General features: G+C 37.3%; 8 protein-coding genes and 1 non-coding gene across 10 annotated transcripts; 4 read left to right on the forward strand and 5 right to left on the reverse strand.

The window, feature by feature from the left end:
• Window positions 1-796: 796 nt before the first annotated feature.
• Window positions 797-3236, reverse strand: LOC105159829 (uncharacterized). The gene is made up of 3 exons (XM_011077034.3): window positions 2565-3236; window positions 1725-1910; window positions 797-1407 (listed from the first exon to the last, which is right to left on the reverse strand). Exons 1-3 carry the CDS (start codon window positions 3024-3026, stop codon window positions 1123-1125), a joined length of 933 nt encoding a protein of 310 aa, XP_011075336.1. The 5' UTR covers window positions 3027-3236; the 3' UTR covers window positions 797-1122.
• An 8319-nt stretch (window positions 3237-11555) lies between these two features.
• Window positions 11556-12830, reverse strand: LOC110012151 (uncharacterized). The gene is made up of 2 exons (XM_020694774.1): window positions 12501-12830; window positions 11556-12353 (listed from the first exon to the last, which is right to left on the reverse strand). Exons 1-2 carry the CDS (start codon window positions 12828-12830, stop codon window positions 11556-11558), a joined length of 1128 nt encoding a protein of 375 aa, XP_020550433.1.
• A 3956-nt stretch (window positions 12831-16786) lies between these two features.
• LOC105159839 (mediator of RNA polymerase II transcription subunit) lies at window positions 16787-35822 on the forward strand. Of its 2 annotated transcripts, none has more exons than XM_020696274.2 (21): window positions 16787-17167; window positions 17270-17313; window positions 18362-18461; window positions 18567-19547; window positions 20260-20494; window positions 21429-21646; window positions 21876-22083; window positions 22675-22961; window positions 23233-23316; window positions 26417-26511; window positions 27343-27505; window positions 27585-27830; window positions 28881-29051; window positions 29202-29315; window positions 29433-29558; window positions 30843-30991; window positions 32322-32562; window positions 32647-33409; window positions 33803-33984; window positions 35069-35172; window positions 35259-35822. In XM_020696274.2, exons 1-21 carry the CDS (start codon window positions 17000-17002, stop codon window positions 35458-35460), a joined length of 4881 nt encoding a protein of 1626 aa, XP_020551933.1. In that variant the 5' UTR covers window positions 16787-16999; the 3' UTR covers window positions 35461-35822. The 2 variants fall into 2 exon arrangements, with proteins under 2 accessions (XP_020551933.1, XP_020551935.1); XM_020696276.2 differs by having other exon boundaries at window positions 16788-17167; window positions 22681-22961.
• A 993-nt stretch (window positions 35823-36815) lies between these two features.
• On the forward strand, window positions 36816-36887 carry TRNAQ-CUG (transfer RNA glutamine (anticodon CUG)). Its single transcript has one exon. It is a non-coding gene; the product is annotated as a tRNA-Gln (tRNA).
• A 1256-nt stretch (window positions 36888-38143) lies between these two features.
• On the reverse strand, window positions 38144-39052 carry LOC105159856 (putative calcium-binding protein CML25). The gene has a single exon (XM_011077063.3). It carries the CDS (start codon window positions 38925-38927, stop codon window positions 38334-38336), a length of 594 nt encoding a protein of 197 aa, XP_011075365.1. The 5' UTR covers window positions 38928-39052; the 3' UTR covers window positions 38144-38333.
• Window positions 39053-46847: 7795 nt separating this feature from the next.
• LOC105161927 (protein PLANT CADMIUM RESISTANCE 2) lies at window positions 46848-48237 on the reverse strand. The gene is made up of 4 exons (XM_011079792.3): window positions 47897-48237; window positions 47762-47833; window positions 47429-47641; window positions 46848-47239 (listed from the first exon to the last, which is right to left on the reverse strand). The coding sequence occupies exons 1-4, from the start codon at window positions 48090-48092 to the stop codon at window positions 47163-47165; spliced, it is 558 nt and encodes a 185-aa protein (XP_011078094.1). The 5' UTR covers window positions 48093-48237; the 3' UTR covers window positions 46848-47162.
• Window positions 48238-50458: 2221 nt separating this feature from the next.
• Window positions 50459-53815, forward strand: LOC148789472 (uncharacterized). Its single transcript, XM_088883169.1, has 2 exons — window positions 50459-50674; window positions 50768-53815. Exons 1-2 carry the CDS (start codon window positions 50459-50461, stop codon window positions 53813-53815), a joined length of 3264 nt encoding a protein of 1087 aa, XP_088739295.1.
• A 5433-nt stretch (window positions 53816-59248) lies between these two features.
• On the reverse strand, window positions 59249-63267 carry LOC105159864 (endoglucanase 8). Its single transcript, XM_011077074.3, has 6 exons — window positions 62806-63267; window positions 62283-62693; window positions 61135-61227; window positions 60895-61056; window positions 60117-60228; window positions 59249-60035 (listed from the first exon to the last, which is right to left on the reverse strand). The coding sequence occupies exons 1-6, from the start codon at window positions 63046-63048 to the stop codon at window positions 59545-59547; spliced, it is 1512 nt and encodes a 503-aa protein (XP_011075376.1). The 5' UTR covers window positions 63049-63267; the 3' UTR covers window positions 59249-59544.
• Window positions 63268-66342: 3075 nt separating this feature from the next.
• On the forward strand, window positions 66343-67347 carry LOC105159873 (21 kDa protein). Its single transcript, XM_011077086.3, has one exon. The coding sequence runs from the start codon at window positions 66378-66380 to the stop codon at window positions 66969-66971; it is 594 nt and encodes a 197-aa protein (XP_011075388.1). The 5' UTR covers window positions 66343-66377; the 3' UTR covers window positions 66972-67347.
• The last annotated feature ends 3803 nt before the right edge of the window (window positions 67348-71150 follow it).

Raw genomic sequence — 71150 nt, forward strand, 5'->3', positions numbered from 1 at the left:
ATGGGTTTGGATCTAATATCAAAATATTGGGTTCAAATATAGGTATTAATTATTATAAGGATAAATTATAATGAGTTTTTATGAGATTGGGTATAATTACAAATACTCCCTCATTGTTTGAAAAATTATCAATACCCCCCTTTAATGGTCGCCTAACTATTAGCCAAATTCACTAGTTTCCGGTAGGTTTTCATACAAATTTTATAGTGAACTAAGAGAAATGCACATATAAATATCAATTATAATTGTACTTATTTTTTAAAAAATTTCTATATATATATATATATACGGACTAAGTGATAATTTTTTTAAAAAAAATTCATTCACAACATCCATTTTTTTTGAAAATGAAAAAAATACAGCACGAACAAAGTTAATAATTTCAGACATCTTATCAATAATTACATATTTTATCAAATATTATGAGATATTCATAATTTTTTAAATAATAAGATCATAATCGCCATTATGCCTAATCTTATAGAAATTTATTATAATTTATCCATATTATAAAGAATTCGAGTTTGGGCATTGTCCGTTCATTGAAGGTCTAATATGGGGAACATTTCTATACTTCTGTAAACTATACTCAGCCCTCTCTGACAATATGCGAACGAGATGAATGCTGAGGGAAGTGATAAGATTGCCATTGTTGCTGTTCTCATTTTTATTCAGCCATAGAAGGAAAAACATAATTAATTTTCATGAATTTCACATTTCTTTGTACATGATTTTTAGTTTAGAACCTTTATGCAACCTTAAATTTACTTTCAACAATATGCAATTTAGAACTAGATTAAGACAATGAAAATAAGTTATATAACATTGCTCGTCACAAAATTATTACAAGGATACAACGGTACAAGTGAAATTTCACAAGACAACCCCAACTTAATTCTGACATTCCCTCCCATGCATTATAACCATAAAATTCTCTCACTAAAACAACAATTCAAAAAATTTATAATCAAGATATTATACCAAATCTTCCTCCTTCCCCTTTTTGTTTCCGAACGATCGATCAATTTTCCGTTCATTCCTTCTTTCAAATTTTTCTCAACAATTTAGCTTTCTTTCTCCAACGAAATCTGGCCGTGTTAACAAACACGAAAGAAGTGCATCTCAATAGTATGTGCACGAGTTTTTCAATGGAATGGCGACGTTCATTTTCTTGGGGTCCAGAACCACAGAGCATTGGACTCTTTTGTTGAACTTGGGCTTCACCAATCGTCCCAGCACATAAGCTCTGGCCCGGACCGTGAAATTCAAATTCAGTGGGACTGGCGCCACTGGCTTCCCCTCTTGGCTGCTCAAGTTGGCTCCTCCGCCGTAGAGTGGGATGTTGCTTCCTCTCAACATCACTGTCACAGTTTTCTGGCTTCTTCTTGATTGATAGAACCTCTTCACCTGGCAATATTGAAAGGAGCAAAATTAATATGCATTATTCGCAACAAAACAAATTAATGTTAAACTCGTTCATAGACAATGTTGATTAAGCAACATTCGTCAATCTCGACATATTAAGCTAGAAGATTTCAGTTTGGTCAAACTCAGTTGATCAAGTCGTAAGTGTTATTGTACTTGTTCTGTGATTGGTTGGTCTTCTAATATTGTAGACTGATTATATAAAAAGATTGAATTTATGTATCATGCAATATGCTCAAATTCCCCAATGAGCCAACACATAAACCTTAAAGACTTATTATTAGACTTATGTTGCTTACCATCCCACTGGCTAGTGTGAGTTCGGAGAACGATAGATCCAACGGTGTGGATGTTACGTGGACACCAAAAAATGTACCCCTATTACGAAAAACGAACTTCACCGTTGAATTCATGGTCACCATTTCAGTTCCTACACCGGATGCATCTGATCCAGCTTGAATTATGAATCGATCGAACAATATACTCTGCAAAAGTTAAGGAAAAGAAATACATTTTTTGAGATTGAAATGTACAAAACCAGAATGCAGCTATGGAAACAATGGTAAAACAATACCAATAAAAAAAATTAAAAATGAAGAAATTTAAAGAAGAAAAATGTTTGGTTGTGTGCACAGACAAAAATCTGACTTTGAGCACCAGCGTTATCAATGCCCAAATCATCTCCCCTTGTCTACTTAAAACATCCTCGGATTGTGATGTGTTTGGAATTTTCCCATGATGATTTGAGCTGCTGACTTTTAGGACTATGTTGTTGTGTTTATACCTTATTTCTTTATTATTATTATTATTATACCTTTAAATTGAAATGATACAATTCAGATCCTAGGGTTGAAAGTCGGTCCTGGCTGCTGCAGTCTTCAACAAATCACACCACAAAGTATAACTAAATTCAATTTTTAGGGGGGGGGGGGGGGGGGAACTTTTATATTTAATTAAAGTAGTGATAAGTTGACTGGTTGAGTGCAGTCAGTAAATGCTGATCTTAGTAATAATTTTAGTTTACAAATCTTCTTATTTAGGAACTCAGATCAATTAAGATCAACGAAAGCAGACAAAAATAATTAAAGAAACTGAAAAGATGAAGATGAGTTCGGATTTTTTGATGTATAGGTAGGTACCTTCATGACGACGACAGGTTTCTGATTCCTACTGGCGCCCCACAGGATCAAAGCAAAGAACGAAAACAGCACAAAAAACCCGACCACGAACGCCAGAAAATAGCACCGCCGCGGCACCCCCCGCCTCCCCCCCTCCTCATCCAGCAGCCCCTCCTCCTCTATCGCATCGAACTCCTTCCACTGCTTCTCCGCCTTCCGGTGCTGGTGGTGCCGCCTCGACCCATTGCTCGACTTCTGCGACCCTGGCTTCAGCGAGCCGGAGTACCGGGTCGACGACGAGTCCCGTGACTGCCGGCCCGGGGACCCCATCGGGCTGAGAATCGGAGTCGAGTGAAAGGAGTTGGTCGTCTTCTCGCCGTCGTGCGAGTCCCTCGACGGACTCTGCACGTAGTAAACCGCCCGGTTGGGCGACGAGGGCGCCAGGCTCGTCACCTCCGAATCGGTCTTTGCATGCATCGACATTTTCGACTCCGGTGAGAGAGAGTAGGAGTGGTGGCGGGGGTAGATCTCAGCAAGGGCGGAGGAATGGGATCGGATGCTTTCTTGGAGGAGTGTAGGAAGAAAGAGGAAATGGGAACAGAGCACGTTGAGTGTGTGTTTGTTTAATGTAGTTTGCGTGTAATGGGAATTAATTAGGGAGTGTGTGTGTGTGGGAGTGAGTGAGAGTGGACAGACACAGGAGTATTATTAATATATGCCAGTTGGTAATAATAATGGGGATGGATTCTTTTATTTAAGTTTGTGTCCCTTACTCTGCTATTATTGTTCTGTCTCTTTGCTTCACTCCTCGTCTTTCGGTTGGACTCAACCTTGTCCTAACTGCCCAAATACACTCATCACTTTCACTAATTAATTCACTTGATTTTTCAAATTTTAATTAAAAGAATCCAAACTTGTCCCTAGTTGAATGTCTAATATGTTGGATTTAATTCTTTATTTTTTTTTTCCTTTCAGGAGATATACAAACTTTTTTTTAAACAAAATCTTCATATTGGTACTCTTGAATTTAGTGTGAGAGGCTTGATGGCCCATAATTAATTTAAAGATTTCGGCTTTAGAGAAGATGTGATTGGGGACAGGATCTAGGTCCATTAGGCCTCTACGCACCGCCTCAATGGTAGTTGACTTGCGTCCACCAAGATAGGATTGCCACATAGTGTTGTGACAAGCTAACTCAATCAAGGTGTCCAATCACCTTTGATTAACCCACTCACGGATCTAGGAAGCTCTAGCCAAAGGAGTCCGGAGTCCAACCAAATCACCAAACCGTCTTGTTTAAGATTTGAGAGTAACCTTATATGTCATAAAACTAACCTTATCTGCTAGAGGAACACCTATCCGCAACAAGTTGCTCTCATGGAAGTAGGGATTCAGTTGAATTTGGGAACAACTTCTCTCTGAGTCCAGGGAGAGTCAGGCTCCTTCCACAGGATGGAAGAGGCAATCATAAATACCAACACTCTCCGACTGTGAAGGGTAACTTTTTCGCTTATCCTCACGCACAAGAAATTATTACACGTGATTTAGCTTGATATTATTCTCAAAATTATTTTGCTACTCATTATTATTGTTAAATTTTTCGCAATTGTCTTTTAACAATTTTTTGTTAACTTGAGCATACTTCAAGATGAAGACCCTGAGATTTGACTCACTTGACGATCATTTTTGCTCATATAACATATAATTTGTATATATTTTATAAAATAAAAAGCATAATAAAATTGAAATAAACATTTTAATTCGCTAACTATCATAATTTATTGGAGCATTTTTGTGAATGCTTTGTGAACTTGTCACTTTGAATTCATTATAAAAATATATATGATGCATACAAGAGTTCACTCACATTATATATATATATACCTTAGTATAAAACCTAAAAGTTAGAAGTTAAATGTGTGTAATTCGGGTGTAGAATGCAAAAAATAAGAAGAAAAAAAATTATTGAAACTTAAGAGAGAAAAGTGAAAATTGTTACCTTTTTAACTCACCGCTAAATGAACTTGTTACTTTTTTTATTTATTTGAACCGCTATTGATAAGAGTATGATTTTTTAGATATTTGGGGATGGTTATGGAAAGTTGAGATATCATGTACTAAATATCCCGTCCGATTCAAGAAACTTATGCCAAAGAATCATGACAAATGATGATTTAGATGAAATTCAGCATTTTTGAATCATGGAACGTTCGGTTTCATTTCAATTATAAGTGTAGCCAACCTGCTATTAAGGGTATGGCAGAAAGAAATAATAAAAAAAGAGCTCCACTATAAAGATCTTCATTAGTGCGTAAACTGATTGTATACCACTACTAATAAACACTAGAACAAGCGATATTTACTGGTAATCCTTGGAATAATATTTATCCTGTGTTTGCTACGTCATCTGGACCCTACATCAGATCAACAAGATAATAGTCTAAAATCTTGAAAAGAGTTATCTGTCTCTTCTATCTAGCCAGATCCAATTGACATGTGCCTCATTTTCACATGCTTTGATGGTGATGTGTCATTTCATGTAAAAAATAAAGTTGAAATATCGAATAAGGTGAATGGACTCTATTAAAATTGGGCTGATTGGATTAGTGATGATTTACCTACTGACCATGAGTGGGCCAATAAAGCTTGGGCTATTAGACGTAAGCAAATTGAGTCTAACTTCTTAACATAATTTTAGCTGAATTTCTTCTTTGGGCTTGAGGTGTATATTCATATGGTATCAATACATATAATTCATGCTTCTTCATAAAAAAAAAAAAAAAAAGAATTTTTAAATACTTCAATTATAATGAGTTATCAAAAACAATTCTGAGATGTGTATGGGGAATCATATAAATTTGTTAAAGGAAATTTTGTGAGTGTAAGGTTGAGATTCCGTCGGTGTATACTGTATAACATGTGCCATTAAGTTTGTGTCCCAATAATAATATAAATATTTTTTTTCCTCTTGTCTTTCCAACTTTATTTCTTCAATATATTTTGTATAAATAATAGGACGAAGAACACCTAAATATTGAAAAAAATAAATATTTATCACATAAATAGATAAATATTTTTAATTTAATATAAAATAAATTTATGGATAAATTATATGAACACTCTCTTAAATTAGGTAAGTACTGAAAAGGAAGTAACATATATAATATTATATTTGCTGATCACTTGAATCTCTATATCTAATTAATAATATAATTTAGTAATAATAATGTTAAGAAAATATATATCTTGTAGTACTTGTACCATTCATCTGTATTTATAATATATGTTAGTTAGGGAACCAATTATGATTTTCTTTTCTTTTTCCTAGAAAAAGCTACATTTATAAAGTGAAATGCAATATCAAATGCCAAACTAATATTAAAACTTTGAATTAATTATATGTGATACTGATAAAACAATCATCAACTCCACTGAATATCTTATAAGATGTTCGAAAGTTTATAAAATGTTGAAATATTTTAATATTTTTTATAAAAATAATATATACTAATGATGAAATTGTCATTAGTAACATTTTATAAACATAAGTAGATTTTAATATTCAAACATTTCAAGAATTTACTTCTAATAAAATCTATTATTTTATAAAATGTAATGATGCATATCAAGGTCCAGTCGCACCATAAAGATTTGAGGATCCTCACAAAAATCATTTAATCAAGGGAGGACTAACTTGCAAAATAAAGGTCAGTATTTCGATGCTTAAGTTAGTAATTTGTTTGACGAAATAAATAAATGAAAAACTTTAAATATTGTGAGAATAATAATCGAATATGATAACAAACTGAAAAGTCATGTGTAGTGAAAAAGTATGCTAAAAGATAGCTAAAAACTATGTGTTATGTTGAAAAATTAAAAACATCTTTGTGTTTTTAAAATAGGTTAAAAATCCCCTATATTTTGTAAAACTCAGTAAAAAATACCCCTTCCATTAGTAATTAATAGAAGGTGCATTACACGTCTGTTTTGACTCTTTTTTTTGGATATTCTTTTACTAAAATACCCTTATGATATTTATATATTTCACAAATACATTTTTTGCTTATTTTTGAGTGAATTTTTTGTATTTTCATCTATCTAAAAAATAAAATATTTTTTAGATATATTTACTTAAAAATATAAAAAATTATATATATATTTTTTAAATTTTTATAATTTAAGTTGAAATATTAAATTAAATTAAATTAAATTTAATTAATATAAATATTAAATTAAATTATATTTAAATTCAAAAAATTTGTAATTTTTAAATTTAAAAACTATAAGTGTTAGATTTACAATTTTTTAAATTGAAATTTAAAAACTATAAGTGTTAGATTTAAAATTATTTTTAATTAATTAAAAAATATTATTTAAGTATAATAATTATTATAATCATCTAAGATTATTTTTAATTAACTAAAAAATATATTTAATTATTATAATTAAATAAAATTATTCTTAATTAATTAAAATATATAATAAAAAAATTAAGAAAGGAAATAGAAAAAAATTAGGGCAGCGGCGACACAGGAGGGCAATAATGTTCTTGATATGGCGACGTCGCGTCGCCTAGATTTTTGGGAGCAACGGCAACCATGGGCGACGGAGTCACCGTCGCCCCCCTTTCTTGATCTGGGGGTGGGGGGCGGGTGTTAATTTTGGTTTTTGTTTTTTTTTAAATAATAATTTTTTATTAATAAAATTTGAACTCTTAATTTTTTTTTTTATAAATTTAAGTTCCAACGGTTAAGATCAACTTATTAGATCTAACGGTTGTGATATAATTAACATAGATTCAACGGTCATTAAAATAAAAAAATAATATATATTAAGCAAGAGTATGACGATCATTTTGTGAGAAAATTAATATCGCTAGTTAGATTGAACAGAGAATGATAATTGAACTAAGTTTAAGAAAATACAGGGGAGTTTTTAGCCCTAAAAACTAAGAGAGAAATGAGAGTAAGAGTAAAAGATAGTCGCTACTAAAATGACTGAACAAAGGCTTTCATTTATAGGCTATTGCAGAGTGAATCTCAGAAGTAGTTGCATTTTATGATACACCGTTAAAATGTTGTGTAAGTTAGCCAAATAAAAGAAAAAAAGAACGGATTGCGATTTGAACTTATCTTGAAGAAGTTATCACCATTTAAATGAATTTTGCTAGTCAGCTTGATTTCTATGGGTTCCGTTGTACCTGTTATGACCAGGTCATGGTCATGGACAACAATCTGGGAGGGTTACTTGATGATTTTTTGATGTGATGTCATAAATAGATGTGACATGTTGTCCTTGTTGTACATTGAGTCATCTTAATTGATTGGGCTCATATTTTGGCTTGCCAAGCTAGCAAAAAGTAAACAATCTATACGCTTCATATTTTGCTCATGAGCTAACATGATTAAAGCCTGCTAGATTGTCCAATGGGGGCCCACCTCCTTAGCTTCGGGCTTGGATAGAAATATTTGAGGCAACATCACCCCTTCCCCACTCCTAGAGTGCAAGACTTGGTGTTGGAGTAGGAGAAATTAAAAGTCTTCCTGAAAACTTTTTCTTCTATTTTGGTGCAGCAGAGAAAAGGGGAATTTATTTAATAAATGCCAAAAAAAAAATTTAGTAAAGGCATGCTGTTTTGAAAATATTAGAAAAGTGAGTGGCACCGCGGTTGCCTCATTTTTATATAAAAAAAAAAATTCTCTGTGGCACCGCGGTCACAAACTGCGGTGCCACAGAGTTTTTATAAAAAAAATAATATTTTATGTGCCACCTCGGTCTGGCAGTAATTTTTATAAAAAAAAAAAAGAAAACAGTGAAGAACCGCTATCTTCACTGATTTTTATAAAAAAAAAAAATGGTCAAACCTGTAGCCTACAATTTTTGCAGGCTGCAGGGCTGAGGCACCGCGCTTGGCCTCAGTTACATTATTGGCCACACTTTTACAGTGTGGCCCGTGACTTGTTAAATGGGATTACAGCTCACACTATTTAAGTGTGAGCTGCAATCCCATTTTTTCACTCACCTTCAACAATTCATTTTTGCAATCCTCCTCCTTCAACATTTCTCTGCAATCTCCTCCTTCAACATTCAGCAATATTTTTCTGTTCTTTCTCTTCCCTCTTCTTCAAAAAATTCTCGGCCAATTTTATTGTTCTTGTACTTGCACAATTTTTACATCTTTAAAAAAATTTAGAGCGAAAATATCGAATTTTGGCCCTATTGATACCAGTGTTTTATACCGGCAATTAAATCATCGATCAGAAGATGTGTCCGAAAATACGGATACAACTTTATCAGTACGACGTGGTGATATTACTTTTTTTCGCGTCCTACAACTAGCACCACGTCATATTCGTGTTTTGCAAGTACTCCAAAATATGGGGTTTCTTGGTGTTTTGCAGTGTGGGCATATTGAAATTGGCACCCACTTGATCACTGCTTTAGTAGATAGATGGCGCCCGGAGACACATACTTTTCATTTTTCGGTGGGTGAAGCTACTATATAACATGCAAGATATCACCATCATGTGGGCACTCCCGGTGGAAGGTAATCTTATTACCGGGGTAGATACAAGGTGTAGTACCCAACGGTGGCAAAATTATTGTCATTAATGGTTGGGTTTCATGCCCAATGAAGATGCATTTAGATGGTCCAGAATAAAATTGTTAGTGTTATATCAACATTTATTAGAAAATACATGTGATGATGATAGCCCATTTGAGGCTGTGTTACAGGAGGCACGTATATGTGCCATGTGCATTCTTGGTGGGGTGTTGTGTCCTGATGCTACGGGGAACACCGTGTCATTATTATATCTGCGGCATATGGAAAACATACACGAGCAGTATGTATCAAATTGGGTTCTGCAGTGTTGGCATATCTCTACCGAGAGCTATGTACAGCATCACAAAGAGGGAAAAATAATATTGCCGGTGCCATGCAATTATTACAGATATGGGCATGGTCTCGCATCATAACACTTGCCCCCATTCCCTCGAGTGAATCTTCGACTCTGATGCCGACCATTATAGACCCTGACAATGTTCTGCCTAATCCTCCATATGCTGCACGGTATGAACATTTTTATGTATTTATACAGTTATAAATAATTTTGATTTCACTTAATTTTCTTTATTTTGATTTTAGGTGGTCTTATCATATATCCCGTACTCATACGGCACACAACGCTCTTCGTATAATAAGGAACGTTTTGGATCGTATGCAATTAAATGAGGTATATTGTTGTGATTTATTTTTTACGTTTAGTGTATTTCTGATGCATTTGTTCAAATATATTGACTGGCGCTATATTTCGTATTGTAGTTTATTTGGACTCCGTATGATGATATAACACTCGATCTTGATTCATTGCCCTTTTATGCAACGCGCACACTGTGGCATATACGCTGTCCATTGATCAATTATTCGATCGTAGAGATGCAGCACCCAGAGAGGGTTCTCCGCCAATTTGGCTTTGTGCAAGACATCCCCTCAAACCCATTAATCAGTGAGCGTCGTTTACACACAATAAACAGGCGGGGACGTCAAGACATGAATTGGACAACGTTTCACGCAGACTATGTTGCGAAATGGTACGATGTGCAATCACTGAGGGTGGAAGGACCCATTATTCAAGGGGGTCTTGATACCGTTCTTGACTATATGAACTGGTATCATCAAATTACTCGGGTTCAAAATTCACATAACATATTGTCTATGAACATGTCAGGCTATCGACCAACTGACACCCGTGATTGGGAATATGTGGTAAGCACCTTATATTTTTTAATATTCATTTAATTTAGCTTGTCGATTATGCTGATCATTTGATTTTGTTTACCAGTACAATAGAATGGAGCAGCTAGTGATTGATTGTGAAAATTCCGGAGATGAGCAACAGTCATTAAGAGATACTCGAGCAAGAGCGCGTAGGATCGGGCGTGAAATTATGAACTTTTCTAGTTCATGGTATCCAAGTGTTCGAGTTAGACCGGCTGACACAGCTCGTGGCAACGCATTTGGAGAGGCTGGTCTGTCGAGCGTTTATGCCGAGGCCGGGCCATCTACTGTTTGCACGGAGGCTGGTCCGTCGAGCTTTTACCTGGAAATAGGTCCATCGACTGTTATTACACTCCATATGCTGCATACATGCCATCATTTGATTCTACATTTACACATAATATGAACCCGGAAATTCGAAGACAATATGATGCATCACCGGTTCCATTCAAAAACACCGATGTGAAAACACCCGGTAACCAAAGAGATGATAATCCTCCTCGAAGAAACAAAAGACGTCCACATTGTGGCACCGGAGGACATTATTAGATTTATGTATTACATACGGAAAGCTTGATGATTATTGCATATGTAAATTGAGATGTGTATAAAATTTCTATTTTATTCAATGTGATTTTATTTTAATTTTCACAATAGCAATTTAGATTTAAGTTAAATTTAATATATATACGTTATGTACAATTTTCAATATTTAACTTTAATCTAGATTCATAGTTATTAAATTTATGTGTATATAGTGAATATATTAAATTTAATAAAAAATATAACATGACTTAGCCGTTCTCATTATTCATAACTATACAATTATTATTAAATACAAAATATGATTACAGAAATATGGTTATTAATTGTCCAAGATAGCTTAATAATTAATTGCAAAGTGTTTAATGTTTATGCGTCCAAGATTGCTTAATAATTAATTGTTTAATTGTCCAAGATTGTATACTAAATACAAAATAAGATTGCTTAATAATTAAAAACGTTGTGCAATTATTAATTGTCCAAGATTACTTACAGAAATATAATACAAAATGTTTAATGTTGATTATTTAATGTTAATAATTAATTGCAAAGTATAAATAAATTTGTGTGTGAGGGACCAAATTATAAATAAAAAACAGAAATGTCTATTAAAATTGTCCAAGACTGCAATTACAAAGTTGCATTTCAATATATATAATATAATACAAAGTTATTGTAACAATATAGAATCATCCCCGGTCTTGACGACTCTGATATTGTTGGCGAGCACGTACTTGTGGTCTATCCATTTCGTTCTGTATTCTAGTAGATACTTGTCTACCTGGGTCTCGACGGGCTCGCACCGCGGGATTATGCACAAGCTCAAAATCCATCGGATCCCAATATTCTTCACCGTACACAGGCTCAAACCTCCATTGATATGTCTTCTTGTATGATTGTACACTGTAATAGTTAGGAATAAAATTTGACGCATTAACCCCAAAATGTCGGCATGCTTGAATGGCATGTGAACATGGAATTCCATTTGCACCCCACTTGCCACAAGAACACATACGATGCTTCAATTTGACGACATAAGTACGGGAGCCCTGCCCGGTCAAGCTCAATGTTACCTCTGAGGCAAATTGTTGGTTATAGTCAAATTTTTGAACAATGTGACGTACTGCCTCTGCCTGTCGCACTTCGAACAGCTTGAACGCAAAATCAGCCCATTGTTGATTTGCATTGATCATACGATTACACCGTGTAGAGCGCTGCAAGAAATACTGCACAGAGCGGGATAACGTTATTTGCAAAATAGCCACAATTGGTAAGCGTCTCGCACCTTTTAATACTCCATTTATGCACTCAGACATGTTTGTAGTTAGGATACCCGTTCTCCAACCACCATCATGCGCCAACGTCCATTGATCCTTGTCGATTCTCCCCAGCCAGTCGTATGCTTCCTCGTTCAATGATTTGATCTCTTCCATTATTCTATCAAATTTTCGAGGGTTGTCTTTAGCCCCTGCTCTCCAGCACAAATCCTTCAATTGGATATTTTTGAATTTGGTGTTAAAATTCTAGCACACATGCCGTAAACAAAATCGATGTACTCCACGAGGAAATTTGAATGCCGATACATAATTTATAGCATTGATCAAGCCAGCATGCCTGTCTGAAATCAAACAGACTCGATCATCCTCTGACGGCAACAAATATTTGGAAAGCATTCGGAGGAACCAACGCCATGACGCAAGTGACTCTTCGTCCACGAGTGCAAACGCTAACGGCAACACTTGCTGATTTGCATCTAAAGTTACTGCTACCAGCATTTTATGCTTGTACTTCATATACAAATGTGTTCCATCCACGCTTATAACGTCACGGCAATAACGATATCCCTCAATGCATGGTTTGAATGCCCAGAAAACATAATTCAACATGTATCTGCCCGGGCTATCTATTTCCAAATGCATCCACTCCACAACGACTCTAGGATTCCATTTTTGCAATGCCGCCATATATTTGGGCAGCTTCTGAACAGAACTCTCCCAAGTGCCGTACACTTGTTCTCTAGCAGCTTTCAAAGCAAACCAGGCCTTATGGTATTGGGACTTCAAAACCAAATTTATCTTTCACAATCTGCTGGACATGTTTTATATCACAGGATGGGTCTTGACGAACCATACCCAGCAGATGTGTTGCGATCATGCTCTTTCCTAAGTTACCGTGGTCAATAGAAATCTCATTCATCAGACATGTATGTGGTCCGGCATACCTGGTAACTTTAAATAATCCCATGTTGGATTTGAATATGGCCCTCAGCATCCAACAACACCCAGTCTGTGTTTCGTATCTGCAGGGGACTTTCCATAATTTTTTGTTACTCCACCACTCGGTATTCTCATCGTGCAAATCGGACCGAGTAATCTTGTACACTTTCTTTCAAATGGTCCTTATTTAAACAGCATTCCGAGGGCGAGCTCTCCAGTGTTTGAGTCATAAAAATTGCCCCACTTGCCAGTAGGGATATCAATCGAGTCTGCAGGGACTTCTGGATGTGTTGTGCTGAAAAATGGAACTTCTGGATATAGGTTCATTCTGTCGGGCACGGCAGACATGTTCAAATCAAAATGCTCTTGTGCATTCTCACCAAGAACTTCCATCATAACAGGTATACTTACATCACCATCATCGTCATTATTTTGTTCAATCTGGTCTTCTAATTCGATCTCATCTGGTTTTAAGTCAGCTTGCTCAGTGTTCAACAAGCTATCAGCTTCAAGCTCGTCATCTTCATCATTGTATTCAGATGAACCCGCATAATCCGATGAGCCAGAATATGCATTTGTCCCTGCATATGATGATGGGCCTGCATACGACGATGGACCTGCATATGATGAGGGGCCTGCATACGATGATGGACCTGTATAATCTTCATTAAGACCAAACCGCCCCATTTCTTGAGTTACTACTGGTAAGCTCGGCAAATCTTGGGTTATCATAGACGTATACGTTCCCCAATCACCAACAGCTGAGTCATCTGGTACAACATTTTGCATAACTTTCTCCGCTTCGACAAAAATATCAATCGATACATATCCATTCATCGGATTTAAAAACAATTGCATATCACGATCCTTTTTAATTGCCAACAACATCTCATTCCTTTGGCCAAAATTAAATGTTATGTATTTAAAGAATATATGCAATTTAAAATTATTCCTATCCATACCAATTTCTTCATACCAATTTCTTCATACAAAATTAACTCTAACTCAGCAAATGTAGTACTACGAGAAATTTGCATGAATCCGAGTGGAGTTCGATCATAACTTACAGAACCATTCGAATTGATTTGTTGACCTCCAAAATATATAACAATATCAACAGTGTTTTAATCCGCCATATCTTCAGAACAAAATAAAATACACATCAATATAAATTTTTTTAATACTATAATAAGATATTTAAAAAAACAACAAATAACATGAAAATTTAATAAATAACTTATCCCTTTTTAATTATAAATCTTCAAATAACAAGTGAAGAAATTTTACAAGAATTGCGAGATGGTGGTGTATGAATTTTCGAACAACTTTTTTTGAGAGTGTAAGGGATAACAAACTGAAGGATAGTTTTTGGAAGCGGCTTCTCCTGATTTTTCAGTGTGTATGAATGTGAGAATAGCGTCCGATTTATATAGGTAATAAAACCGCGGTGCCACAGACGCTAATGCAGAAAAATTGATTGTCATCGCACTAACAAAGCGCGGTGTCAGACACTGAAAAAGAAAAATTAACTGACACCGCGTTAACATAGCGCGGTGTCAGATACCGGGGAAAAAAAAATTTGACTGACACCGCGCTTACAAAGCGCGGTGTCAGTGGCCGAACGGATATCATTGCCACCGCGGTTACATACCGCGGTGGCTATTAAATTTTTTTTTTTAGCACAACAATGCCACCACAGTTCCTAACCGCGGTGGCTAAATACTATCATTGCCACCGCGGTCACTGACCGCGGTGGCAATTAAAATAATACTTCTCTGTGACCGCGGTGCCACAGAAAAGAATTTTTTTTTTAAAAAAAAATGAGACCGCGGTGCCACTCACTTTTCTAAAGTTTTCAAAACAGCATGCCTTTACTAATTTTTTTTGGCATTTATTAAATAAATTCCCCCAGAGAAAATCCTGTTGAGTTGCATGTGTATACCCTACTGGGCTATTGGTAAAGCCGTAATGAGTGGTGAAAGTATATCTACACAAATCTTCAAAAGGTGATAAGCAATGATCACTAATTGTGTTAGGATAAGACCAAACCTGGTAGTAGGTGAGGACCATAAGGGCCCTAATTGGCTAGTGGTGACCGGTAGAAGAGAGGGAATGCGAGCCTCCTACATCGATAGGACTGCTCTGCTTCTTCCATATTTAAAGCAACAACTTTCGTTTTTTACAATTCACATGCATGCATCCAATATTTTTTTTTTCTTGAGCAACATTAAATTTCATAAATAAGAAAAGAGGGGTCCAAAATAAAGCACAAGCCCATCGATGCTAGACAATATTAAGTCCAAGCAATGCACCATAATTTATACAAACCAAACAATTGAATGAAACGGGAAGCTCATCACTATCAATATACATCCTAACTTGCTCTAAAACAACGACTACCACTTGCTCCTTGGAGTGCTAAATCTGCTGGAACTTGGAAGCATCTCATGTTCCTTGCGTCCCAAATCTGGTAAACTAAAAAAGCCAATAGAGTTGGCAAAGCAACATGAACAAAGTGCTTGCTTTGCATCTCCTAGTTGCCCATTGTACTTCTTGCTGCCAGTCTGTATGAGCCCAAAAAAACCTCATCTTCATCTTAAGAATTGCAAGACATCTTGCAAAAACAAACATTGAAAAAACATATGGCAGTGGCACTCTAGAACGTCGAGATCACAAAGGATACATGCTTTGTCACTTTGCTGCCACCAAGGTTTGTCCAATGTGGATAATTCCTAGCAATCTTGAAGGGACCATTCATCAAAGGTAACCAACTACATCCTGCTGGTTGAAACGATTTGAGGACTTTTGTTATGGTAAACTGTCTGAAGAGGAATTACATCTAATCTCAACAATCAAGGTAGCCCCATCTCCAATCCTATGTTGCACCCCAGTTAATAGTTGGGTTTGAAGTTTGAGCAGCTTCCTCCAACTCCAGAGCTTGTGTTGCCATTCATACTCCAGATGGATTGGTTCCTCACTCTGTATTATAAAATCATTCCACCCAACTGAACCTACTTCTATGTCAACACATGCCACAATGTTTAATCATCAACACCATGTGCCTCTTCCTTAGACAGATACACCTGGTGCCAAGCCACTTTGGCATACCCAGAGCCAGTGCATCATTGCCACAAAAATCTCCAACATTAGCCCAATCAACACTTGTGGAGGTAAGAACTGATTTGATGAGTCGAGTACGAGCTGCAAACAATAGAGCCGAATAAATCTCCTGAGGTGCAAACGGTTCAAACACTTTGGTGGTGAGTCTCTTCATCTCCTCCTGTCTTCTCTAGGAACCTTGTTTTCAGGGCTGCAGATTCTTTTGCTTGAGGAGTCTGCGCCTTGAAGTTCCACTTGGGCTGGACGCAATTCAGCCTCACTCCATTTCGAATTCCTGTACAACCATGGATCGCCACTTTGTTAGACCAGAACTTGGCTTGAAAACTTGGTAGATGAGATTTGAGCCTTTTGTGTGCGGCTTGATTTCAACATTGTAGGCTTTCTTACCCCTTTGATAGAACACTAGTTGGGCAATTACATAAGGAAAAAAGGCGCACTAATTGGGCAATTAATAAAAAATAGAAAACAAGTGGGCCTTCATTTTATTCGGGATAGATGATTGATTTAACAAAATTTTTTAAAATTATCTTGATATATTTTCTCCGGTTGAACAGGTATAGTTTTCTGGAGTACCAAATCCGAATGCCCAACTTTCCGAAGTTCAAGTCGGGGTGTCTAGTTAAAAAAAAAAAAAGAAAAAAGTCGGGGTTTCTACGTTTTGATTTTGACCCCCCCACCCCCCCGCGCGCCCCATTCCCAAACGAATACTCCATAATAGGCTGCTGCTTATTCTCTGTGGAGTCTGCTCAGTGCTCTCTTAAACCTCAGCGCACAGTCTGCTTTTTCATGTTTCCAAGATGATGCAGCGGGTTCCAACCCCGAGTCCGGGCTTACCCACCCAGTCAATCTCGGAGATGGAGCAGGTGCAGCAGCAACAGAGACCTTCCTCCTCCTCCTCTTCTCGTGCTCACCATTTCTATCCGGCCCGGCCCGCTGTAGTCGACCTCTTCAATCTCTACCTAGGCGTGCGTATAACAAATCCATGATCAAAATTCTTTATTTCTTTTGCATCCTTTTTGTAATTATGATTCATTTAAATTCCATTTCCTTTGTTTTTGAGCTGGCAGAGGAGTGCGCGGCAGAAATCAGATGAATCAGTCAGAGAACCCCCGTAAGTTATAACCTCATCTTTTTCATTTAATATGTAACTGTTAATCTTCATACAGTTTTTGAAGTATTTATTTCCCTCAAAATTAGCTTTTTTTCTTTATTTTTTTCTCTGTTGATTGCTTGAGTATAATGCAAGCCTAATTCCTAATTATGGAAACCCATTTCCTGGCCGTTGCGGGTCCTTCTTGAGGATGCCATGACGTTTAATTAACACGGGGGAGATCAGGAAAAATGATTTATTGATATTTGGAAAATTGAAAAAGAATGGTTAGTTCTATCATCCATGTATATTCTATATGCCAAATGAATATTTGCAGTCTCTCAACCATTAGTTTTAGTTTGCAGGATTCCTATGGTATATAAAAATGTACCTTTTGTTGAATATATGTAATTATATAGGTAAGCAGCTTTCGGAATTCAGGCTTTTACAAGCACCTTTTTCCTTTTCTATTCATTAACTGACCAGTAGGCAATAAGCACCTGGAGCCCTGAGGCATTCAATTACTGCTCCAGTGTGGGCAATTAGCAATACCACGGAGAAAGAGATGGAAATCCAATTTTTAGGGTGCCTACTGCCTAGTATATTCATAACTTCCTGTTTGAGAAGATGCTTAGGTATGCTGATAAGAAATACTTGTAGGTGTGTGTTGTGTAATATAGATATCTATGTATATACTAGTTTGTCTTAACTAGAAATGTTAAATCTAGGGGGTTTAAGGTCCAGAAGAATTAAAGTTTAGCCATTATTTTGTCTTATTGGTTTCTAAGTAAAGAACATTTTGGTGGTAGTTACTTTTCTGATTTACTAGTTGGTCAATGGAGTCAAAGTGTAGCCCCGACTACTTGTACATCTAGTTGATTAGAAATGACGTATTTACATATTATATGATTTTGTGCACTGCATTATCTCGCTGCTCTTTTGTTTCTATATGTGTTTTGATTCAATTGGACTCATTCGGATATTGATTTTCTATTTTCATGGATTCTTTAGTTTGTGGTTTGGCGAATAAATAAATTCTTCTGATAGATAATGGTAAAGCAAATTACAGGAATAAGACACAGAAGCGGGTTACTGCTATTAACAGAGAGCTTCCTCCCCCTAATGAACAGTTTATCTTTGACTTTGAGCAGATACAGAGCCAATTTCCTGTAAGTTTTTATATACACAACTGTTGCTATTCAATTTACTATGTTTCTTCTTATTTAGAATATGTGGTTGGTTGAATTGTTGATTTTACAATGTATGTTTTACAGGACCAGGAGCAACTACGTGCTGTAACAGAATCTGTCCTGATATCTCTGGTTATCCAATGCTGTGATCATGCTCCCAGGGCAGAGTTCTTGCTCTTTGCATTACGTAGCTTGTCAAATATAGGGTACATAAACTGGGATGCTTTCTTGCCATCTCTTCTTTCTTCTGTCTCTTCTGCAGAGAGCCCTGTTGGTCAGGGGAGTCAAACAGTGGCTGCCCTTGCTTCTGCCACCTCATCACAATCGGGAGTCTTGCCGCCTTCAAATGCAGTTCCTAATTCCACTAATTTTCAGTCGTCAAATCCTGCTTCACCTTTGCCGTCGATTCATGGTATTGGATCCCCTGCACAATCAGCAGCCGAGCCATCATCTTGTGCCACATTGTCTCCAATGAAGTCAAATGATGTCATCTGCACTGGTCAACAGTCAGCGAGGGTCAATGTATCTGTTAGGGAAAATGCTATAAGCAGTTTACGCCGACTATCGTGCAAAATAATTTTGATAGGCCTTGACTCTAATCTAAAGCCAGTTACATGTGCAGATATCTTTAACCACATGTTGAATTGGCTTGTTAATTGGGATCAGAAACAGCAAGGGCTTGATGAGTTTGATAGTGCAAAATTCTGGAAGCCTGACAAGGCCTTAATTGAATGGCTACACAATTGTTTAGATGTGATTTGGCTGTTGGTTGAGGATAACAAATGCCGTGTGCCCTTTTATGAACTAATACGCAGTGGTTTGCAGTTTATTGAGAACATACCAGATGATGAGGCGCTGTTTACCCTTATTCTGGAAATTCACAGGAGGAGAGATATGATGGCAACACACATGCAAATGTTAGACCAACATCTTCACTGCCCTACATTTGGAACTCCTCGACTTTTACCTCAGGCCACTACCAACATATCTGGGGAAACAGTGACTAACATGAGATACTCACCTATCACATATCCAAGTGTGCTTGGCGAACCTTTGCATGGAGAGGTAATGTCTTTTTCTGTTTAATTTTTTCTGGGGGTTATATTATATCCTTAATTTGGAAATGAAATGTATTGTCTAGAACTGAAAGAATCAGTGAATCTGAACCTGATGATTACTCAAAGATGATACTAAAGCTACATTAGCCTTAGAATTGAGAGAGAGCTCCAAAATGATAAAAATGGTGTTGCTTCCTTCTTTCTAAAGCCATCCACGTGATCCCCGCTGTCTTTGTGGATATGAGAAAAGTTGGATATCTAATCTCTTTGGAATAATACTCCAGTGGGTTGTAACTGTAGGATGAGATTCAGCTTTAACATTATGAAAAACAAGAGACAATATCTATGACACAACTTGTGACTCGTGACATTAAAAGACACCTAATATTTCTTAAACACTTGACATTGTGGCTATTACAAGAAGCTGCCAAGACAAAACAAATGTTGAACTTGCACTTCAGCTTTAAAACATACAAATGGAGCAACAAATCTGTAACATTAGGCTGACTTGCCGCTCATCAAGGCAGAAATTCAATGTGTAGCGAGGTGAGATCCTACTTAAATGATGTACTAAAAATAATTTGTAAAAGTCTGTCGATTGCCCATCAATGAAGAAGTTTCCAGAGAGAATAAGTGTTGGTGCCTTATCTTTGTTGATAAACTGGCATAACAGTTTTAATTTATATCACTTCATCTTGCTTTATTCATTATTTGGGTAGGAGCTTGCATCATCCATTCAGAGAGGAAGTCTTGACTGGGAGAGAGCTCTGCGATGTTTGAGGCATGCTTTCCGTAACACTCCATCTCCTGACTGGTGGAGACGTGTTTTGCTTTTGGCACCCTGCCATAGGCTTCATGCACAAGGACCTACACCAGGTGCTGTTTTTACGTCTGAGATGATTAGCGAGGCAGCAATAGATAGGATTGTGGAATTACTGAAGTTGACAAACTCAGGTAAGAATTCATATTTTCAAGTTTCTAAATGCAGTATTAGAAAGTACAGGAAATTATGGAATCCTCCTGATTTGCTTAATTGGAAGCTCGCAAGTGCTGGTGATGGTTGGTGTTGAGAGTTTAGAAGGTCTACGCCCAGGATATGCAAAAGTTTTAAAGTTGTCTGCCTTCTTGAAGTCCTTTTTCCTTTTCTGTTTTTTTTGGTTTGTGTGTGTGTGTGTGGGGGGGGGGGGGGCACTTATCACGAGAATTTTTGTCAATAATCTAGAGGGGCTTTGATATGGGAATTCTGCAAGTCAGTGTCTTGAGTGGCCAGATGGAATGTTCTGGGGGGTAAAGTAAAAGTAATGTGAACACTATTTGAGATGTTAATCACTTACTGTAATGATGCATATTGAAGAAACTGCAAAGTATGTCGCAAATGTAGTTGAAATAAAGAACAAGATGTAGGCTTTAATGGTTATGTTTAGTGAATGAAGGTGATCTTGTGGTCAATCCTTGAGACTGCTTCTCTTTCAGATTGTCTCTACCTGCACGACACAAGATTCAAGTTGCTAACATCTGGAGATGACGTTTTTCATTTGATCTTCATAATGTTATCCGAAGGATGATTTGTCCACCTTTATACTAATGAGAATCTGATTTTGAAGATTAGGAGTGAACCTTTTTCTTGTATTATGCAATATCATACTGTCCCAAACTTGTCCAAATGTATGGATTAGACTCGCAGATGAGACTGATGGTTATTTGTATTGGCATGAGTTTGTATGCTTCTTGTATTTGGAGTTTGGCCATGCTTTGGTATTTTATATGCCTTAATAAATGGACTCCTTTAAATGATCCCTTGGAAGGACAGAACTTAAGTTCTTGTCAGCCTGAGACATTTATTATTTACTGTTCTAATTTATATTTTTTCCAAATTCTTAACCTGCAGAAACAAATTGCTGGCAGGAATGGCTTATATTTTCAGACGTCTTCTTTTTCCTCATGAAACATGGATGCATTGATTTTGTTGATTTTGTTGACAAGCTAGTTTCTCGACTTCAAGATGGCGATCAACACATTCTCAGGACAAATCATGTTACATGGTTGCTTGCACAAATTATCCGTGTTGAGCTTGTAATGAATGCTCTAAATACAGACTCAAGAAAGGTAGAGTCTCATGTTTCTATCCTATTGCATAGTTGCTTATCATCTTTACTCCATTTATTGCCTTCATAGGTTTGAGGCTTTTTGTGGTTTTAAGCTTAACAATTTACATTTTGAGTTTCATTTCTCTCTGATGCTTTTAGGTCTAATCTTAATTGCCAGGATAGCTGTTTATCTTCCGATCAATCAATGAGGATTTCATTTTGACTTTTTCATTGGCATCTGCTGGTAGGTGGAGACCACCAGAAAGATTCTTTCATTCCATAAAGAAGACAGAAGCTCTGATCCTAATAACCCTCAAAGTATCTTGTTGGACTTCATTAGCAGCTGTCAGAATCTGCGTATTTGGTCATTAAATACATCAACCAGAGAATATTTGAATAATGAGCAGCTTCAAAAGGGAAAGCAAATAGATGAATGGTGGAGGCAAGTTAGCAAAGGTACTTACTCCATACTTTTGAGTAGCAAGCTAGTTATCTCAGTAATAATGCATCTCAGGATCTTTTGGTAAGTTACTATCAAATTCAATTAAATGTAGCCTATGTCATGTGAATGACTTATGTAAAGAGTTGTGCAGGCTGCACAAGCCAACACCAGAATTTCTGAATTACATTTGCAAGATCATAAAGTGTACCTTCCACAATTAATGTCCTCGTATGGAAAAATAATTACTTCTTTCTTATATCCCTTGCTTAAAGAAGATGATCTGACTTAAATTTTTTGGCCATTATATCAGGATTGATATTATTTTGCATCAAATTTCCACATTCTTGACATCTCTCAAAATCCAAGCAATTTCACTGGAAGAGCTTTACAATCCTGAATGAAGTAACCGTGATGAATAACTTGCACATTCTTGGGTCAAGTTCCTTAGTTTCTACAACATTACTAGCAAAACCATGAAATTCTGTTTCCCTTCTTTGTTTATGTGAACCGAGACTTTTAAGTCCTTTGCTACTGGCATTTACTACCCTTGTATGAACATTTTGTTTGAGGTTTTGCTTTTCTGATCTTTTCATGTTGGCTCCAAGTATCAGGTGAACGTATTATGGACTATATGAATATGGATGAAAGGTCAATTGGGATGTTTTGGGTTGTGTCGTACACCATGGCACAGCCTGCTTGTGAAACAGTCATGAACTGGTTAACCTCTGCTGGAGTAACAGAGATATTACCAGGACCAAATCTACAGCCAAATGAGAGATTGATGGTGATGCAGGAAGTTAGCCCGTTGCCAATATCATTATTGTCTGGGTTTTCTATAAATTTATGCTTGAAACTGGCGAATCAGATGGAAGAGTCGATGTTTTCTGGACAGGTATGACTGCATTTTTCCTAATCTCACGCATATGCAAGTGCATGAGTGTTTATACAAACTTCCTTCTGGATGGTTTAACTGTCTTCTCCGGAAACTGAAGTTATATTAATTGTGTATCATTACCATGAGTTTGTCTGCTCTTTTGACCATCCGTCATCCTGCTTTCGAAGTTGTGACTATTTCCGTGCTGTTCATTTCCCTTTCGACAATTATAGACTGGTAGTGGCTTAAAGACAGGCACTTATTTTGACTATGCCGCATGTTGGAACAGGTTGTACCTAGCATTGCGATGGTTGAAACATATGTCCGAGTGCTACTCATTGCCCCTCATGCATTATTCCGTTCACTTATGGCGGTATTTGTTTTCTTTTTCCGCATTTTATGTGCTTTCTAGCTAAACCCATGTTTTTATATGGTGCTGCTTTTTCATACATTAGTGAGCGGTTATATTTTGCTCTATTCTTTGTTTCATGAAATATCCTTCTGAAACTACTATCCTATGTTTTGGTTCCCTCTCTAACACTGCATAGAGCGTTGGGAGGAACAACAAAAAAGTGATGTCCTCTCGGGGGAAAACAAAAGAAAACTAGCAAGTAAATATGACTCTATCTTACCTCATAATATGGTAATTATGTTGATGAGGAACCTATTACAACGCCTAGGCTATGGAACATGGTCTAGACATACTTTTAGGTTCCAAAAAGAGTTTCATAGTGTTATATTTTATATACTAGCTTCAGTTTATGCTGGCAATGTAGCAATGTAGCAATCTTATATTTTGTTTGGTTCATGAAAGGTCTTTTTTGAAGATTGCCCAAATTTGACTTTGTCCTAGACTTGCAATTTTTTGCATGTTGAATTGTCACATTTTTTTTGTGTTGTAATTTGTTTACGTTATAATCGTGATCGTACTACGGTGTTGTCCCATCTTTTTCTCTTGATGTTTGTTTCTCCTTTTGCCTCAATCTAATTATTTTGTATTATATACTTCTTGTTGTGCATGATCATGCATAGTTGTGCAAACACAGTGTTTGTTAATATATATCATGTGCAATGCCCTCACATGGATCATGCATAGAAAATGACATTCAATACAATTTGTTAAAATACTTCATGATAGTTTTTCTTAAGGAAAAAAACTTAAAGTTAGATAAACTTACTAGGTGGAAAGCTAATATATATATATATATATATATATATATACGTATTTTTTTTATCATTCTATCCTTTGTTGTTTTCTATGAATTACTTAAGTTACTCATGCAATAGGGATACGTAATAATATTATAATTATAGTAGAAGAAATACCAATGTAAGAATGCAGTTTGTTAACAACAAAGTGAACTTAAAAACAAGATGTGAAAATTAACGCAATGCAAGTTTAAAAAATTTGTCAAGAATTATTAACTCGTACTGGTGACAAATTTCTCACATTTGGATTCTGTCTATAGTAGAAGATGTTATCAATATTACGATATTATGAACTTGAAAAAATTACTTTGACATTAAGTTGAAAACGATACTCCTAAATATATTTTATGACGTGTATATTGAAAAATAATACATATTTTTTTTTGAGAATTTGTCCCATCATAAGACAGTTTTATCACGATAAGGTTTTCAAATTTGAACAAAAACTCGTACTCCACACTTTTGTGATGCATATTAGATGTCGCTAATGCTGGTTAATTGTATAACTTAATTTTCATTGTAGCATAAAAAAATCATTTGATTCACATAAATTGTCTCAATCTAAATAAAATCATTATAGCTTTAGTTCATGTATCCAATCCGTATCACATCTTATATTTTTCGTATTTTCCATATTACCACGTCTGCAGTTTACCATTTCCATATCTGCATATCTGTACCTGTGAAACTGTGTCTTGAGCAGTAAGATAGGTGTCCGATATGCACTTGGAATAAATTCGAGATTGGAATTGGCTAGAATAAGTCTATGGATAGTGCCTAAAAGTTATACAAAGAAGGCAAATCTCCTGACTTTTTTCAGTAATTGCAACTTAGCCCAAGTTTGTTTTGTATAGATTTCCTGAATACTATGTTTCTGTTATATCAGTATTTTCTGAATACAATAGATAGTTGATACAATGTGAAACATTGGGTTTAGGAGCTTAATTGTTACTGATCATAGACAACAATTTGAAGATTATAAGATGGCAAAAGAATTTAGCTTTAGGAGTTAGAAATTCTGCACCGAGTGCATGAATAGTAAGATGGGGAAAATTCATCCTAAGATAATGGTTTGGTCCCAGCTGGGATAATTACGGATCAGAAAGGCAAAATTGCTAGATAATTTTCCAATTAATGAAACAAAAAGAGAAGACACTTGGGATTTCTATAAATTTTCTGGTACCGCAAAAGCTTGAAAAGTTATATAGCTTATAAACTCTCTGAAATTAGAAGGATTGATCAAAATAATTTGACTGATCACTGAATAATCAGAAACTAATGCTTGAGTCAAACTTTACTGGGTGTTGGTAGTTTGTCCCCGCAAAAGTGAGTTGGAATATCTGTTTCATGCTATTTAGTTGGAACTGAGAAAGAAGAGAAGAATTGTACAATAATCCTGAGTGTGAATTGTGTTGAAAAGGCTAGACTACCCAAAAAAAACTCTTTGTGCATTAACATAATGGCAATTACAACAATGCCATTGGTCAAATCCTCCTTGTTCCTACACAGAGCCCATATCATTTCAACTGGAGATCATGTCGAGCTTTGTATCATATTCGAAAGAAGTGATGTTATGAGATCTGAATGCTACATAAGATGGTAGAAATCATGAGCATGTGATATCATTTTGACCTTGAGCTGAAAAATGTCTTCTTTTTGTCTTTTTTCTTGTTTGGTCTGACTTGACTACAAAGAAAGCCTCAATGCAATGTTGATGGGAAGGGAAACCCGTAGGTACTGGAATTCGAATAGTCTAGATAAAGAAGCTAGGATGCCTTTGTGCCGGAAGATTTGACTCTATGAGAGAAAATTGTCTTACTGGGAAGAAAATTGTTATGGAGGATTCCAAGCTGGTTCTGCTGCATGTAAGTTGGGCAAACTACTAAATGAGTTCCAGAATGTTTGTTTATCAGGATTTTTATGGGTGTCGTAGTGGTCCTAGTGGATTCATGGTTGCATTTAGACCCCCTCCCCCACTCTCATATGCCGTGTGGTAAATGTCATGAACATGAGAAATATGTTAATATCTCCCATTGCCCTCATGGTGGATCTTGACCAGGTTGTAATTGTCACTTGCATGGAATAAATTTATCAGCTGCTTCCAGTTATCATTATCGTTTATGAATTTTGATCTGCGCTTCACTCTGATTTATTTTTCTCATTAGGTCTATTGGCCGTGTATTTGTCGTTGAAGTTTATGTTCTTGCATTCTTGTTTCCTATTGGTTTAAGCAGTTACTAGCTTTGTTTTCAAACTGAATGCAGCTACTGACCCAGAGGAACCAAAATGCATTGAGCAAACCTGCTGCTTCTATCTTGGTCTTTGAAATTCTCAACTATCGTTTGCTTTCACTTTACAGGTGAAAACTCCTTTTCCTTTGCGCTTGCAGCTTTTGAGCACTCTATGTTGTGGGAGAATCTTGACTTATATAATTAGACAGGGTAGTAGTGAGATAACACTATTGGATGACTGTCTCACTCCAACTAAACACATTGGGTTGTGTGGACATGTGGGAATGTGTTTCAGTGTTCTTAATATTTAGCATGTTGAGAACACTTTAGTTACATCCAAAGTACAAGAGAACATTTTTAGAACCAGTTGTGCACAAAATGTCAAAAGGGCACAGGTAAGGAGATTGGTCTGCTGTCTGTCATAATGTGTTATGGGAAGATTTTTAGGAAATTGTCCTTGTCGGTTGTTAGCCTGTTATTTCCACAGCATTGAATTCAAGTCAACTGGCATTATTTGATTACAAACTTTAGAAGTGTGGAACATGTAGTGTACAATTTGGGGTGAACATGAGCAGTTTTTGGAAAGTAGGAAAACGAGTACATGAGCATTTGTGATGTTCTTTTTATGCGATTATGCGACTTCGGGTGTGCTCTGAAATTGAAGAACCGCTCCATTTTCATGCTATTTGTAATATTATGCAGAGATGAACACATTTGCTAACCATTGTCATATGATACATGGAAACATTAAACCAATGTGCCTCTTCTCCTGCTCTGTTGTTTCATAAAATGACGTCATATTCACAGGACTTTGTATCTTGTAGTGGAAGGGGCTTTCTTTTTGCAAAGTCTTAGACTGAGTTGCCTGCCCATTTTATGTTCTTAGACAAGCTAAGACTTGTTCGGTGTAAGTCAAATGGAAATGGTGATAAATTCTTTTCTATGCTTACGTTTTCTAGGTACCAAGGAAAGAACAAAGGCTTAATTCATGATGTCACGAAAATGCTTGCTACACTGAAGGGGAAACGTGGAGATCATCGCGCTTTTAGGCTGGCTGAAAATTTATGCATGAATCTTATATTATCCATGAGGGAATTCTTTTATGTGAAGAGGGACGGAAAGGTTGAGGATGGTTTAATATATTTTTGCTTACCGGATTGCTTTGGCGTATGAGTAACGACATTATTTTGCACTTGTTCAGGGTCCAACTGACTTTACAGAAACTTTAAATCGGATAACAGTAACTACACTTGCGATCATTATAAAAACTCGTGGTGTTGCAGAGGTCGAACACCTGTTGTACCTCCAAACAATGTTGGAACAGATACTCGCCACCAGTCAACATGCATGGTCAGAGAAGACCCTTCGCTATTTCCCTTCCATATTACGTGATGCCTTGGCTGGTCGAATGGATAAGAGGGGCTTGGCCATTCAAGCATGGCAGCAGGTACTTGATATTGTTTCTCTTTCACCCTCTCTCTAACACACACATATCCTGGGGCCTAAATGAGGTAATTGTCTTCAAACCAACCTAATGCAACTTGGGTTGTTCTCTCAGCCACTTGCCTAATCAGTTACCAATTGTTGTACATGGATTCTTTTGCTTATGCTTATAAGTTATGCATATTTTTTTATTTTTATCCCTTATTTATGGAGAATCAGCCATAGGATTATTCATATGATTAGTAGTAAGTGAAAGAATTATAAGAAGATAAGCAAGAGCACTTTCTCTTTGTTCTTTTCTTTCTTCCTTTTTCTTTATTATTATTCATATTATTGTCTCATCTTCTTTTTTCTTTTTTGTTGGGTGGGGGGTGGGTAGAGGTGTGTTTGGAGGTGGAGCTGAATCACAACTTGTCTATTAACTAATTGCAGTGAGGAACATTAATGGTTACCTGATTTAAAGCTGGGAGTTGACCAGAAAATCACAGAAGATGACTTGCTCTTATAGCAAGATAGTAGATACAGCTATAAACCATTGTTATATTTTATCCTCGGTGGATGACAACATTATTCATCTCAAGGACCACAATTCACCTACTAGAATGAAAGTGAACTCCCATTATAATTTCACCTAGTTAGCAAAGTAGACATTAATGAGTTTTTTGTTGAGAAAAACTTGTGGACATGTATATCCTAAAAAATTCTCTTTGTAAACATGAAAATCAAAGTGTCCTTCTTCATGGAGTGTACTTAAGCTATGGCCTGTGGGCCTCGAATGAACCTGGAATAAGAGGTAAGACAAGGGAGAATTGACAATGAATGGTAAAGACAAAAAGAAAATTCCTAAACTAGACTTCACAAATGTTTTGCTTCTAAATCTGAGAAGACAGTGCTAGAAATGGAGATGTTGTTGTCACGGCATACGTGAAATCCTGCTAGATAAATATTGGCACAATCTACATAAATGTTGACACGATCAATTAATATCCTGCTAGATATTTCAAGTTTAGTTGATAAATCTACGTAACTGTAAAAAATTTATGACAATTGGCAGGCAGAAACAACTGTGCTTAATCAGTGCAAGCAGCTTCTTGCGACATCCGCTGATCCGACATATGTCATGACCTACATTAATCACAGTTTTCCTCAACATCGCCAGTATCTTTGTGCTGGTGCATGGATACTGATGTACGGCCATCCTGAGAGCATTAACAGTTTGCATCTTGTAAGTTTCAAATAGTTACGTAGATAAAAGTTTTCCCAGTTTTTGTTGTTACAAGGTTTTGGCATCTTTCATTGTGTCATCTTTGAGATCTCTCTCTCCCTCTCTCTTCTCATCTCACATGTTCACATGTGATCATATGATGGTGTACAGGGTCGCGTCCTGAGAGAATTTTCCCCTGAAGAAGTTACTGCCAATATTTATACAATGGTGGATGTCCTATTGCATCACTTTAACTTAGAGCTGCAGCGTGGACGTTCCTTGCAGGTGTATTCTCCTTCACCAAATTTATTTCTCAATTTCAGATTTTGTTCTTTACCATTGTTGGTGGTAGCCCGACATGCTTTTTATTGATGATTCAAGGTTTTGTAATTTTCTCATCAGGATCTTATGATAAAAGCATGTGCGAACCTTGCCTTCTTCATTTGGACCCATGAGCTACTGCCTCTAGATATTTTACTATTAGCACTTATCGACCGTGATGATGATCCCCATGCTTTGCGAATTGTGGTATGTTTGTTTCTATTCTTTTTGCTTTTTATTTGTTTGCTGTCATTACCACTAACGATGCAAGTCTGGAGTTCTAAAAGAGATGATATCATAACTTTATGGAGTATTCATTTAGAAGTCTTTGCCTGTAGGGATGTAGTGGTTTCTCTTACACTTGTGCAGGTTAGATGTAGCTTTAAAATATTTACTCTCTTTATTCAACATCAGAACCTTCTATTGAGAAGTCTTGCTTATGAGAGGACAGGATATGTGTCTAAGTAAGTTATCTGCTATCTTGTCCAAATGTGTCAATAGCAACATAATGGTAAAAGAGCCAAAACGAATGGAGCGTGTCAGAGTAGAGGCTCATTATCTAAGGTTAAGTTTAATGGTGCAATTAAAGGACATTTTCATCTTTGTTACACTAAAGAGGCAGAGATATTCTTTTATTTATTTCTTTTCATCTACTGGATTTAGAATATTAGAGAAATAAGAAAAAGCTAAAAGTCCGTTTATTAATATCATTTGTGTTTCTATATGTTTCATAATTTATGGTGTTGACATCTTTGTTCTTGTTCTTGAACCTTGGTCTCTGGTGATGCCAATCTGTGATGTCCGAAACAGATAATAATTCAGGATACTTTTCATGGTTTAATCTCTAGAAATTTGAAAGTTTAATCTCTGAAAGTTGTAGACATTACTTTATCCAAAGGTGTTATTCCTTTACATACAAATAACGTGGAGCTTTACTCGTAGCAGTATGAGCTTTTACAATGTGATCTGAAATGTTTTACATAAGTTTGACATTTGGAAGTAGTTATGATGATAAATTTTCAAGAAATTCATATGAATAAAAAAATAAGCTTTTTTCAGGACTAAAGGTTAAAAGAGGCACATTAGCATTTCATGGAGTGTTGGGCCCTCATATGTAGGTGGTTCTGAAAGTTCTTTTTCAAAGAGTATTGTTCATTTTGTGACTACTTTTAGTATCATGGTGGAGTGAGGCAATGGAATTTTATCTTTTATTGTTTAATCAGTACAATAATGAAAATGTGGGTAAAGCTCGCATTCAAAGTGAAACAGAAAGGGGATGAGAGAAGACATATCTTTGTCATAACACGTGGAAGTTGTGGGTTATTGTTAATTTCTTTTTCTGGTGATATTGCAACATCGAAATTGTCTTTTTATTTACTTGATTAGTGTGATTCCATATGGATTGATTCCAGGTGGGCATGCATTGCAATGATCACAGATTCTGTAGACTCATTTAGTTATTTATTTTCTGTTTTCCTTTTCATCCGATAGATAAATATACTCGACAGCAAAGAGCTTCAACAAAGAGTGAAACTGTATCTTATGAATCGTGGCCCACCTGAACATTGGCTTTTCTCTGGAACTTTCAAGCGTGCTGAATTGCAAAAAGCCCTTGGAAATCATCTATCGTGGAAAGATAGGTAATATATTATGGACATTATTGCCCTTTCTACAAACACGCAATTTGGTGCAGATGTCAAGATCTATTTCCGGAGGGGAAGTTAAAAAACTGATACTCAATAATGTTTTGTACCGATTATTGGCAAGCATCCTAGAGATGAAGAGGCTTTTTGAACTGTTTGTTTAAATATGTGGGGGTAAAGTTTTTCTTTCTTTTACCATTTTCTGGGGTGTGGCAGGTAGGCAGGGGTTCATTTTATTTATCTCTTCATGCTGTCAGGGAGTCCATCTGGATTAGCTTAGAAATTTGCTGCTCGCACTGCCCTTAGATTTTGAGACCATTATTTTTGAATGATGGTCCTTGTGCTCAAGGAGTGACTCTTTGATTTGTTATGCACCACTCATAAGCAACTCGATATCAATCAGGTGGTATAGCGTATCAACCCAAGCACTAAACCTGATTTGGTAAAAGTCATCATTTTAGTAGGATCCTGAAGATGCAGGAATACACAGATCTGGGAGTCTCCCAAATGGTTATTTAGGAAAAGGCTTGAAACTGTAACTCTTCCTGGAAGGACTCTCTGGAGTGTAACAATGGTTCGGATTGTGTGCTATTATTCCAAAAATAGTTCATACTTTTCATGTATGTTTGTTTGGACTGGTACAAGGTCAGGTTGTGGAGAGCACACCTTAACATATTTGCTACTTGCGCAACTACTTGCTATATGGTAGCTAGTGAGAAGACCTTGGACGTATCTTGCTTACTTTCTCTAACTAGTGACATTAAGCTTAAAATCAGGAAAATTTTAGAGAATTGGTTGCTTTTTTGGACTTGCAATCTAGCATAGTGTGTGTAATTGTGATGCCAAGTGTTTATGAAGTATGTAGTGCAACTTGCTTCAGGATTCTAGTTCTTGCCAACTTTGATCCTCCCTCAGTTGGAAAATATTAATCATATATTTGATTTATGTGAGTTCATCAATGATTAAAACTACAAAGGATCTGAGACATACCACATGCTGGGAGGGGTTGTGGTGTGTGAGGTAAGGTGATTGACTTTTTGGATCTGCGAAGGTGTATTAGGAAAGGGTTTACATCCTCCGTTTCCTTCCCAGCTAGGAAGATATGTGGTGGCTATCAGCCAGCTTTGCTTGGCATCACCTGTGAAGCAGTTCCATTTTTAGCTTTGACAGATTGTTAGACACCTGTTTCTGTGCGACTATTGTTTAAACTAAAGGGCTCATGATCATATATTATATGTAGTAATTTCGTGACTAGAATATTCTGATGTAATTGCATAATATTTGATGTGCAATTCTTTATCTTGACATATATATATATTGCTACCAGGTACCCAACATTTTTTGATGATATTGCTGCGAGATTGCTCCCAGTGATCCCTCTAATCATCTATAGACTCATCGAGAATGATGCAATTGATGCTGCTGACAGAGTTCTACAAGTTTACTCGACATTCCTTCATTATTATCCATTGAATTTTACATTTGTGCGTGATATCCTTGCCTATTTCTATGGTCATCTGCCAGGGAAACTTATTCTTCGGATATTGAATGTATTAGATGTTAAAAAGGTGCTGATGAATCTTTCATCCCTAAACTTTTTCTATTTAATTTTCTGCAATCTTTCTTATTATTGACCTGCATTATTTCCTCAGATTCCAATTTCTGAGTCTTTCCCTCAGCATATCAACTCATCTAGTGCTTCCATTTGTCCCCCGCTCGACTACTTTGCAACTCTTTTGTTGGGTCTGGTTAATCATGTGATTCCTCCTCTGAACAACTCTTCTAAAAATGGACAAGTGGGAGAAACCTCAAACAGTTCTGTGCGAGCGCCCCATAACAAGGCTCAAGTAACATCACAGGCAAGTGCGATAGCTCCTGAAGGTCAGAAACCATTCTACCAAATCCAGGATCCTGGCACATATACCCAGCTGATCCTTGAAACAGCTGTGATAGAAATTCTCTCTCTTCCAGTGTCTGCATCTCAAATTGTATCGTCACTTGTTCAAATTGTTGTTCACATACAACCAACTCTGGTTCAATCTAGCACCGGTTTAAATCCCACAGGTGTTGGCCAAAGTTCTGTGTTGCCAACTTCTCCATCTGGGGGAAGCACTGAATCCTTGGGTGCAACTAGAACTAGTTCAGTGTCAGGATTAAGTAATTCGAACTTTGTTTGGCGAAGTGGTTATACATGTCAGCAGTTATCCTGCTTGTTGATCCAAGCTTGTGGTCTTCTTTTAGCTCAGCTTCCTCAAGAGTTTCATATTCAACTCTACATGGAGGCAGCACGTGTAATAAAAGAGAGTTGGTGGCTTACTGATGGGAAAAGGTCAGTTGGTGAACTAGAATCCGCTGTTTGCTATGCTTTGTTAGATCCAACATGGGCTGCCCAGGACAATACCTCTACAGCTATTGGTATGCTCCTATCGTGTTTCACTTCTCGTTGCAGGAACTTCTTTTAAAAGTATCTCATAATACTTTCTTCTCTAGTTGAAAGAGTTATAGTAGTATCTGCACTTGTTTACTGGTGGTGCCCGAATGCATCAATAATTTAACTGTCTTTCATGGAAAACTGCATGACAGCATGAGATTAAAAATGTTCATATTAGTTTCATTATGAGATGGCAGCTACTGACCTGAAATGTGACGGCCAGACCAGGCTGGTAATAATCTTCAAAATGGTTGTAGACATTTATTGCTGTTCAATTTATTATAATCATACCTCAGAAGTAAATTGTAGTATCTTCTCTTTAAGCACATGATATTTCCGTACTTGAGCTCAATCCTTGTCCATGTTGGTTTATACAGGTAATGTGGTGGCGTTGCTACATGCTTTCTTCAGTAACCTTCCACTAGAGTGGCTTGAGGGAACACATCTCATTATTAAGCATCTTAAGCCTGTGACATCAATAGCTGGACTGAGAATAGCTTTCCGTATTATGGGTCCTTTGCTTCCTCGATTGGCGAACGCTCACACCCTCTTCAGTAAGGTATGGATGTATATTTAGTTGTTCCCCATGATAGGTTTCCTTTATTCTTCCCGAACTTCCTTCCTCAGAAGAGGTTACCTCCTTGGATTCTGACATTTAAAGTAAATAGGTAAAAGTTTACTGCTTGCAAGAAGGAAGATATTGACCGTCAAAAATAAAATAAAAAAAGGAAGATCTCGATAGAGAAGACATGTCCCTTAAGCATCTCATTTTGAGCCACATAAGATAGGTTTCATTGATGATGTTTCCATATCTCTTATATTGCTGGCACCGTGCTTTGAGGAGCTATGTATAAACCTCTCAGGATAACTTGTCCTAATTGGATTTTTACTTGTAATTAAGCCATTAACCTTCTAGGACTCCCTTGTTTGGCAGAAATGAATTTGATACAAAAAATATAATTGTCAAGAAGTTGATTACTAGGCATCTTATTCAATTTCAAGAATTGAAGTGTTTGGGTAGGATAGTGCATTTAAATAGTAAATAAATTAAAGTCTTAAATGTTTGGTACATTTTGTACAACAAAAGAATGCCTTAATTATATGTAGATATGAATATAATATAATATATATGCATTTACCGTTATATAAAATTATATAATAATATCGAAATAAAACAAAATATAGTGAATATATATTTGCATAAAAATATATAAATATATATCTATTTGTGTATTGAACATACCTACACAACATATTATCAGTTATATAAATATAATAGATAAAAGATTAAAATACAATAAAAACATAAATGTGATTAAAGAAATAAGACTAATAATAAGAGTTTATATTAGTCAATTCCGAAGGAAGTGGAATAAGATTACCACCAAAATATTAGTGTCCTCATTTCCGGGACTTTTTGATGTAATATTCCCAGTTTTTAGGAATATTTTTTCTTTTTCCAAATTTGAGATAATGTTATCAAACAAAAAATATGATATTTTTAATTTAAATTCCGAAAAAATGTCATTCCTTGCCAAACAAATGGGTCTTCATTCTGTTACCAAACTCAGATGTTCACGCATCTGACTTTCTAAGTTACGAGATGATTTCTAATATAATTATATTTTGAAATTATCTGCCAGATACTATCAGTGCTATTAAACGTGATGGCTGATGTGTTTGGGAGGAATTCGCAGCCATCAGCTCCTATTGAAGCGTCCGAGATAGCTGACATTATTGATTTCCTGTAAGCTTATGGTTAAATATTAGTATTTTATCCATCTACCATTAGCTAACGCTTGCAATAATGGGTAATTACTAATTGCTGTTCAGGCATCACATTGTCCATTATGAAGGGCAAGGAGGACCAGTGCAAGCAAGCAGCAAACCAAGAGCAGAAGTCCTGGCTCTTATTGGAAGAGCAGCTGAAAGTTTGCGTCCGGATGTACAGCATCTTCTGACTCACTTGAAAGCTGATGTGAACTGTTCAATATATGCGGCGACTCATCCAAAGTTTGTCCAGAACACCAATTAGCCTGATCCAACCCAGCTCTTTTGTGTATTATGTTTAAGGTTGATAATTACAAGAAATGAGATGGAGTGATCATTTCCAGCTTCTGGATGATAGTTGGTGCAGGACAATAACACGAAGCTGATGGAAAAATTCCGTGATGAACGGTTAAAGTAAACCTTGTGGTGCTTTTCGGCTTTTGGTTTCTAAAACAAGGTTACCTTATGCGTCGAGGGCAGGTAATGTAGATGCTTGGGAAACTTTACTTTCCATTGAAAGTATGGGAGCTATGGTAAGTAATTCCTACCTATGGACATAGATGCATATGTGTGGATGATGGACTGTTTTCAAGAGCCTGGTGCAAAAATTTCAGTTTTGTATGTTAATGTTGACCTAAACCTCTATCTAGATCCGGCTTCCAAAAGAGTCTGCAAAGGGAAAAACAATGATTGAATAGTTTCTATAATCAAACAACGTAGTTGTTATTGTCTAAATCAAGCAAAATTGACCATTAGGCGTCCCCAGTTCGAACTATGCGCCTCGTATTCTATGAACTAGTACTCCATGTGAGTTATAACAATTTATTTGAGAGTTTTGAATTATTATCTAATTTAAATGGGTAAAATACACTTTGTTCCCCCTAACTATTCGTTTTGTCAGAATTACTCATCTAAACTAATAAACGTAATATTTACCCTTTGGTTGGATAAAACTATCTTTCATGCCTTGAACAATTATATTATTTTCAATATGTTTTAGTGTTTTGAACATTAAATCATCATTGAATTATTCTTCAACTTATTTTTTTTTAATAAGTGAAGAATTTACATTAAAAGTGGAGTATAAATTAATATATATATATAGTAAATACGTAATAAATATAATATAACCAATAATTCATATATGCTTCTTATATGCTTAACCAAAAGTTAAACATTTTTAGAAATAAATAAATAATATATTTTATTATATTCTTTAAAAAAATTGATATTTAATTAATTATTTATTTAAAAGAATAAATGGTTAATAACTTTATTTTTTCACCAATTGATAAAATCTTTTCATGAAATTTTTTTGTATTTTCTTTACTCATTTATTAGTTAATTTTGAATCTGTAAAAGAAAAAATAAAATTCAAAATATTTAACTCACCAATTATATTTTTATTGTAAATAAAAGATATTTTTTCAATTAAGAAATTTTAATTAAATTTAAAATGAAAAATTACTAAAAAATTTAATTGTGGCGGTTACGTGTTAAATTTATTAGTTTATGGAAATAATTGTTACAAGACGAATAGTTTAGGGAGGCAAAATAATTTTATTTGATTTATCCTGGACTTACTTGTACTAATAATTATTGAAACACGCTATCAGAAAAGGTTCCATGGTCTAGTGGTCAGGACATTGGACTCTGAATCCAGTAACCCGAGTTCAAATCTCGGTGGAACCTGCAACCTTGTTTTTCCCAGTTTTTCCACACGGCCGCACCCTTTATATTGTTGTGGTCATTATTTTTGTTAAAAACAACTACAATTTTTTAAACTCACATCATATTGTGATCATCAGAACTTGAATGGACTCTTTCATCCACATAGTTTTAAACTTATAAGATGCTTTTGATAATTTTAAATTTGAAAAGATACAGTCAGCAATTATGATGTCAAATTCATAGGGAAAAAGAAACAAAACGAGACTTTTATCAAAAAAAAAATAAAAATTATTATGACAAATCGGGAATTGAATTTTCTTCTCCAAATCCTATTATAATTTTTCACATTAAATACACTTTGCCCTCTTTAAATTTAAATAGGCATATTTTTAAATTATAATAAAATATTGAAATAATTTAACCAGCAACATTTTTTTTTTCTTGTTTCAAATATTCAGCAGCGGTTCTGTATAAAAATATGTACCAGCAGTTCTCCTTACAGTTTTTTTTTTTAATTTAAGATTTTAAAAAAATTATAAAACCACATTTCTTTAAGCGGTTTTGCCTAAAAACTTAATTAACTTTTTAAAAAATGCGGGTATTTTCGTAAATATTTTTTCTGTTGACTATATTTAGATTATATTTTTTTGTGAGGAGTTAATTTTTAGATTACTAGTCATCCTGACACACTGTCCATGTATGCATATGATAAATAATATTTTATTTTAAAATATATTATGAATAAGAAAAAATATTATATTTATAAATCAATACATCATATTTCTAAAAAGAAAGAAAAAAAGCAACAAATCAAAAAAAAGAAAATCAACTTAGAAATATTATTGGTATAACAATAAAATCGATATTGCGGTATTATAACCATCATTTGTAAAAAAAAAAATATCTTTTTTTTTATATAGTTTAGATATAATCCTAGAAAAATGGTATACTAAAATTAGATATGACAAAGACGTATGATCAAGTACACTGGGCCTTCCTCTTCCACATACTTGGAATCCGGTCGCAAGTGTTTGCAACCGGAGGTGTTGTATGTGGTAATGTTATTCTTAGTGGTATCGAAAAAGTCATCTTAGAAAACATAGCCTTGTAATTATAAAGCATAGTATAGTAAAGCTTGGTCTGATCACTGTTTTCAGTTATTCGATCAACCATCAACTTTTGAGAAATGCTTGTTTTCTAACCTTTCTAACATCAGTCCACACGATATATATATATACACACACACATTGGAATAAGTAAACAGCACAAAGGAAAAATACATAAAGTTGTATCACATGAACGAACTCATTAATGCCATTAATCTTGTAACAATGGCCAACCTATGAACAATTAAACTCACAGACAAGAAGATTACTTAATTAATGTGCATAAGTAAGTATAAAGCAATGTAGTCGAGAATTTACAAATTAACGCAGATTAATTGAGAAATAATAATACTAATAATAATCAAGCAGTAGTCTTGTTGGGTTCCATAGCATCGAAACGTGATCCCATCATCATCATGACCTTAAACTCATCAAAACTGATTGCTCCATTGCCATCGGTATCCACCCCACTTATCATCTTCCTGCACTCCGCCAATGTGCATTCCTCTCCCAGGTTCTGCAGCACATCTTGCAATTCCTCTGCCGATATGGATCCATTCTTGTCAATATCAAACACCTGGAAAGCGTCTTTCAGATTCTGCAAAACCTCATCGTAGTCCACATCTTTGGTGTTGAGTTCGATGAATTCCTGGAGATCTATGTGGCCGTCCCCGTCCGAATCCACCCCCTGGATCATGGTTCTAAGCTCCTCCTCCGTCGCCGAATGGCCGAGGCTGCCCATGATCGATCCCAACTCCAGGGCCGAGATCTTGCCATCGCCATTCACGTCGAACTTCTTGAAAACCTGTTCCAGCTCCTGCTCCATCTGGACACGCGAGTCGAAGGATGGTGATCTGGAGTTAATTATGGGTGGTGTGTCGTGCGCAGAATCAGATCCGACCGCAAGGGCGACCATCTGTTTCTTCTTCCTATTGAACAATTCTTTTAATCCCATGATGATTTCATTCACCACACTTTCTTATAATTATGAGTATTTATGAATGAAGGAAAAAGTGATGAATGCGAGAACATGAGAGAAAAATAAGGGAAAAGGGAAATGTTGTTGTTGGAGCCTGGAGGAGGGATCTATTGTCGGAAAACACTCGCTTATTAATATGTTTTAGGGATAATTATACTTTCATCTCTTGAGTTTTGGTGTAATTACACGTAAAATTTTTTGTAATTTAAAAAATTATATTTAACACCCATGAGGTTTGTTTTCGTCTAACAAATAAGTCACTCTGTTAGTTATAAACTTATTAAATTTGCTAATATTAACAAAAAAATAAAAATAAAAAATTATATTTTACCCCGATTGACTTATTACTGACTTATAGCAAATTGAATAAATCTTTTATGATCAAATAATCATTATACGACTTCATGCGTTAATGCATGTGGGGAGGTATATCTTCATCATTATAAGGATAGTTTAGACGAAAAATGATTTGGCCTGCAATAAGTTAGTAATAAGTCAATTAAGGGTAAATATCAATTTTTTAAATTCAACAAATTTAATAAATTTTGACTAATAAAGAAAATTATTTATTAGACGGAATTATACACTTTTGATTCCTATCCTTTTATGTCATTCTTTTATACTCCAATTGGACCCAAGCACATTTTTTGCTTGATCAATAAGGAATAACAAGATTCATGTTTTGGATTAATACTACAGTAAAACCTTTATAAATTAATAATCTTGGGACCATGAATTTTTATTAATTTAGAGAGATATTAATTTATCGATAAATTAATATTTTATTAATTAAAAGAGAGACTTTTTAAATTTAACAAATTTAGTACATATGTATTGAAAATAAATGAATTCATATATATTTCATTGATTATGTTCATGCATCAATCAATTCTTTGTAACTAATTAAATATATTTATATTGTATACAATTAACTATTATATTCGTAGACGCATGTATCAATTCATTGAAATTACTTAAGTATACATGTTTACATTAATTCGTTGCACTTAAATAACTATTATAGCCAATTAAATATATTCATGCATGATGATGAAACATATACTTAAATCTCAATATGAAAATAAAACAATTCATGACATCTAACCATGTCTTTTCTTCTAAAAGGCATCGCAAAATCATCCATGAATGATCAAATGCGTAAAGCATTACAAACTTCATATTTTAGTAAATTACCATAATATTTATAATTGTAATATTTATGAATTATTAATTTAGAGTTTTAATGGGACCTAATATTTATAAAGGAATTTTCTGAAAAATTATTATCTTATTATCTTATCGAATTTGATGATTTTTTTACAAAGGCCCAAGTCGGGACCGGAAGATTTTATTATTTTAGAGAGTTTATTAATTTATAGAGTATTAATTTATGGAGGTTTTACTGTATGATAAATTAAAATGATTATATATTAATAAGCCTAGTTTGACCAGTTGACTAGAAGGGGTATTTTTTAGTTATTGTTTTAAAAAATAGGCTCAAATTGACTGGGGGGCGGTGTGATTATTTATTCGTAATATGGGGGTGTTTTTTGATATTAGAAAATTCGTAGTGGGATTATTGATATTTTTATATATCACAGGAGGTCAAAATGGATTTAACCCGATAAGTATATTATACGTATCATATAATTGGTTCAAATTTGATCGAACTAAATTTGGGCTAGAATTTTCCCTTTTCCAGATACTTATTCTCAACTTTCTATTGTTTTTTCAGTTTCAAACTTATACTTTGTAAAACTTGTCTTTTTTAAGTAGGATAATTACCTTGTTCTCTCCCTGGGCTTAATATGATTATACATAGACATTTTGTGATTTCTAAAATTACATATAGTATTATTGATGTTTGTTTTTATCCAAGATATAAATTCATTCGTTAGTCCAAATTCACCAAATTTGTTGATATTAGCACAAAAAAATAAAAATAAATTGACTTACTGTAGGTATAACGAATCTTTTTAATCACCCTTGTATATCTCCAAAGGCGTTAATGCATATAAGTGTATACATCTTCATTCTTATAATGGCAGTTTGATTAGAAAAATATTTGTTGATCCGCAATAAATTTAGTAGTAAATCAATCAAGGGTAAATAAGATTTTTTATTAATTTATTTTTATTTAATAATATCAGTAAAACTTGTGAATTTGGACAAATGGAGAGATCTATATACTGGACGAAAACAAACAATGAGGATATTGAATGTAATTTTCAAACAATAAAAAATTTATATGTAATCCCATTAAATCTTAGAAAATAATGATATAATTGTCCCTTTTTGGGGACAATTTTATTATTGTAATAGGAACTATTTTACTATATAAAAATTTAATGCATAAATTCTTCATGTATGTATATTATTGGAGCAGGAAAAAGCTGAGCAATGGATGGACAGCGCTAAGGATACAATGAATCAAGCCCATGATAAGGCCCGTGAAGCTGCAGAGAACACCCAAGGCCAAGCCCAACAAACGAGGGAGGAAACCGCTGGATTCCTTCAGCAGGTTCTCAATTATGTTTTGCCTTTTCCTAAAAATACAAAAATATTTTTTATTTTAAGAAAATAAAATAAAATTACACTTATATCTCTTTTAAAAATTCTTTATTTATATCTGACCAACTTCTATTAGGATTTGAATGAAAAATATCAATATTGAAATAAAAATTATCTAAATTTTTAATTTCGCCAATCATTTAACATTCATTTATATATTTTTGTACTTATAAAAGGATAGATGTAATATATATATATATATATTTAAAATTATTACATTGTTTTCCTTATAAGTACAAAATTATAACATAGGTAAAATTTAAAAACTTATGTAAGTTTGTTTATAATGTCAGCATTGTTAGTCCAAACCTAGTGAAAGAAGAGACATGTGTAAACAATAAATTTTCAGAAGGGACATAAATGCAATTTCAAAACTTATACTGAAAAAAGTGTAATTTCACATTTTTAGAGGGATACTAACCCTAAAAAATAATTTGAATGAAATTTTAATCTAAAAATAGCAATTAATGTAAATTAATATTATTTTTTAGAAATTATTATTATTGTTTAATTTGTTTTATGATTTGCAGACTGGAGAGCAAGTGGTTAACATGGCTCAGGGTGCCATTGATGGCGTGAAGAACAGTCTGGGGATGGGCGAGAAGAAGTGAAACCAAGTCCCATGATGTCTTAGGGCTTATGGCTTCCTTTATTGTTTTAATAATAAGAGCTAAATTTAGCATAGCAAATGTTTTAGGGTGTGACACAGTTTTAGGTGGTTATTAGATTTTTTACATTTTTCTTTAATTGGAGGGTTTTGGGTGCAGACCTGTCGAGTTATTATGTTGAACACCTTAATATCTTATAAGATGTTTACACGTCTTATAGATTTTAACATCTTATTTCATCCAAACACTTTAGAAGCTTATTTTTAAAAGCAGAACCAACGTCTTATAATCTCCTAAAATATTATAAGATGTTTAAAAAAGCTTAGCCAAACACCAAGTTTATTTGAAACATCATATAACCTCCTACAACTTATTAAGATGTTGTAGGAGTTTATAAGTCTTTTATTTTATTTTAAAAATAATATTCTTAAATATTTGGATAAAATAAGATATTAAAATTTATGAGATATTTTCACATCTTGTAAGAAGTTGGGGTATTTGGTGTACTAATATTTTTTTTTTTATTGGTAAAAGACAAAAAAGAACATGTACGATTAAAATCAAGTAATACTATATTTTGACGTAAATTGTATCAGGTAATAATTTCTTGATAAGTTGTTGTTAATAAATAAAAATATTACGAATTGAAAATTAAAATAAAAAGTGAAAAAAAGTATTTGGAGGAATAATTTAATACTTATAATTTTGTTAAAGAAATGTGAGAAAATTAAAAATGAAAAAAAAAAAAAGAAAAGAAAAGAGAATATGACCGTTGCCCATACAGGCTCAAAAAATATGAGAAAATCAAAAACAAAAAAATAGAGAATATGACCGTTGCACACGAATATGACCGTTGTAGACGAATATGACCGTTGCACATAACCTCTATAAGAGTAACTCACATTTCTCTTTTTACAGCAACACTTCACACAAGTCCATCCTTATCCATGGCCACTCTCCGATCCCACCTCCATTTCTTGGCCTTGAACTCCCCAAAACTCATTCTTGTTGATTCTCCAAGAAACTTCTGCTCTCCACTCCAAGAACCTGTTTTCAGCCAAGAAATTTCATGGGGTTTTGCGTCCAAGGTTCACCAGCTATTGCAAAGCAAGTGCTAGTAGTAGTAGCAGCGCTGAGATTGAGAAGTCCGTTTCGGCGGAGAGTGGAAATGAGAGTCCTCCGTCTGATTTTGCATTTGAAGCTTACACCACTCCGCCTGTAATTTTCCCTTGTTCTAATTTCATCAATTCTTTTCTATATGTACATATTTTTTCTTATTTGGGTGGGTTTCTTGTTTTGTGGAACGTGACGAGAAATTGGGAAATTCATGTTCTTGGTTAATGGGTTGTTTTTAATTTGGAGTATGATGGAATTTCACTATTGTAGAACTGAAAGAATTGTGCACCAGCCTCTCTTGAAATGATTTTTAGTTAACTGTTGATGGGAAAATATTTGGTGAAAGATTTCTACTATTTTCCTCTTTCCTCTGGTTGGAATGAGGAGTTTGCTTTGAACATCAAACAACCACCAATGCACAATCTTCAGGTTGTTATAGTTTTTGATTGTTTCTTTCCTACTTGATGGTAGTTCCTTCTTTCGTCTCTCTCCCCTGATAAGCACATTTCACCATAGTTACATTTATAAATTGTCTTCTATTATTGCTTTCTTATTAACCCATGCTATTTTGAAGAATATATACAATTTTTGCAAGTCGTGTAATGATTAGTAGAGTGTTCATTTTTGGAGCAGTGACAAGTGTGTGTGCGCTTAAATCCAAAGTCATATATGGATTTTCGCAAAGCCGAACGACGAAAGGAAAATTGAAGTAAGATTTGTGACTACTTGAAACATTGTTCGCAAACAAGTCTCCAGGGTCATCTGTATACAAATTTAATTTATGTCCGATGAAAGAACATGTTAATTCCTAAAGGGGAAGAAAACTCAGGAGGTTGTTTGTTTGGTCCTCATAAGAAGTACACCATTTCTCATTTTAGATATTGTCATGTCTTATAATTTGGGCGATACATCTCTTTGCTTGTTTCAGTTCTTCTTATAAAAATATTTGGGTTGCAAATCTTGTGACTCCGCACAAACGCATGGGGAATGCCGGTATTGATTTGGAAAACCTTTGTGACGGTAAGCTTTATTCACTGATATATTTATATCTAGCCTAAAGCTGCTCGACTTGAAGATGTCATTTCTACTACAGCTCCAAATTTTATTAGAAAAACAACCATTATGATTTTGCCCTCACTTCATGGTATAAGCTGCGTATTTAATAGGAAATTCGCATGAATTGCTTCTTGAGTTGGAAGGGATGGGAGGTGGTGGAAAGATAGAGTTCAATTGAAGCTGGATTATTATGGTCTTTGCTAGAAGTTAGATTAAGCATCTATTAAATGAAAGCGTATTATGTCTTAAAGGTTCACACCAATATTTTCACATTGTCCTTGTTCCTCTTTTCTGGCTTTAATAAATACTAAATCCTCCTTGCATTTCCTACTTTTGACAATCCAAAGATATATAAAACAGTACTAGTTTCTCTAATGAACTATGCAAAATCAAGTATGCAATAAAGTTTCTTCACCGTGCAAATTTACAAGGAAAAAATCATAGCAAACACTTTGGACTTCCATGTTTCAGATTCAAATCATCTTAATTTCAAAATGTAAGGGAGTGATACTCCTTTTTCTGCTTTGATTAAAACTGCCTATAATATTTTCTTCTTTTCAATTTTGTCAGTAAACTGGTTGGTCCTCTCCAAACAGCCTACCTAGACATAAGAAATCCTGGTTTACCTTGGGGGCAAAAAAAGTTTAACTAAGAATGATAAAATTCATATGGTTTGATGGCTCTCTGAAGTTGCGCTGGACAAAAAGGTAACACATAATTGTATGCATCTCAGGTAAAGTACAAGTGTTTTGAGAAATGGATGAGGAAAAGAAATGGTGGAAAATTCCTGTTGTCACTGAATTTCTCCAGAAAAATGGTTATATGATTTCTTAGTGATTGTGGACTCTGAAAGGGATGCAGGTAGCAATGGGTAGGGTCTCAGCCTAATGAAGACCCAAAAAAAATTATTCTATACCCAAATCCTAAAAACCCAACTCAAGACCTAGTTTTCAGTAGGGTCCAAACCCAAACCCATTTTTTTCTCAAATTTATTTTTTCAGCAAATCATACTTATTAATTTGAATTTCTTTCTTTTTATTTTTATTTTTATTTTTATTTCCATAATTTAGCAATAAATTTAGAATTATTGAGATAATTAGATTAAAATTTGAAAAATACATTATTAGAATTAAATCAATACAAAATGAGAATAAAATTAACCTAAACATTGAGTTTAATTTTATAAAATGAGTTCTTTCCGAAAAGAAAAAAAAAATAGTTTTTTATGAGAATTGGGTCAATCGGTTCACCGATTTTCCCAAAAAAAATTCGATTCACGCGGGATCTTTGTTCCAAAATATTTATAAAAACGGGATGGAAGTCTTGAGTGATTAACAATTGAACCGGTGGATCTGATTTTGAAAAGCATGGCATCAGGAGATTGCAGTTGTTGATGATCTTGGAGTTGCAACTCAGTTCCTTATCCTGTATCTAGTTACTTAGCTGGAGCTGGACATGGACATTATTAATTAATTCTTTTTTCTATAATGTCCCAAAAAGTAGAGGAGTTAATGTGAAGTCCAACATAATTTGTAGCAGTAACAGCGGGGAATGAAGCCTTCGCATTCTCCTTTGATTGCTAGCTCCTGCAAGCAACTCCTGGTGCACAGAGTATCACTCAGGCACAGTCCAGTCTTCTTTTCGCTCCTTTTACGACACAACTTCAACTTGGACGACTCTGCTAATTCAACTTTACCAACACTTACATCTGTTCATCATACATAACATATTCCAATTCAGAGTACAGCTTTAAGGTAATGGCATTGGCATACAATAATTAACAATGGTAAGGGAAGATGAAGAATTATTATAACCTATTAAGATGACAAGTATGAGCAGTACAACAGTGCAGGCAACGCCAAGCTTCATCCTTATACACAAAGTTAGAGATTGGATGGGAAGTTGAATATGGATTGCTAATGCTATATCATATATATAGTGAGATGATTATTGCAAGATAAACAAATAACATAAATACTTTTTTCATCTATATGGGGCCTACTTTTCCGCAAACTTATACTAGTTATTATGAGTTAAGGTTTATTTCACTGATAGGATCATGGGCTCATCTACCCCATTCTTGAGCTTGGAAGAGCCTATCAACGCATTCCGCCCAATAGCTAAAAAGAATGGTTCATATAATTCTAGTAAGCCGTATGCATCAAATGGGCCTAGAAACCCAACAGTGAGCAGATCCAACAAACCCACTTTAAGGTCTTAGATTACTCTAAAATAAAAATAAGAGTTGCAGTAGGACAAAAGTTGTTATGTTTACAATTAGATGATTCCAAACCTGTCCCCTAATCCAATGGATTGAATGTATTGTTGAAGATTTCGCCAAGTTGTGAGGAACCAAGTAAGAGAGAAAAATTTCAAAGAGAACCTATCTTCTTCCTCTAAATTTTGGAGCCCATTCCAGATACCTCGTCTAAAGAATTGTTGGTGTTGCTACTCATGCATTGATTGTAAGATGAGGAGTTTGAGTAAAAGTAAAATAGAAGTAGTGGACCCATAACTTTTATAATTAACAAAGAATGACGGTTCGTACACATGAAAAGTCTAAACTTGTAAAATAACTTGAAACATGATCACCACATTAAAAGAGGTTGACCCTAGAACACACATGATACATTATTACATCACATCCCAAACAGGGTGGTGTAGTCACGTTTATATAAACATGGTTCAAGCCTCACACGTCTAGCTAGCGTAGAGAAATAAAAATAAAATAAATATACAGTCTTAATCCTCGCTCGTACTCTCTCTCTTCTTCTGATCACAACAAACAAAACATTAAACATTGATCCTTGGAGTTGGACCGTACAATATAAATTAAAACAAGACACAATTAACTTCCAAATTATCTATGCATCCCTCCTTGAACAAATGGGGCCATTGTCGCTCCTTGATTTTGCCTCTCAACATTTCCATGCCATCCTAATCATTTTCACATCCAAATTAATCAATAAGAATATTAATTGCATAATTTAAAATATATAAATTCTACTTAAAATTATGAAAGATCGATGCACTACTTATGGTGTAGGCCAAATTAAGTAGGAGGAAATATTAAATAAGGTATAGAGAAATAGATAGAGAGTGATTTAGAATTAGGTAGGTAGGTACCAAGAGACATGTCGAATCCACGGTGTTGGAGCTCACGATACTCTTGGCACAAGGCGCAGGCCTCGCAGCAGAAGTGGACCAGACAATCGGGGCAAGGATCCTCCGGCAGCATGTACAGCCTTCTCATCCTGGATCGGTAGAAGCACGAGTATATGCATGCACATCCTGTTATGTACGCTATCAGAGCATATAATGCACCACTCGCTCCACAAGCTGCAGTTGCACACATATTACATATAATAATTAGTACCCGCATACATACCTTTTTCATTAATTAGTTATAATTTTTAAAGAAACATATACATATATATATATATATATATATTTACTTACAGGTGGATCCTCGGTCTACAATTTCAGCAATCTGTCCAAATGTTATGCATGGACACCAACATGTTATGCAACCTGCAACATAGAATAGATCACATCGCCAATCCAGCCAGAACTAAACTCAAAACGTGTACGTACAGTTAGAAACATCAGAAAAGCAGTCGCAAAGGCCGGTGGACCAAGGCCCAGCTGGAACACTGCTCTGAACTTGAGGTCCCGGTTGGATTGGTATGCCAGTAGGCAGCGTAGGTGGTTGGACGACGACATACGACTGTTGGCCCGGCTGCTGGATTGGTGGCGCTGTCGGTGCCGGAGGTTTATCCACTAAAACCATCGATATATATTATATTATATATATATATATATATATATATATATATGATCTTTCAACACAAATAGAGTATATGGATGGATGTAATTAATCAAAGAAACAAAATCGAAAAATTATAAGTAAGCAACTGCAAATGGAATTAATAGGATGGAAGAATATATATAGATGGATATGCACCCACTTCAAAATTAAGATGGGCAATTAAGAAACTAATATACCGTGTAATATGTGTACCAAGTTGCTAACAAATACTAATTAATATATTATATAGGTATGTACTTAAATTAACTCAAAGTCAAATTAAATTAATTAGATGAGTTTGTCGGGAATTAGGATTTGAAGTTCAAGTGGTTGTATGTATTAGTAGAATATATACTGCTAGTTTATTTTTTTATTGTTCTTGGCATTGATCAGTTCTGAAAACGTCCTTAATTGATTATATATATATATAGTACTAGGAAGCTGATTGGTTCATAATTTGGAGCGCCAGCCTTTCGACATCTACATGTAAATATTTTATTTAAAAGGATATATAATGAAGCAATTAGCGGTTGACTTCACCATGAGAGTGAATGAAAATTAAAATATATACAGTTCTCTTTCATCTATTATTAAGGTTTCAAATGAATCAATGGCAAAACCACCGAAATTACAATAGAACGCGGTCTCTATGGGTGGAAATTAGATTCGGAAGATTCGTGGACAGTGTGATGAAGCTGATAATGCATTGGCTAATTAAGTGGGCTGAAGGACGAATCGTATTATTATTATTCCTAATTCCTATCGTAATTTCCCTACTTTTGAGTAATTAATAAATTTATGTGTTGTATATAATTCCATATAAATTTATATATATTTCAGTTAAAATACCTCTTATATTATTATTATTTGTTTGAGTTTATGGTAAGTAAGTATTTTAGAAAATAATGGTTCGAGTAAAATGATACTGATGGGTATATGAATAATCCCCCTACAAAAAGACTGAAACGCCCTTCATTAAGGGCATGATGGTCATTTCCGCGACCGGATCCGCGTGTTTTGTAACGGGCGGGTCGCAGAGGACCCGACCCGGGTCGTGTGAACCAACAGAAGACCCGGACAATGACGACCATTCGATCAGAATGTGAATCAACAAGATGAGGCCACGTGGCCCAGTACTTGCCGTACAACTGTGTACTATAAATAGACCCCGATACGCCATAAATGAGGTAACTGCGATACATTAATTGAGATCGAACTTTGAGATAGAATACATTTCTCTCGATCAACCTAACTTGAGCGTCGGAGGGTCATTGTCGGGGACGTGCCCGACGAGCTCACGGTTCGTGTTTTATTCTCAGGGGATCCAAAATCTGTTTTGGAAGAGTTAGTCGATCAGCGGTGAGATCGTCTCAGGAGATCGAATAATTCGACCCGGATCAGTTGGCGCCGTCTGTGGGAACTTCTGAGAATTTTCTGTCATCATGGAGGGTTCATCGAGGAGAAATGCTGCTGAAGAGGAGACACCCAGGAAAGGAACAGGTGCAACCATCCAGATCACTCCGGACGAGTTGCAAAGAATGATAGATGAGGCAAGCCGAAAAGCAATCGTAGAATACGAAAGGAGAACAGCGACCCCCTTAGTCAAGGAAACTGCTAGAAGACAGTTATTTGAAAATGTGGAACCAATAAGAGAGTCAAGGGTGCAAGGGGAACATGAACATCGCAGTAAGCGACCGGCATCGTCCGATGCAGGCTCCAGCAGCCACGGACGCGCGAAAAGAAGAGAGCCGGTGATATCCAGGGCCGAAGTGGAAAGTGTGGGCAAACAGATACACAGCCTAAATAAACAGATTGATGAGTTGAAGAAGCGGGGGGAGATTGTCTCGCAGAACAAGAACTTCCCTTTCTGTAACGACATCCTCGTTCGGACCGTCGAGCCGGGGTTCAGGGTACCCGACTTGAGGAGATATGATGGGATGAGAGACCCCCAGGAGCACGTGGCCACCTTCGAAATGGTGATGAATCTCTACGGACAGTCAGCCCCGATAATGGCAAAATTGTTCGCGACCACACTCACGGGAAAAGCTCAAGAGTGGTTCACAAACCTACCCCGAGGAAGCATCGAATCCTACGAACAGCTCGTGCAAAAATTCAACTTCCATTTTGCGAGCAAGAAGAAACAGAAGAGGTCTGCCACACATCTCTTCAACATCCGGCAGAGAGAAGACGAAACGTTGAAAAATTTCATGGGCCGGTTCAATAATGAGACTCTAGAGGTGCAAGAGTTGAGGATCGATATGCTCGTGAGCATCCTCATTCACGGACTCAGAAAGAGCTCTTTCGCATCCGCCCTCGCATGAGATCCGCCCTTCGATGTCGAGCAGTTAATGGCGATAGCTCAAAAATATATCGACGAAGAGGAGATGAACGCGATGAAAGATTCGGAACGAAGGGAGCGGGAGTACATCCCCAGGCGACCTCAGGAAAGCAGGGGTGGAGGAAATGACAAATCAAAAACAGAGAAACGGAAGGAGCCCAAGTACGTGCCGAAATACCACAATTACACTCCTTTGGCCATGTCTCGAGAGAAGGCCCTTATGATGGTAGAGAATGCCGACGTGCTGAAATGGTCAAGACATACGAGATACACCCCCTCCAAGAAAACTTCTAACAAATACTATCGTTTCCACTGAGAGAGGGGACACAATACGGAGGAGTGCTATCAGCTGAAAGATGAGATCGAAAGGCTCGTTAGACAGGGGTACTTCCGAGATCGCGTGCCCCCAAATTGTAAGATCGGAGGAGAAGGAAGGAGGAGTAGGTCGAGAAGTCGGGCTCGAGACAGAAACCCGGGCCCGTCAAGAATCGACAAGACCTCGACGGGCGGGAACAACGCACCCACTAAAGGCGTTATATACACGATTGCGGGAGGATCGACCGCGGGAGATTCGAGCCGAACACGAAAGAGATGCGCTCGAACGGCCGGATCGGTTCGGGAAAAAGAATTCGTGCTAAAGGTGGAGGACGAAGAGGCCATCTCATTCAATAGCTCAGACAGATTGGAGGATGGTGGAGAACAGAACGACCCCATGGTCGTCAAGCTCGATATTGCGAACTTCACCGTCCACAAAGTGTTGATTGACAGCGGGAGCTCAGCGGACATAATTTTCAAAAATGTCGTGGATCGGATGGGGCTGGAGAACGCGAGGCTCGAACCCGTAAAGACTCCGCTGGTCGGCTTTGGAGGAAGCGAAGTGGCCTCGCTAGGGACGATTGAGCTGCCAGTGTCCATGGGTGAGGAGCCGAAGAGGAAAACTCTGATGGTTAAATTCTTAGTGGTCGATACCCCGTTCACGTACAATGTCATACTGGGTCGGCCGGGACTGAACTCATTCCGGGCGGTCATCTCTACGTACCATATGAAGATGAAATTTCCCACTGAATATGGAATCAGGAAAGTGTCATGTGACCAAAAGGAGGCCCGAAAATGTTACAACTTATCAACAAAAGGAGAGCCGAGGCCTAAGAAGCAAAAGGTCAGAGAAGATGCGGAACCCCGACCGTACGAAGCCGAACACTTGAAGCCCAGTGAGGAATACAAGGCCATACAGCTCGCGACAGAGGACCCCAGCAAAACGACCCGGATAGGTTCCAGCCTGAACGAAGGGGAGATGGCCATGATTAACTTTCTAAGGAAGAACGCAGACATGTTTGCGTGGAGTCCGTCGAATTTCACCGGGATCGACCCGGAGGTCATTGTACACCGATTGAACGTAGACCCGACGGTTCGACCTGTGCAGCAGAGGAAGAGAACTTTCAACAATGATAAGAACGATGCTATCAGGCAAGAGGTCGAGAAGCTGTTGAAAGCTGGATATGTATCGGAAGTCCAGTACACGAGTTGGCTTTCTAATGTAGTTCTGGTCCCGAAATCTTCAGAAAAATGGCGAATGTGTGTAGATTTCACCGATCTGAACAAGGCCTGCCCGAAAGACCCGTACCCGTTACCTCGGATCGACACCATGGTGGATTCGACCGCAGGATACGAGCTCTTCTCGATGATGGATGCATACCAAGGATATCATCAGATCCAAATGGCAGAGGAAGACAGGGACAAAACTTCCTTCGTCACAGATAAGGGGATCTATTGTTACAACATGATGCCATTCGGACTGAAGAATGCGGGCGCAACCTACCAACGATTGGTTAATAAGATGTTCGGCGATCTGCTCGGAAGAACCATGGAGGTATATGTCGATGACATGCTGGTCAATAGTAAGAGATCGCAGGACCACATCGAAGACCTCTCCCAGGCGTTCAGCATAATGAGGTCGCACGGAATGAAACTCAACCCAAACAAATGTACTTTTGGTGTGACCAGGGGAAAGTTTCTGGGGTATATGATCAGTGAACGAGGAATAGAAGCGAACCCAGAAAAGATACAAGCCATTATGGGCTTGAGATCGCCAAGTTCGATCAAGGAGATGCAGAAGCTTACGGGAAAGATCGCATCTTTGGGCAGGTTCATATCGCAATCGGCAGATAGAAGCCTGCCATTTTTCAAAGCCTTGAGGAAACCCAAGAGTTTCGCGTGGACTCAAGAATGCGAGCAGGCTTTGCAAGAACTAAAGGAGTATCTCACCAAACCCCCGTTGCTCGCAAATCCTAAAGATGGGGAGACGCTATTCTTGTACCTTGGAGTGTCCGAGAACGCGGTCAGCTCCGTGCTGGTGAGAGAGGAGACTAACAGTCAGAATCCAGTCTATTATGTCAGTAAAATGCTCCAAGGGGCTGAATTGCGGTATTCAGAGATGGAGAAACTCGCCCTCGCATTAGTAGTAACTGCCCGAAAACTACGACCGTATTTTCAGTCGCATAAAGTGGTGGTGCTGACGAACCACCCCCTTAAGCATGTGATGTCGCGACCGGAAGCCTCCGGAAGATTAATCAAATGGGCGATCGAATTGGGGCAACACGATATCGAGTACCAGCCCAGGACAGCCCAGAAGGCACAGGTGCTCGCAGACTTCATCACAGAGTTGTCCAGCGACCCGAAGGAACCCGACGCCCCCGACCACACCTGTTCGAAATGGATGTTGCATGTTGACGGGTCTTCCAATGCGAACAACGGAGGAGCAGGCGTGCTGATCCAAGGACCCAAGGGAGTCGAGATAGAAGTCGCAGCTCGCCTATCATTCCTAGTGACAAATAATGAAGCGGAATACGAGGCGTTGGTACTAGGGTTGGAGCTAGCATATGAGGCAGGGGCTCACGACCTGGAGGTTTTTACCGATTCACAGCTGATCGCTATGCAGATTGAAGGGACATACGAGACGAGAGAGAGAACCATGACACGGTATAAGGAGATCGTGCAGCGATTGATGGGAAAGTTTAATGGATGTTCCGTTTCACAGGTTCCCCGAGCAGAAAACGACAAAGCGGATGCCCTGTCAAAATTTGGTGCAGCAATGGATGGAATTCGAGATCGCAAAATCACAGCCTTAGTGCGCGATCAGTCGGTCCTCGCGAGTGGAACAGAAATTCAGGTCGTCTCAGAGACAGGATCGTGGATGAGAGAGATCATATGGTATCTTGAAGAGGGTACCTTGCCTAACGATCCACAGGCGGCAAAAAGAATCAAATTTCGAGCCGCCCGATTCACGTTGTTAGAGGGTCAGCTCTACAAACGAACAGTGGACGGCCCTCTCCTGAAAGCTTGGATGGAGAAAGAGCCTTGTACGTGATGCGGGAAATACACGAAGGAAGCTGCGGCAATCATTCAGGAGCGAGATCGCTAGCTCAGAAGGTGATGCGGCAAGGGTATTTCTGGCCCACCCTGGTCGAAGATTCCAAGAACTTGGTAAGGAAATGTGAGAGTTGCCAGAAGTACGCTTCTTACATCAGCCTGCGACCCCGATGGAACCGATCAAGATAGCATGCCCGTTCGACCAATGGGGAATTGACATCGTGGGACCTTTTCCGCCCGCACAAGCCCAAAAGAAATTCATCATTGTAGCGGTCGAATATTTCTCCAAGTGGGTCGAAGCGGAAGCAGTGGCCAAAATATCGGAGAGGGAAGTCATCAACTTCATATGGAAGAATATTATATGCAGATTTGGTATATCCCGCATACTAATATCTGATAACGGCACGCAGTTCCAGGGCAGAAAAATTACGGAATGGTGCAAGGAGCTGAAGATCGCACAACACTTCACAGCAGTTGCGAACCCTCAAGCGAACGGACAGACCGAAGTGACGAATCGGACGATCTTGCAACATTTGAAGACTCGCCTCGAGAGCAAGGGATCGTGGGTTGACGAACTGCCCCGGGTCTTGTGGGCCTACCGCACAACGCCACGAACCGCTACGGGCGAGACCCCTTTCTGCCTGGTGTACGGAACTGAAGCCATTATTCCAGCTGAGATACGGGAGGAATCGCAAAGAGTCATGCAGTATGAGCCCGAGGCGAACCAAGCCGAACGAAGCTTCGACCTCACCGTCATCGAAGAAAAAAGGGAGGCCGCATATGCCAGAATCTTACATCACAAGGGCTTAATGATGAAGAGCCACAATCGCAGAATTCGACCCCGCCAATTGCAAGTGGGAGACCTGGTGCTGAAGAAAGTGGAAGCATCAAAACACGTGGGGAAGCTGGAGCCGCCCTGGGAGGGCCCTTACAAGGTGACCGAGATCAGAAAGAAGGGCACGTATAGACTACAAGACATGCAAGGTCGCGAATTACCACGCCCTTGGAACATACAGAACTTGAAGAAGTTCTATGCCTGAAGCTAGGAGCCTGTGAAAGGCCATCAACTGCCGGATCGGACGAGGAGCCTGTGAAAGGCCATCAAACGACAGATCGAACGAGGAGCCTGTGAAAGGCCATCAAACGACAGATCGAACGAGGAGCCTGTGAAAGGCCATCAACTGCCGAATCGAACGAGGAGCCTGTGAAAGGCCATCAAACGACAGATCGAACAAGGAGCCTGTGAAAGGCCATCAACTGCGGGATCGAACAAGGAGCCTGCGAAAGGCCATCAACGAGAAGATCGAACAAAACTGTACGTGGAGAGTTCTATCAGATTACCAATTGTATCCATGTTAAACATTGCATTATTGAGGATTTGTAACTACTGTAATTTACCCAACGAAATTTATCAAATTTTCTTTGATTTATGCTTACATTCATGCGTACACTACTATTATTATTCACTACTAAAGCGTCCAATATGCGATCTGAAAAAGACGCACTCAAGCGAAACGCGAACTGAAAAAGACGCGTCCAATATGCGATCTGGAAAAGACGCATTCAAGCAAAACGCGAACTGAAAAAGACGCGTCCAATATGCGATCTGAAAAAGACGCATTCAAGCAAAACGCAAACTGAAAAAGACGCGTCCAATATGCGATCTGAAAAAGACGCACTCAAGCGAAACGCGAACTGAAAAAGACGCGTCCAATATGCCATCTGGAAAAGACGCATTCAAGCAAAACGCGAACTGAAAAAGACGCGTCCAATATGCAATCTGGAAAAGGCGCATTCAAGCAAAACGCGAACTGAAAAAGACGCGTCCAATATGCGATCTGGAAAAGACGCATCCAAGCAAAAGGCTAACTGAAAGAACGACTGAAAGATGCAATGTGCAAATATAGCAAAATAAGCGAGCTGACAAAAGTTCACTTTCATTTAACAAAACGTCATGTACAGGGGTTATCAAAAATTCCACCCCACCCTCCTATCTACAAAAAATGATGTCCTAAGAATCTCTAGGATTTACATTTCGATCAATCAGCTCAAAATCCTACCACAAAAATAGAAGAATCGGGATGGTTCAGGCGTCAGCTTCCGCCTCCAGCTCGTCCCTCAAGACCATAAATTCATCATCTTTCAGCTCAGGATCTGGAGGAAGAGGTTGAAGGTCGCCATCAAGTGAGATGTCAAGTTTGCTGCGGTCAAAAGACTCATGAAAGCCACCGAGCTTTTCGACTTGAGACAGGCAGGTCTCATAGCCCTTGGTGAATGAGTCCGCAGACTTGATCTCAAGAGCGATCGTGAAGGTGTCGGTCTTCAAAAAATCACGAACCGCGGACATCCTGGAATTGGCCAAGGCTCGCTGATGTTCTTCAACCAGAATGCGACCGGCTTGGCCTTCCTCCACCCCACGCTTGTGGCCCTCCACGAGGCCGACCTCACGCCCGGCCTCGAACGCCTCTTTCTTAGCCTCCGCCAAGGCCACCTCTTGTTCAGAACGAATAATCTCCCTCTCCTTCTTGGCAACGTCGAGCTCGGCTCGCAGCTTTTGCACCTCATCTCCCAAGGCCAGCAGATTATCCTCCTGCTTGCGTTCTGTCTCGTCCCGTTCGGCTAGTTGAGCTCTAAGATCTTGCACCTTCTGGTCAGTCTGAATATAGCTCCTCCGATAATGGGTGCATTTGAGGCTCAAGCTTCGGGGAAAGGTCATAGCCTGCAAAATCGAATGCAATGGGTGATATAAAAGAAGGGAGGTCGAAGGAAGCCAGCCGACAGAATACCTGGACCATGGAGTGGGCTGCGAACTCCTCAAGCCGAATAGGGCTATTCGTTACAAGTGCCCCTTGATCGCGAACGGAGACGAATGAGTTGTAGACTGCAAAAGTATCGCCTCCAGCCTCGCCATACAGCGACGAGCTCGACATATCCAGCCATTCGGGAGGCGGCACATTGCCTCGAAGAGCTGCCCGGCTATCCTCCCAACATGTGGCGAGCTGTGCCACCCTAAAAAATTTGTCCCGATCTTCCTCAACACTAGTCTTATCCGCGGCTTCCTTAGCCATCCTGCTCAGCACGCTCGGGCTATGCGATTTGGAAGGAGGTGGGTGGGAGGCCTCAGCGAGCTCCTTCCCCTTACCCTTATCGCTAGGCCCTAACTTGGACTTGGGCCCATGACCCTTTTTCGGGGAGGATCGCTTTCTTTTCTTAGATCGCTCCTCAGATGGAGGACCTTGGCTCCCCTGATCGGCCCCATGGTCCTCACTGGCCTCATCTAAACCCAGTTCTAACTCCGAGGAGTTGTAGCCGAGATGATCACCATGGGCGGAAGGCGTACCCTCGCTATCAACTGCAATGGGCTGTAGTCCATCGGGAGTGGCGATCGCGAGCGTTTTGGAAGGAACCGAGGGAGGTGGGATCAAAGATAAATCTGGAGCACCAGCAACCGCCTTGCCCTTCCCTTTCGGATCCGAGGAACTCGCGATCTCACCCCCCTTCCTCGATTTGTTCTGGGCCGCGATCCTCCGCATAGCTGTGCGCGTGCTCATGATTATACTATCTGCGAGCAGTGAAAAGTTAACATATGCAAAAAATTACAGCGATGAAAGCAAGCGAGACCGAAAGAAGATAGTCACCTAAGGACTCTTCGATGTGAAGGGACGCTGGAGAGAGCCCAGATAATTGCAAAACTTTCTCATTGAGAAGCTTCTTGGGATCATACTTATAAGATGTTAGACTCCTTATTTGGTCACCCTCCAGCCCCCCACCACAGATTTTTGGAAGGGGTTTATACTTGGTCCACTCGTTCTTAAAAGGCCAGACACCACTAGGAGATCGAATGAAAATGTAGCGATCTAACCAAGCTCCTACATTCGACTTCAGGGCGCTCAAATACCCGCAATCGGGTTTGGCCGAAAGATAGAAAAAACCTCGACTACCAGATCGCTTCGAGGTGGTGAAGGAATACAAACTCCAAAAATTGTCAAAACTGGGGTCCAAACCTACATATCGCATCATTACAACGAAAAGGACAATATGGGTAATGGAATTTGGGGAAAGCTACATAGGGCACAACCCCAACTTATTCAAAATCCCGGCCACCGGGGGAGCCAGAGGAAATCGCAACCCGGCATCGAGGTGTTTGATAGAAAAAGCAGTAAACCCCTCGGGAGGACGATGCATGCGATCGAAGGTAGCAGGGATGAGAACATCAAAATCGGAGGGGATGTGGTATTTTTCCCTAATCTTATTTACAGGAACCCTAACTTTACTGACCACAGCCTCCCAAGGGTTTTTAGTGAGCCGATCCTGGAACCTGGCAAGGACCGAAGGCCCAGTCTGTTCATCCTTAAGTTTGGTGACCGGAAACTTCTTGTTCCTCTTGGGAGAGGTAGAATACGACCCATGCGAAGACCTAGAGACAGACCTAGATCCGGACCCTAAGGACGAACCAGAACCGGACTCAGGAGAGGACCCAGAAGCAGATTCAGAATGAGACGAAGACGACCCTGAACCAGATCGTGGCTTAGAGCCAGATCGCGACTTAGAATTCGAGCTAGAGCTGGAAGGCATCGTACCTTAAAGTAGGATGACTCTGGAAGCCGCAGATCGAATACGAACTCGTGGTTGTGAGCCTTGGTCGCTGGAAGTTTTTGCGTGAGGTGGGCCGAGAAGTCAAATGAAGGGGTATTTATAGGAGATCCGCTCTGGAACAACGCGCCCGAGACTGACCGAGGGGATTCTGCCACGTGCACGCGATCAACGGACGCGACGGTTCGACTTCCTCAAAGGCAACGAACTTGCACTTTGAAAAAGTGGGGGAGTAATGATGGGTATATGAATAATCCCCCTACAAAAAGACTGAAACGCCCTTCATTAAGGGCATGATGGTCATTTTCGCGACCGGATCCGCGTGTTTTGTAACGGGCGGGTCGCAGAGGACCCAACCCGGGTCGTGTGAACCAACAGAAGATCCGGACAATGACGACCATTCGATCAGAATGTGAATCAACAACATGAGGCCACGTGGCCCAGTACTTGCCGTACAACTGTGTACTATAAATAGACCCCGATACGCCATAAATGAGGTAACTGCGATACATTAATTGAGATCGAACTTTGAGATAGAATACATTTCTCTCGATCAACCTAACTTGAGCGTCGGAGGGTCATTGTCGGGGACGTGCCCGACGAGCTCACGGTTCGTGTTTTATTCTCAGGGGATCCAAAATCTGTTTCGGAAGAGTTAGTCGATCAGCGGTGAGATCGTCTCAGGAGATCGAATAATTCGACCCGGATCAGATACATAGTGATGACTGAGCATGCAATTGCTGAAATGGAATAATTGCATATGCATATGAAGGATTATTACAATTAGTAGAATAGATAGCAGTAATGAAAAATACAAAGAAATTGAGGGAGACATAGATATAGAATCCGACCTCAAATTAATTAATGAAACATGATTACAACTAATACCTCCCTCGATGAATTAATTCGACCACATAAATTAAAGCAGCCATCCACCTACATATATCAGTTGGATAAAACAGCCGGGAACACCACTCAGAATACAATTACCCATAATAATAATAATAATACTAGTAATAAATAATTATTTGTGTAAGGGTATATTATATGATAGATAATTATAATAATAGGAATAGAGAGGGTGACCTTTGCCAACCACTCTACTTAAATTTTTGAAGGGTGACTCAGGGTGAGTCAAGGATGGGCTGAAAAGTAGGCGAGCAGGCCCACTAATGGTGCATTGATGTATGTGGTGGGCTCTGACTCCTGAAAGAAAGGCCTGGAATCCGGGAAAGCATCGGAGCTGTTTGGGCCACCTACGACTGCTCCAACTAATACATTGGGGTTTGGGTTTGGACTGAGAAAGTAACGAGAGCCAGCTTTGCAGCCGATGTGGGTTGGGTGGGCATCCAGAGATGGTAATGAACTCCCCCTGTGGTGGATTCTTTGTGGATAGCGTGGCCCATACCCCACCATGTACGAAATTCCCAATGGATTATCCCCCAGAATGTAGTCCACCTGACGCCTGGCCAAGCGTTTGAGGAGAGCAGGGGAAGCAGAGGAGTCGGCTCCACATGCCACAGCGTGATTGGCGTGGCTTAGATAATTAGAATAAGCAAGGAGCAGAAAGGAGAGGGATGTGACATGCTGCATGTTACTTCCTCCAGCCTTGAAGATCAGTCCCCCTGTCATCCATGCCATTCACATACATAAATATGCAAAAATGAATTAAAGAGAGAGAGTATCATAATATTCATACATCATACCTGGGGAATACTGAACCTGAGTATGAGAAATTCCAGGCAACAAGGAACAGATAAAACCATCCGCGTTTATTTGGAAGGATTTTAAATCGTTGGCTCTTCCCATTAAAACTTCCTGGACACCAAGTAGTCGGGACGCGTAGTGGTGTTAGTAAAAGTGGAAGCGAAGGCACAACCACAGACAGAATGATGATATATATAAAAAAAGAGAAGAAAGTTAAAACTAAGCAAATGCCTAAATACCAAAATCTAACAACACTTGAGTGAGTTGATGAGACACAGACACCCACATTATCGATTTTGTTGGGAGCCCGAGAGATGAGGTACAACAGTCTGTGCTTTCACCAGCAGCTTTTTGCACATGCATGCCCCATACATTCCAATTTCAATTCTCTACTCTTTTGATGAATGTTAATGATTACGTAAAGCTAGTGAATATATAAGAATATTTATTAATTAATTAATTAATGAAATCATCCTGCACGACATGTGATTGGCTGACCAATTTCACTTTTCAAGAGGGTGGGGATGGGGATATACTAATTAAAGAATAATAGGCCACCAATTAGTTGAATCATAATCATATACATATACATTGTATATATGAGACAAGAAGAATAAAAAGACAAGGATTTTATAGTACAGAAGCAAAGTACACGCAAGTAGTATGTGTGTGTGTGTGTGTGTTCCGGGTTTAATTAATTAACTAATCCAAGATGAGATGATTAAATGGCAAGTAGAGAGAGAAGTAGTTGGTGAGAAATGAAATATAAAAAGTAACCTTGGAAAGGAGCACATTAATGCCAGCGTGTTTGTTATCCCAACCGAATTCATTAATGGTATCTCCAGCTCTCAAAACCACCTCGTTCCTCACTATGTACTCTCTGTATTCCCGCCTCCGCGATGCCTTGTGCAGCCACGCCGCTCCCCACAGCAATTCGTCCTACAATTCCAATCATATATTCACGAATTGTATGTTTTAATTTCATACAAGCTACCAAATCCATTAAGTAATTATTACCTGGTAACCATTGACGTCACAGTAGAAAGGGCAGACGGCATAGCGTAGGCTGTTACTGTAGGCACCCCGGTGCCTGTCTGCGAACTCAAATACCTATATGTATATAACGGTCCATTATTTTCTTGTAATTTGCGCCTTGAAGTAACCAATCAGCAGCAACGATTTGAAGACACCAGAAAAAGTAATTACGAAGCGAATTCGTTCAAGAGCTCTTTTAATGGAATTTTACCATTTTCCATTAATTTTTTTTATTTGAAGAAAATGATGAGCTAGCATGCATTGAGATACTTGTGAATGGGCATCGCACAATGTCTAGTCTATTTGGAAGTATCTATTGATTTTGTTATTGTCACTTTTCAAGACAATATATGGTGTTGTGTTAGGACATTGAAACTCCTAATTTACTAGGTGAATATTAATTTAAAGCTTTACAATCATCACTTTCTTTATTTATCATGACCAATTAATCTAATTAATTTAATAAAATAAACTTTTGGTACACCCATTCTTAAGAAAAATTGTATATTACGGCATAAACTTTATGCCGTAAATTTTTGTCCAATACATTTAGTTTCATACACTAAAATATTGTAGCATTTAGGACAACAATACTATAATACTTTAAGCTATGGGACCATAAAGTACAACAATATCTACAGTGTGGGACAAAAGTGCAATTTTCCTCCATTTAGCTAAGATTATCACATCCTAGTTACATTTTCATCATAATTCCTAAAATTGAGGTCCTTTAATGAAAAACTAGAAAATATATGTAGGTATATATAAATCTATATATGTGACACATTTTCGTGTATTGTGCACTAAAACCAAGGAATATGAGTAAATGTGAATGCAGTCTGACTATTTCAACATAAATAGGAACCTCGAAATGAAAAACTTATTGATATACTCAACAGCATAAATATAAAAGAAAAAGAAAACAAAAATTCTCCCAGTCCAATCACGTGGAACCCAAATAAAGCCTATGCCTATGCTTGTGCAGATAAAGATATTTCCCATGCATTCATTTTCTCTAACATACAAAAAGTAAAATGTGATGCGCATATTATATATTAATCAAAAACAAATATATATATATATATATAAATGAAAAATCATGTCAAAAAAGAGATACAAAAGGTGCTTACTTTAATGGCACGATTTAGCAGAAGCCTAGAGTAGGAGGGGTCACGTGAGCGGAAAACAATGGAGGCGGCAGCGAGAGCAGCGGCGGTTTCCCCCGCGACGTCGGACCCCGGGTGGTTGGCATCAATCTTGTACGCTGTCCTCAGTGTGTCCATATCTTCTGGCCTTTCCCAGCAGTTATGGTCCGACAAGGGGTCGCCAACCTGTACGTAGACGACGCCGTCATGTGCGGTGGCCTTGAGCAAATAATCGGTGCCCCATTTCACTGCCCTCACTGCATTTCCTAGCTCTCCACCACCCATGTTTCTTCCGAAGTCGATGATGCTCCATGACAACATTGTGGTGGTGAATGCCATTGGGAAGCCGAATTTTACGTTATCGCCGGCATCATAGTACCCTCCTGTCAAATCCACCTTTGTATATAACCAAACAAGTAATGGGTTAATCAGCGTCCATAAAGGGAAAAAAAAAAACATGAAAGGATGGAAGAGTAGTAGATGGAAGGAAAAGAGAAAGAATTCGTACTCCGGCGGAGGCTCCGTCGTGTAATGCGGAGTCTTTCCGCCAGCGGATGCGTTGGTCCGGAGGAAGTCTGCCAGAGCGTTGGCCCTCGAAGAAAAGAATGCTCTTGCGGAGGGCGTCGTGGTAGTCATGGCCGCGTGCAGCGCAGTGGCGGAGGTTGTTGGAAACAAAGAGGAGGAAGAGGAGGAGGGCGGTGGAGAATGACGGGAAAATTGTTGCCGGGAGGTGGCGAGAAATTCGCGCCATTTTCCTTTGAGTTGCTCGAGGCTCAAGTAAAGAATAAGGGGGTGAACAAGAAGCGTTCACTTTCACCCTTTAATATACTAGTGGTAGTAGAGTGTGGAAGAGAAGAGAAGGGAGGCAGGCATAGGATGCTTGAGAGTACACGTGGAGGAGCGTGATAGGATAAAGTGGGATACCGATGAGAGGTGATTTTGACTGGACCAGATATGAGTTTGACCGGTTCGAGATGGAGGGGGTGTCATTGGGGAGTGTGTGTGTGTGTGCATAGGAGGAGAATACAGAATAGGATAGGACAGAGAGGGAGGGAGGGAATGGGAATGGGCAATTGGTGATGTGGGATAAAAATGGGAAGTGGGAGAATGGTAGTTTGATCACCGTCGTCAGTTGATGGGGAACACATGGGAGGCCTGAAAAGTTGAAATATGTGGGGTCGGGAGGAGTGAAGCAATTCAATTGGTAGAGAGGTGGACACCCATGCTCCACGTGGATTCTCATTCTTGGAAGACATATATATATAATATGTACTTGATGATTTCACTGTTTATAATATATATCCACCTTATATAAATTGATGAAAAAGCATATATGTAGATCTATATAATGGTGTTGATGTTGGTCTTAGCTAGTAGTGTCGGTACTTAGAGGTAGGGAATGGAGAACCAAATTGATTAGAAAACAACTTATTACACTTGTTATGTGATTGATCACTTTTTTTAAATCGTATAACAATTACACAGTAAGTATATTACACTTATTATATGATTAATTCAAATTCAATTGAATTGAATCCGAAACAAAGAGTGTCGTTTCTTTTTGCATATGGGTCATCACTCTTGGTTTCGTAGGTATGCTTTTCTTTCGATTCCATTCCACCAAAACCCAAAACCAGGTTTTGCCTCATAACTTTCTTAACAAACACTTAATTTACTTACACTCTCCTAAAAAATAAAAAATAAATAAATATAAGCAAGAATTAATATTTAGTTGTTGTTTATAATTAGGGTTAGGCAGACAAAATAGGTCCTCCTATTTTAGAGGTATTGATGCATCATTAATCTGTGGACTGTATATACATACAATAAACCATCGAGGTGTTGGGCCTATGGGTTTCTAAAAGTTTGTTATGAATATAAATTAAACCCTTTTTGTTGGGCCTATTATACATAAATGGGCGCGTGCGTGCAAAACCATTATTATTATTATTGGGAAATTAAAGAAGAAACCATCTTGCTTTAGGGCATAAAATCCGGGCCCGATTTCCCTCTCAATATCTTGGTAATTAAAACCTCATCATCATTACAATCTTTGAAAAAATGAAATACAAAAGTTGTCTTCTTTTATCCGGTTATCAATGCTCTATAGTCCACCAATCCTACGGACAGGATAACATCTTGAGTCAATCACGCTAGCCCAATAATTATTCCCATCTTCTCGCAAACAGCCTTTTGTCCATAACTCATCACTTTATCGCCTTCCTCCATCTCATTTTTTGATTCATATGAATATATATGTTATGGTGTCCGCACCACATATATAGCTAATTGTGGTGTTCAATGTCGTCACCAGATCACCACCTTGGAAATCAATATATAATGTGACATACGATGATGATGATCAAGTATTAAATCAATTAATTAATTAAGGTCATCATCTCCACCATGCATTATATTCTGTAAAAAAGGTCACCAACTTCAACTCCAATTATTATTACAATGGCAGTACGTACCAAGATTTGCGGTGGTAAATATGCACTTCCACATGGGTCCGGCATAGTTAATATGACTATGGATAAGGAGGATTAGAGTTTTGGTGGATGCCATTGCCATTGGATTACCATCCATCCACAACCTTTTTTCTTTCTTCTAACTTTAATTAACTCCATCAATTTAAATGATTCTTAATTAATGATATATATGCATGTGGGGTCCTACATGTTTCCTAAAGTTGTCTAGTAATTAATAACAGAAAATTGAGCATACATACACACCTCTCTTTTTAACTTTTGGATTGGTTATGCTCATGCATCATGCACCATACATTGCATACACAAGACCGTTAAAAGTTAAAGCCCGCGTCAATCAGAAAAAGGGCAGCCGTAACTGCCGGCAAAAGCATTTCCTACCTACTATCTATCTCCCATCCGGAACCTCAATTTCTTACACGCACCACATATTAACCAACTACCAATTCTGACACTCTCACATCATTTTCTATATATATATATACATAATCATGAATTAATATCAAATCTACACCACTGCTATTTTATCCTTGAGCACCCCACACGAGGAATATTTTGCAACTTCACTAAAATACAAGGGGGACTTTTGTAAGAGAAAATTAATGTAGAGTAGAGGATAAAAATTAGGGCACACAACTTCCCTACTCAAATTTAACAATGTACATTATAAATGTGGACCAACTCAAATATTGAAGGGTACTAATAACTATATATGTATGCCTGCATATGTATATATGTATATGTAACTTAGGTCTGTCTTATATATATATATATATATTTATATATATATATATATATATTGTTATTGGTTTTGTTTAATAAGTAAGTTTTTTCATTAACTAAAATTCATTGAATTTGTCGATATTAATTAACAAAAAAAAAACTGAATGAAAATTGATATTTACCCTCAATTGACTTATTGTAGGTCAAACAATTTGTATCCGACTAAGCTACTTTTATAACTGTAAAGATATACTTCCTCACATGTATTAATACGAGAAGACGTATGAGGGTAATTTGGTTATAAAAAGATTTATTTGACCAACAATAAATCAGTAATAAGTCGATTAGCGTTAAATATAGATTTTTTTTTCAATTTTGTTGTTTATATTAGCAAATTCGGTAAATGTTAACTAATTAAGGGATTTATTTATTAGATGAAAATAGACTTAAAAAATGCTAAATATAATTTTTTAAATAATAAAAAATCTATATATAATTACACTAAAATTAAAAAAAGAAAAGTGTAATTATTCCTATATTTAATTTACCACACAAGATTCTCTAATTAATGCAGCTGGTGAACGCTGATGAATCAATACTATAACCAATTACCCTACTTTTTTGAAACTGGGATTAGTTTGGAGATTTGCAGCTACCCAAGCCCCCACTCCCCGGAACAAAATAATCAATCACACACACATGACAGACAGACATAAATATATATATATATATATGTATATGTATATGTATTCTCATAGGGGCATAACCGGTATTTCCCCCCAATTCGCTAGCTACCATTACTTAAACTCACTCCCCCTCCCTCCACCATTCATTCCAATTCACCTTCACATCCCAACATATAAACACTATGACAATTCTGCCTCCATTTTTCCTTCTCATCCTCACCTTCTCTTCTTATACCTCCCTCGGCGCCCCCACCCTCAACGCCACTGACTTCATTCGCACCAATTGCCAGATCACACTATATCCTCAACTCTGCTACCACTCTCTAGCCGGCTACGCCAATGCAATACAACAAGACCCCGCCCGCCTCGCCCGCGTAGCCGTCGCCCTCAGCCTCTCCCGCGCCAAGTCCATGACTCTTTACGTTGCCAACCTCTCCCGCCAAGCTGACTACGCGGCTGACCCCCGCGCCGCCTCCGCCCTGCACGACTGCTTCTCCCTCTTGGGTGATGCCGTGGACCAGATAAGAGGATCGGTCAAGCAGATGCGCCGGTTGACGTCAGGCTCCGGGGAGGAGCTGAGATTCCAGTTGAGCAATGTGCAGACATGGATGAGCGCCGCCCTGACGAATGAGGACACGTGTGTAGACGGATTCGAGGATGTGGAGGATGGGGCATTGATGTCGGACGTGTGCGACCGAACGTTGAAGGTGAAGGAGGTGACAAGCAATGCGCTGGCGCTGGTGAATAGCTTTGTTGCTAAGGTTATGGTCCCATGATCAGACAAATTAATTTACTACATAAGCTTTCATTTAATTATGTGAAAAGTTTTAATTATTATATATATTATAGTAGGTTAATTTGATCGTCGAGTTTTGCTGTAAAAATAATTAAGGGTATTTGTAATTACTGAAATGAGAAATTGAATTGATGAGCAGAGAAATGAATGATCGATGTATGTACGTTCTAGTGATATATTATATATGTTGATTGTTTAAGGTAGCTAGGCATGCACAAGCCAGAAATCATCATGAATTAAATTTTCTTGCATGTGTTTATGTGTATTTTTTTTTATGTGTGAACTGTACATGGTGTTTGGATTGTTCATTTGTGCTATGTTTTCTTTTTTCTTAAAGAGAAAAGTTGTAGAAATAATTAATGTTGCCGTCTCTTCTCTTGCATTTATATATATATTGTCCGGAATGCATTTTGTTTCTGAACTCGCTAGCCAGCTAGACCCTACAGAGGTCCAAGTTTGTTGGGTTGCACATGTATATTCAGAAAAAACTAACTATTAGATGACAATATTATTAATCGAATCAAATCAATTATAAGCAAGTGTATTATACTTATTTATGTAATTGATTATTTTTTTTTTAAATTATACTTCAAGCACACTATAAGTATATTATACTTGTCATATAATTGGTTCAAATTTGATTGAAAAGAATCCAGCCAAAAATTTCCCCTATCTAATGTGAAACTTAAGAAACCACAAGCAGCCATGATATATCTAAATGAATGGAAAATTCTACATCAAACTTATATGTTTAGAAAAATTTTAATTTAAATTAGGTTTGATCAAATTATATTAATTATAAAATAAGTGTGATATATAGTTGTCATGTAATTGATCATTTTTTTAAATTATATATTAATTATACGATAAATATATGACATTTATTATATAATTTAAATATGACTAAAGTCGATTTGAATTAAAATTTTCCATAAATTTATCCAGCTCTACTTTAATTTCCTTTATTATAGTATGCATGTCTATAATTGGATCTATGGAGTAGCTAGTTAGCTTGTCCTCACTGATTAATTAATAAAATCATTATTTTTTCTTGTTAGCTAGCTTTGTTAATTTGTTAGCGAGCTTGTCCTCATGACATATTTATCTTGTTAATTTGTTAAATAATTAACTGGTCCTAGAGGAATATAATTAATAAAAGAAATAATAGCTGGAAGATCTATATATAATCATGAAATATATATAAACTAATTGAAAATATATGAATTGTGAAATAATAAATTACTTTAATTATGATTATGTTTTCATTTTCACTTTAATTAATTAGGGGATGGAAATGATTTGACAGGCTTTTTACCTTTACCTTTCCAGTCCTATATTGTATGGAGTGTGGACGGTGTAATAATTATGTGAATGAATAAAGTAAATAAGAAATAAATATTGTTTACTAATAAACAAGATGTATTCAAAATTAAGTATGTTATGTAGATTAATGGTGGATTACGTAGGTAGCTAGCAAATATGATTAATTACATAAGTTGTTGAAGCTGTTCCTACTCCTCTTTGTCTAATTGCCCACAAGACAAAGTTAAGTACCTAATAGCTGCTCTCTTCTTCATCATTGAGATGAGAGGAAATGGACAAACAAATCATTGTCGAAATTGTGGGGATCGGAACATCTGAGGGGATGGGAGTTCACGGGTGCTTTCATTCAACAATTTTCATATTTCTGTATTCAATCATGCATGCATGGGAGCTACCACCCTAATTAATTAATATATATTATTCCCAAATAATACAAGAATTTTTTGTCACACACATAAATAAGCAAACAATTAAAAGTTAAAGAATCATTTGCACCCAACCAAATTAAAAGCACTAAACACTGCTAATCACCTAACTCATAAGCCCAAACACTACCAACATCAATCCACTATTTGTCATTCATCATCCTCTAGCTACCTACCATCCCAAAACATTAAGGCCTCATTTACTTTTCAAGAGTTGATTAGGTTGGGATCAATTAGGTTATAGATAAAATTATGATTTGTCATGTAATTAATGTATAATGTTGTGATTACATCAATATTTTAACTATCGTATTAAATCATGATTAGTCAACCCATTGAAATTATATAATAAGACCCTTAAAGCTTTGACCACAATCCTATTCAGTAGCCGATTGCATGTATTAATTAAGAGTTTGGGCATTCAAAAGTAAACAAAATATAAAATATAATTAAATAGAATGTCTAATTCAATATCAAAAAGTAAATGGACACTCAATCTATTGTAATTAATGGATGGGAGGTATAATTAACGATACTGTTTCTTAATGCAAAAAGTAGTGTCTGGTAACACGATATGAAGGCTTTAGTGTCACATCAGCAGAAAGTAATCAAATGCTGCACAGCAGTGACAAGTTACACCAAATTTTGAACCTAAGAAGATGTTGTCCTGTTATGAGACATAGTATTGCAGAGAGGAACCTACAAATTAAGGACGCAAGCATGCAGGTAACAATTAAACTCTCTTGCCCCTTCCCACCGAATTAGGTACGTTTGATTAATAGATCTTATCAGTAATCCTCCCGGCTGGTGCACTTCCACCACATAAGCCTATCAATGAGTAGGGTATGATTCCATTCAAACTTTAGTTAAAACAAAACCAAACAAATTAATTTATACTCAAATTCTACCTATTCATATGAAAAAAGACCCATGGATATCAAGAAATGGTTTTTGGGTAGGGCTAGACCTAGATTCGATTTTTTTTCTTTCTCGGTGTGTGTGTGTGTGTTTTTAATCAATTTTTTTTTCACAAATGATACTAATTAAATTAATTTTTTTATTTCAATTTTATCCATAATTTATCAATAAATTCATAATTATTAAGAACAATCCACAAATAACTCTTTATCGATCGTGATATGTATGGCGCAAAGACACTTGGCCCAAGAAAAGGTTTGAAGCCCAAGCCAAGCCCAACAGCCCATGGTGAAGGTAGCCCACCAAAGGATTCCCAAAACTCAACCTAAGAGGAAAGTCACTCGGCCCATCATTCGGCCCAAGAGGGAAGTCCAGTAAAAGGTGTTATAGACATATGCCTGCCTTCAAAATCCAATCTAGAAAAAGAGAGGCATCCCTAAGCCTCAGAGCTCCCTAATCTTGAAGGACTCCCTACAGAATAGGAGTCCTCCTCCGAGCAAAGACGTGTTGATTAGTTAAGGATAACACAAAATCGTGCCTTATTTACAGGTATCTCGCCCTTTCTCCGAAATTTCAGGTAACGTGCAAAGTCTCCACGAAGGGGGATGCTCCCCCTATTCAGGTAACATGCAACATCCCCCTAACGGGGACACCTTCAAAAGTTTGGAAATTGATTTGCTATTGTTGCTGTAATTATCAACTCGCGTTATAATCATATTTCTCTTACGAAATTCTTATTTTTATCTCAATTTCTCATCATGATTTGGTTTCATAATTATTTATTCTTAAAATTGAGACTATCTTGAGTATCGAAGTGCTAACGTGTTGTTTTGTAGGTCCTATTTTCCAAGTTCTTTTGCATATTTAGTCCAAGTCTATCATCAAAATCTAAAATCATTGTACCCATGCTAAAATCGCACACATCAAATAGAATTTTTTAATTACATCATTTGTTATACTATTTAAAAAATAATTTTATAAAATATAAATCTACATATGTAATAACCATCGAAATTAATATTATAAAATTTTGAAAATTTAATTTTATCACTTCGAATTTTCAAACAAACACTAATTATTTAATATGAAGGTTGGTGATTGCCAAAATATGTAGATTAGTAATAACAAGAGCACTAGCTATACATATATATTTTGGAACTATTCAAAATAGTTGGAATGAAATTTAGAGGCAGGGTATGCGCATAACACAAGTCCATTAACACAAACAAGCCGACATCAAGGCCCAAAAATGACGGCCTATCTTCCTACTCAGAATGTTTTAGGGCCCATCACATCTTTCAGCAGCAGTTCAAAAAAGTCAGCAGCACTAATTCATCACTTTGACCCTCCCCCTTCAAATGCATATTATATTTTAAATGTGGGCCCGGCCTCACTTGTCTTGTGCTTCTACTTCTCAGTTCTCACTCATATTACCGGCTCATTTTTATCTTTTTCACAGGGAGGGGGAGGGGACCCCACCTTCCCTCACTTGC

Source organism: Sesamum indicum, linkage group LG1 (genome assembly GCF_026168435.1).
Source record: "Sesamum indicum cultivar Baizhima isolate 11 linkage group LG1, ASM2616843v1, whole genome shotgun sequence".
NCBI classification, from domain to species: domain Eukaryota; kingdom Viridiplantae; phylum Streptophyta; class Magnoliopsida; order Lamiales; family Pedaliaceae; genus Sesamum; species Sesamum indicum.

Bases quoted from the DNA above. Each gene is read 5' to 3' on its own strand.
- LOC105159829 (XM_011077034.3), bottom strand. From the start codon at position 3,026: ATGTCGATGCATGCAAAGACCGATTCGGAGGTGACGAGCCTGGCGCCC. The intron at 1,911-2,564 runs GTACCTACCTAT...TAACTTTTGCAG, and splicing joins AACCTGTCGTCGTCATGAAG to AGTATATTGTTCGATCGATT. The intron at 1,408-1,724 runs GTAAGCAACATA...CAATATTGCCAG, and splicing joins TCACACTAGCCAGTGGGATG to GTGAAGAGGTTCTATCAATC.
- LOC110012151 (XM_020694774.1), bottom strand. From the start codon at position 12,830: ATGGCGGCATTGCAAAAATGGAATCCTAGAGTCGTTGTGGAGTGGATG. The intron at 12,354-12,500 runs GTCTGTTTGATT...ATCCAATTGAAG, and splicing joins TGCCGTCAGAGGATGATCGA to GATTTGTGCTGGAGAGCAGG.
- LOC105159839 (XM_020696274.2), top strand. From the start codon at position 17,000: ATGATGCAGCGGGTTCCAACCCCGAGTCCGGGCTTACCCACCCAGTCA. The intron at 22,084-22,674 runs GTACTTACTCCA...GTTGGCTCCAAG, and splicing joins GTGGAGGCAAGTTAGCAAAG to TATCAGGTGAACGTATTATG. The intron at 27,831-28,880 runs GTACTTGATATT...GACAATTGGCAG, and splicing joins CCATTCAAGCATGGCAGCAG to GCAGAAACAACTGTGCTTAA.
- LOC105159856 (XM_011077063.3), bottom strand. From the start codon at position 38,927: ATGGGATTAAAAGAATTGTTCAATAGGAAGAAGAAACAGATGGTCGCC.
- LOC105161927 (XM_011079792.3), bottom strand. From the start codon at position 48,092: ATGGTTTTAGTGGATAAACCTCCGGCACCGACAGCGCCACCAATCCAG. The intron at 47,834-47,896 runs GTACGTACACGT...TCTATGTTGCAG, and splicing joins CTTTTCTGATGTTTCTAACT to GTTGCATAACATGTTGGTGT. The intron at 47,642-47,761 runs GTAAGTAAATAT...GTGCAACTGCAG, and splicing joins TGTAGACCGAGGATCCACCT to CTTGTGGAGCGAGTGGTGCA.
- LOC148789472 (XM_088883169.1), top strand. From the start codon at position 50,459: ATGGCGATAGCTCAAAAATATATCGACGAAGAGGAGATGAACGCGATG. The intron at 50,675-50,767 runs GTAGAGAATGCC...TTCCACTGAGAG, and splicing joins GAGAGAAGGCCCTTATGATG to AGGGGACACAATACGGAGGA.
- LOC105159864 (XM_011077074.3), bottom strand. From the start codon at position 63,048: ATGGCGCGAATTTCTCGCCACCTCCCGGCAACAATTTTCCCGTCATTC. The intron at 60,229-60,894 runs GTTACTTTTTAT...CTTGGTGTCCAG, and splicing joins TTAATGTGCTCCTTTCCAAG to GAAGTTTTAATGGGAAGAGC. The intron at 60,036-60,116 runs GTATGATGTATG...CATGGATGACAG, and splicing joins TCAGGTTCAGTATTCCCCAG to GGGGACTGATCTTCAAGGCT.
- LOC105159873 (XM_011077086.3), top strand. From the start codon at position 66,378: ATGACAATTCTGCCTCCATTTTTCCTTCTCATCCTCACCTTCTCTTCT.